The sequence below is a fragment of the Aotus nancymaae genome, unplaced genomic scaffold (genome assembly GCF_030222135.1).
Source record: "Aotus nancymaae isolate 86718 unplaced genomic scaffold, 86718_ANA_hifiasm-v0.15.2.pri h1tg000043l, whole genome shotgun sequence".
NCBI lineage: Eukaryota > Metazoa > Chordata > Mammalia > Primates > Aotidae > Aotus > Aotus nancymaae.
This window is the reverse complement of record NW_026988457.1, coordinates 634678-695625: the sequence shown is the minus strand read 5'-3', so window position 1 is coordinate 695625 and position 60948 is coordinate 634678. Positions and strand designations below refer to the sequence as shown.

At 40.0% G+C, this 60948-nt stretch overlaps 1 protein-coding gene and 1 long non-coding RNA gene across 2 annotated transcripts; one reads left to right on the top strand and one right to left on the bottom strand.

The window, feature by feature from the left end:
- Positions 1-371: 371 nt before the first annotated feature.
- POMP (proteasome maturation protein) lies at positions 372-20536 on the bottom strand. Its single transcript, XM_012471064.3, has 6 exons — positions 20446-20536; positions 17062-17159; positions 15317-15377; positions 11141-11242; positions 7031-7124; positions 372-1247 (listed from the first exon to the last, which is right to left on the bottom strand). Exons 1-6 carry the CDS (start codon positions 20446-20448, stop codon positions 1180-1182), a joined length of 426 nt encoding a protein of 141 aa, XP_012326487.1. The 5' UTR covers positions 20449-20536; the 3' UTR covers positions 372-1179.
- A 130-nt stretch (positions 20537-20666) lies between these two features.
- LOC105730056 (uncharacterized) lies at positions 20667-50229 on the top strand. The gene is made up of 3 exons (XR_001110376.2): positions 20667-40437; positions 44713-44857; positions 49429-50229. It is a non-coding gene; the product is annotated as an uncharacterized LOC105730056 (long non-coding RNA).
- Positions 50230-60948: the final 10719 nt, after the last annotated feature.

The window sequence follows — 60948 nt, the reverse complement described above, 5'->3', positions numbered from 1 at the left end:
AGTGAGACCTTGTCTCAAAAGAAAACTTTTTAATCTGTCAACTTTAGCAACTACTGACATTTTAAACCAAATGATTCTTGGTGCCAACTGTTTATGCAGATAGTTTTGGAATATTCATTAGTTTTTTAAAGACATAGAATGCTACTGTACAAATACAAATTGTGAGTTTCAAATTCATTTCCCTTTAGTGTCCTCAACTAGTTACATGACCATAAACTGATGCCGACTTTCCATGCATTGTAGGATCTTTAGCTGTATTCCTGGCTTCTACCCACTAGATGCCAGCAGCAGCCCACCCCCAAAGTTGACTCCAAAAATGTCTCTAGACATTGCCAAATGTTTCAAATCAGTAATTAATCTAATCAAAGATGTTCCTAAATAATCAAAATATACTTTTATTTGTAAAAGAGGACCCATTCACTAATGTTCTAAAAATACAAATTTTTATACACCAAGTTCATAAAGAATACTTTATGGCATCTTATAATATACAAATTAAGAACAAGAAAAAATGCGTTTTACTTTTCTTTAACAGTGTTGCCTGGTAATATATTAATTACATATTAAGTCTATGAAGTAAAAGTTTAACTTACATTTACTGGTTGCTTTTTCACTTAAAGACCAGACCAAAATCAAAACCTTGGAACTTCTACTTTTCAACGTGAAACAATCAAAGAATAGCTATAATCCTAAGATAGCACTGATATGGTAAATATTATTCTTATGAGTGTTAATGGATGATACTGATATATCTCATAGTGTACTCAATTTGAAGTGTTGCCACTGAAATCAATTAAAAATGTCTATGCTGAAAGATGCTACTATAAAGTTTACAGACTCAAATGCTTATAATGCTTATTCAAAAGTTTACAGAAAACCTAGAAAACAGGTTGAATTGAAACCTGTAGATCATTTTATAATTTTCATAAGCAACAATTTCTTTTGAAGACACAGAGTATTGTTTTAATACAAATTAAGAGCTTTAACATGATCTCCCTTTAGTGCTTTTAATTGTCACATGGCTGTAAACCAAAGACTCCCAAAATTTTAAATAATCACTGATACTACTTGAGCAGAACTTCGCAGATGTCAGTACTTTTAATGTTGTGTACATCAAATTACAATAAAAAGGTGACTCTAAACAAGATGCAGCCGTCAGCTTCCATGAACAGCACACTATTACAGTAATCCGAGTTTATACTCCACCATCAAGTGTGGCTCTCCCATGACTTCACTTTGTGATGGATCTGAAAGCAAACAAAATCAAACACTTTAAAGACTCTCAAAAAAGAGGTAAATTCAATGACTCCGCCTATATGAAAATCCAGAACAGTTAAAACTAACCTAAAGTTATAGAAAACAAACGAGTGATTGCCTGGGGCTGGGGCAGGTGACTGACTGCAAAGGGACCAAGGGAACTTTCTGAGGTGATGAAAGCATTCTACTCCTTTATTTAGGGGACCCGGCTGTATATTTCTTAAAACTCATAGAACTGTACACTTAAAAATATGTATACTCTATTGTATGTCAATAATATCTCAAAATAGTGGATTTAAAAAGAAAAAACAGATTGAAAAAGTTTTCTTTTTTCAAAGTTCTTAAGTTTTCTAGTGGCTTCCCACATGACTGGAGACAATCTTTTAATTCACAAAAATGTCTTATCTGTATCATATTCTGACCTGTTGTATACAACAAACATAAGTCAGAATTCTAAAGAAAGAAACTTTTAAAAATTGTCACTTTTGTGTTTACAGATGAGTCAGATAAAAGCCTTATTTTAACTGTGATTATACACCTAAAAGAACTTTTAAAGTTAATATCAACAGTAAGCTTCCTAAAGGCAGAGTCTGTTTCTTTGTCCTCTACTCATCAACATAGGACGAGAAACAGAATAAAAACCTAACGAACTAAACTGTAAAATCACTTTGTAGGAATGAATAACCCTGCACATAATGATGGCTACCAAGAGGAACAGTTCAGTAAAACCAATGTGGGTATTTCCTCACTGGACCTCCTAAAAGATTGAAGATTAATACACTGCTGTGTATATATAAAAGGCATTCAAAACCTAAACTTTAAAAAAAAAAAAGGCAATGCCAAATATTTTTTGACTACATATGTTAGTATTTGTAGAAAGACACGTAGAACAAAGTCTAGAAGGACAGACTAAACTCAAACAGCAGGTAACGAGGGAATGAGGAGAAAAATGGGATTGAGGGTCATTACAGACAATCTTGAGTTTCAATGGTAATATTTCAAATTTTTGCACAAAGAATATACTCATTTATGTCTATGGCCATACCACCCTGAACACGCCCGATCTCATCTGATCTCGGAAGCTAAACAGGGTCGGGCCTGGTTAGTACTTGGATGGGAGAATATACTCATTTATGTAACTAAAGTTTCTTCCACATCCTGCTTTTTAAAACTTTTTTCTTTTAATAAAATGCATTTATTAAATAAATCACATCTGGGCATGGTGGCATATGCCTGTAATCCCAGCTACTCAGGAGGCTGAAGGAGAATTGCTTTAACCTGGGAGGCAGAGGTTGCAGTGAGCCGCAATCATGCCACTGCACTCCAGCCTGGACGATGAGCAAAACTCCGTATCCAATCAATCAATCAATCAATCAATCAATCACTTGCACCAAAAGAGAGCATATCATATAAGCAAGGCACTGGTGGCAGACTGTGGGTCTTGCATCTGTTGTACCACAAGCTCGCCATGAGACTCTGAGGACTGAGCCTCTGTGAGCTTCCATTTACTCATCTTCCAGTTAGGGGATCAGAGTACATGAAAGTCCCCTTCCAGCATTAAGAAACAGTCTATTTGATTTTACTAGCGTCCGTATACGTCTTTCCTAATCTTGTAAAATGTACAGAATTAACTTGCCTAAGTACTTTGCTGATAAGCAGGCAGGCAAAAATGTCATCTCCAATACTGTCAGTATTTACACAGTATTTAGATTAACAAGCTACTCTTTCATTATAGACTTAACACTGTTTTGCATCAAAGGTGGTGAGAATGTGGTCAACAAGACCTTTAAACACTATGATCAAGCACCCTGTCAGGTACCGGGAACACAACAGTTAACAAGAAAAAATCTCTGGCTCTCATGACATGTATATTTAAGTTGGACAAATAATAAGAAAAAGATAAGTGTTATGCAAATAATTAATATAAGGTAGGGTGACAGAGTGGGGACTACTTTAGATTAGGTAGTTGATATGGTTTGGATGTTTGTCCCTTCCAAATCTCATGTTGAAATGTGATTCCCAGTGTTGAAGGTGGGTCCTGAGGGGAGGTTACTGGATTATGGGGTTGAATATCTTGTGAATGGTTTAGCACCACCCCTCTGGATAAGCGAGTTCTTGCTCTCAGTTCACACAAGTTCTGATTGGTTAAAACTGTGTGGCAGCTCCCCCCTCACTCTCTTGCTCCCTCTGACTGGTTCCCCCTTCATCTTCTGCCAGGATTGTAAGCTTCCTGAGGCCCTCACCAGAAGCAGATACCAGCACCATGCTTCCTGTACAGTCTGAGGAACCATAAGCCAAAATAAATTTTCTTTATAAATTACCCAGCTTCAGGTGTTTCTTTATAGCAATGCAAGAATAGACTAACAGTAGTCAACAGAAGACTCTCTGAAGTAACATTTAGGTTGGGATCTGAAAAATGAGGGTAAACTATTCAAAGCAGAAAAGAACAGCTAATTCAGGTCCCCAAGGTGAAGCCATAAGTTAACCATATATTATAAAGTCACAGTTCCCACAAGAATAAAACTACCCCAAATGCAGTGGTCTTGTGACAAAAATAATCTACTTGGCCAGGCACGGTGGCTCACGCCTGTAATCCCAGCAATACGGAAGGCAGAGGCGGGCAGATCACCTGAGATCAGGAGTTTGAGACCAGCCTGGCCAACACAATGAAACCCCGTCTCTACTAAAATACAAACTTAGCTGGGCATGGTGGTGGGCACCTGTAATCCCAGCTACTTGGGAGGCTGAAGCAGGAGAATCGCTAGAATCCGGGAGGCGGAGGTTGCAGTGAGCCAAGATTGTGCCACTGTACTCCAGTCTAGGTGACAGAGTAAGAGTCTGTCTCAAAAAAAAATATATATATATATATACATATATATATATGTATGTGTGTGTACATATATATACCGAAACAGGTGATTTTTCCGAATAGCTACCTTAGAGAGACACAAGAAATGAATTTTAAGAGATGACCACAAGATAGCAAGCGGCTTTTTATTTTTTATTTTTTGAGACACAGTCTCTGTTGCCCAGGCTGGAGTGCACTGGTATAATCACTGTTCACTGCAGCCTCAAATTCCTGGGCTTAAGTGATCTTCCTGCCTCAGCCTCCTGAGTAGCTGGGACTACAGCCACACATCACTATGCCCAATTAATTTTTAAAACAATGTTTGCAGAGAAAGGGTTTCATCTTGCCCAGGCTGGTCTTAAACTCCTAGGCTAAAGTGATCCTCCCACCTCTGCCTCCCAAAGTGCTGGGATTATAGACGTGAGCCACCACACCTGGCCAATTAATGACCTTTTTAAACATGTAATTCCATCACATTACATCTGCCTTCTGTTGCATTTTGAAGAAATTCCAAACTTCTTTTTGTGGTCTGTAGGCCCTGGTTCATCTATTCCTTGCTTAGCTTTTTGACCTCAACCTTATTCTACTCTCTGCTTTGGTTAAAACACACCAGCTATACGGGCCTTCTTAAAGTGCTCCTATGTGTATTGGGAGACAGCTCTCTCCATTCTGCAAGCTGGGAGCAGAGACACTAAACTGCCTTTGTTGTAGGCTATCTTTCCAAAGCTGTTTCAGCCTCAGAAGACAAAAAAGCACAAGACAGGCAGGCTTACTGCCAGTTATAAGGCTGAGGTGGCCTGAACTTGGAGTTCCCCTCCTCTATTGAACACTGAATGTACAATGCATCACCTTACCCTCTTCTTAGCTGCCTCACAGGAAGTGGTGCTAACAGAACCAAAAAAAAAATGCTAATACTCTGGCTATGCTATTGTTATGAGTAAGAAACTGTTCTTTAGGAGTCTCTTGTCTTCTGCCAGCATCCATGAATTCATAGCAGGCTAACAAGTGAGCTTGAAAGTAGAGTAAGATCTCAAACTGCTCAGAGTTCTTCAGCTGTTCTCAGGTTACAGACCCTGAACATACTGATCTCTTCTGTCTGAAATATTCTTCCCTCTGCTTATAGGTCAATGATTTCATGTTTCTTTCAGGAATCAACTTATGTCCTTTTCCCAGAGTTTCGTGCCCTCCCAACCCAAAAACATCCTTTTTATTCCTAGAATTACCAAATTGTATATTATATTTGTGTTTATGTGTTTAATGTCTGTCCCCTCTATTTGAAAGCAGAGATATTTGTTTTGTTCATGGCTGTATATTCAGAGCCTGGCCCAGTACCTGACACATAATATGTGACTGACTAGATCAATGCTCCTAAGTCCCCTCTCCCTTTCTTTACACAGAATTACAGAAGCAGATTTTTAAATGAATGCTTTTATAACTAAAAGTTAAAAACATAAAGACCTGAACTATCACCTTAGTAGTTTTAAACAAGGTCTAAGTTCAATGTAAAAGCTTAAGAATCCCAGCTTTTCCTGCATCCAGAAAGTTCCCTCAGGGAAGATTCTCAAAGGAGGCTCACTAGACTTCTGTTATGTCCACAGCATTTCCTTACCGGACATCAGCAGTCAAGCAAAACTAATAAAACTTAATCCTGTTGGGTATTTTTGTTTCTCCTGCACTGCTGGGGCATAATGAGCAGAGGCAGTATTGGACAGGATCGTATTTGTTTATCTTCCTCGGGACCAGAAAAAATAGAGGATGCTGCATGTATTGTTCTCACTTAAATTCATTTATCTCAAAAATAAATACAATTATTCAGGGAATTTTATTAAAAACGACAGATTCAGCTGGGCACAGTGGCTCACACCTGTAATCCTAGCACTTCAGGAAGCCGAGGTGGGCAGATCATGAGGTCAGAAGTTGGAGACCAGCCTAGCCAACATGGTGAAACCCCATCTCCTCTAAAAATACAAAAATTAGCTGTGTGTGGTGGTGGGCACCTGTAATCCCAGCTACTCGGGAGGCTGAGGCAGGAGAATTGCTTGAACCCGGGAGGTGAAGGTTGCAGTGAGCTGAGATCACACCACTGCACTCTAGCCTGGGTGACAGAGCAAGATTCCATCTCAAAAAAAAAAAAAAAAAAGACAGATTCCTCTTTCCTATTTATCACCTGGTGAAGTATTAAAATTACTTTTGGGGGGACTACTTCTTAAATAAAGATTTATCTTCCAGTTGTTTACAATGCTTGTCATAAAAAACCCAAAATCAAACTAAACAAACAAAAACACCAGTCACATCCCAAAACTGTGAATTCTGAAATAATTATCATTGTTTAAGTCACCCTAGGAATATTAGATTGACACATTACACTTGAAGCTCAGGACATGAAATGAATAACCACCATTACTAGACTAAAATGACTATATACTCTTAGAATTTCATAATCTTCACTTTTTTTTTTTTTTGAGATGGATTCTTGCTCTGTCACCCAGGCTAGAGTGCAGTGACATGATCTCAGCTCACTGCAACCTCCACCTCCTGGGTTCAAGGGATCCTCCTGCCTAAGCCTCCCAAATAGCTGGGATTACAGGTGCCCACTACCACACCCAGCTAATTTTTATATTTTTAGTAGAGACGGGGTTTTACCATGTTGGCCAGGCTGGTCTTGAATGCCTGACCTCAGGTGATCTGCCCACCTCAGCCTCCCAAAGTGCTGGGATTACATGTGAGCCACTGTACCCGGCCAATCCTCACTTTTAAAAACAGTTAAAGAACTACCATTAAATTTTATCTTAATGTAATGAATAAACACAAGTGAATCCAATTGGCTATAAGTCCCATGAGGACAAGAATTTTGCCTCTTCTCTTTGCAGCTATTTGCCTTTTAAATTACAAGGCCTCCATAAAAAGGTGCTGAATGACACTTACCATTGAGAATATCCTCAAATCCAATAGTCTCATCATTACCCCTCAAAATATCCAGTGAAAGATTTGAGCTTGGAAGAAATGGAAGACGCTGAACCTTTGGGGAAAAGTATGAAGGGATGAGATTAGAAAAAACTCAGGGGAAAATGACAGAATATATAATTTCATGTTCTTTATTCTTTGAAAATTCACAAAACCAAGTAAAAGATCAATTTAACCAGGGGGAAAAAAACACTAGTTCATATTTTAGACACAAACTAAGTTGTAAAGACACTGAAATTACAGTTTTTATTAACACTTAATAATCCCAAGAGGTGTGTATGTATTTTGAGGCTTTGCTTCTTCTCAGGAAAACTATAGCACATACCATGTGATGAAATGCAAAATCCCAGAGCTTAACATCACGTCTCCTTCCTGATAAATGTAGGATGATCAAATTCCTGAAGAGAGTCCAACTCAGTAGGTTGCCTAGGCTGGTCTCAAACTCCTGGGCTCTAGTGATCCTCCCACTAAAACTGTGATTACAGGTCCATGTCACCAAGCCCAGCTAATGCAAATAATTTTAGATACTAACAAAATAGGTGGTCTTTGACTAAATGAAAGTAGCATTTTAAAAAAATCACACCTTTAAAATCTAAGGGGGCAGGATTATGCTCAAGTCCCACCCCACAAAATGTATCCAGACTAAATATACTATTTTCAATTACTAATGTCTTATAGAGATATTTAAAATCTTCACAGTGTGGAAAAATTTCTCTAGATTGTCAAACCTAAAAAAAAAAAAAAAAAGGAAGTGGGAGGAAAGAGGAAGAAGAGGAAGAAACAAAAATAGGAACCTGTAAATTAAACCAGACAGCAAGGGGTCTGGTAGTTAGATCAGAGGTATAGTCCTAAGAATGCATCGAAAGCAGGGAGGAGCAGGCAGCTGTTATACATCTTGACAAACCAAAACCACAAAAGTATAGCGATAAGAAAAAAAAAAGAGAGAGAATTCTAGGGAAAGATATTTGGATTAAATAGTATTAAAAAATTAAATTCAAAATTTGAGCACTCTGTAATTGAAATCTGAGTAAGAGGAAAATAAATAGGGAAGGTAATAATTTTGTGCCAAACATGGGATTTATTTGATCTTCAGAATAACCCTATGCTACTCTTACTGTTTTCCCCATTTCACATTAAATAAAACATCTGAAGTTCAGAAAGTTCTCCAACTTAAGTTCTTAAGACTAGTAAATGGATGAGCCAAGATTCAGCCCTAGGTTACTCTGACTTAAAACCATGCTTTTTAAGAGCTTTATCTTTGGGAGGAAAAAAAGTAGCTTCCAGAATGATTAGGCAAATACAATTGATGGCATTAGAATTAAGTTTTTAATTTTTTTGGAGACAGAGTTTCATTCTCATTGCCCAGGCTGGAGTGCAATGGTGCGATCTTGGCTCATGGCAACCTCCGCCTCCCAGGTTCAAGCGATTTTCCTGCCTCTGCCTCCCGAGTAGCTGGGATTACAGGCATGTGACACCACACCCAGCTAATCTGTATTATTAGTAGAGACGGGGTTTCACCATGTTAGCCAGGCTGGTTTCGAACTCCTGATCTCAGATGATCCACCTACCTCGGCCTCCCAAAGTGCTGGGATAAGAGGCGTGAGCCACCCCGTCTGGCGGGAATTTATTGAAAAAGACACAGTTCAGTTAGGTCAGAGAAAGGAATCCACACCAATAGGAAAAACATGTGCAAATGCCAAACAGTGAAAGAATCTAATGAATTAGGAACCTGCAAGTAGTTTAAGAGGATATGGACTGGTGGGAAGCAAGGAGCCAATTCATGGACAGAGCCACACTAAGGAGTTGGGTTTTATTTTTATTTTGAGGGTAAAGTGAGGGGAGTGACAGAATCAAATCTGTGTTTTAGAGATTATTCTGACTAGAATGTTAACAAGGATTGGAGGGGCAGCAGGGATGAGTACTGCAGTAATCCAGATGAAGCCTGGCAGGGCAAGAACCAAAGTAGTAGCAATGGTGGGGAGATCAGGGAGCAGGAGAAGGGGTTAGGATGGGTGCTAGGTGACATAACCAAGGCTAAGTCTCCAATTTCTGCCTTAGGCAGAAACCTATTTATATGGGATAATGAATATGTGGGGAATAATTATGAGCTATTCTGTACTTGTACATGTAAAACTGGAGGTGCCTGTGGGACTTCCAACTGGAAAAGCCTATAGGTTTATAGCCCATGAGAATTTTAACTTGGGAGTTAATATATTTTAATTTTTGAGATGGGGTCTCTGTCACCCAGGCTGGAGTGCAATGGCATGACCTCAGCTCACTGCAACCTCCGACTCCAGGGCTCAAATGATACTCCCACCTCGGCCTCCTGAGTAGTTGGGACTATAGGTGTGTACCACCACTGCTGGTAAATTCTCTATTTTTGTAGTGATGTTGCCCAGGCTGGTCTTGAACTCCTGAGTTCGAGTGATCCACCTGCCTTGACCTCCCAAAGTGCTAAGACTACAGGTGTGAGCCACCATGCCCAGTTGGAATCATTAACATATAATTGGTAACTAAAGTCACAAGTAGGAAATAGGGTGAGGAAAGGACTAGAGATGGGGCACTCACAAAACTGGCATTTTAGGAGACAGACAAAACAAATAGAACCTACACAGAGACACCTGAGAATAAGGATTCAGAAAGGAGGACATCAGGCAAGTGTGGTGTTCTAAAAGCCAAGGAGGTGGGAGCATAGCTTGATGCCCAGAGTTTAAGACCAGCCTAGGCAACATAACAAGAGCCTGTTTCTACAAATAATAATAATAATAATTTCTTAAACTAGCCAGGCAAGGTAGCATGTGACTGTAGTCCCTGCTACTCAGGAGGGTGAGGCAAAAGGACTGCTTGAGCCCAGGAGTTTGAGGCTGCAGTGAGCTATGATACCACTGCACTCCAACCCAGATGACAGAATGAGACCCTGTTTCAAAAAAATAAATACAAAGTAAATTAAATAAAAGCCAAAAGAAGAATGAAGAAGCCATTAGTGTCAAACACTACAGGGAGATCAAGTAAAATGAAGGTAAAAATGTCCACTTTGTTCAGGAGCAGTTTCATTGGTGTCATGGGAGACAGAAATAGTGGGTTAAATAAATAGGAGGGAAAGGAGGATAGAAAGCAAGTGAAGACAACTTTTCAGGAAGCTCCCTTTGCAAAAGCACACTCAACGAGAGACAAGTTACTATAAAGGAATTTTAAATTGATACAATTTTTTTGTTTTAAAAGACAACAACTGCCGGGCGCGGTGGCTCACGCCTGTAATCCCAGCACTGTGGGAGGCTGAGGCGGGTGGATCACGAGGTCAAGAGATCGAGACCACCCTGGTCAACAAGGTGAAACCCCGTCTCTACTAAAAAATACAAAAATTAGCTGGGCATGGTGGCGCACACCTGTAATCCCAGCTACTTGGGAGGCTGAGGCAGGAGAATTGCTTGAACCCAGGAGGCGGAGGTTGCGGTGAGCCGAGATCACGCCATTGCACTCCAGCCTGGGTAACAAGAGTGAAACTCTGTCTCAAAAAAAAAAAAATAAAAGACAACAGAGGTTCAGATATGTGTAAATGCTACTGCTGAGACAGAGCAAGTAGAGAGAGAAGTTGAAATTATCAGCTTTAGAAGGGATCACTGATAAAGGGATTTTCCTGAAGCAGTGTAACAGGATAAAATCCAAAGCATAGGTAAGAGGGCAGTTCTTACATAATTGGAAGGACATTTTTCAAGTACTTATTCCTTAGCAACAGGTATATCTGACTATATACAGATTGTATACTTGACACTGCTACTTGGATATTCTTAGAGGGATCTCAAATTCAATGTAATTCATAAAAAAAAAAAAAAAAAAAACAGAAAAACATGAAAGCAGATGCAGGTAAGTTTTCAGACACTAAGCCTGTAATCTGAAGTATTCTATTTAATGGCTTCTTTTTTCCCTCTATGAAGTAGAAACCAAGGTCATATACTGAAAAGGGGGAGGGAAGTAGAATAGGTTGTAAGGGAGATAAGGTATAAATAGCTGTTATACAGAAGAGTCCTCACAAATGATATCAACAAATATGTAAGAGATCCATCAACTCACCTGCTGCACTGCCTTGAATTCCATCTGTAATTTTAGTGGAGCAAATAGACCCTGAATGTTTCTCAGAGTGGAAAAATTCATTTTATCTTGGTTGAGCTGGAACTACAAAAGACAATGTAATTTTAAACATTACACTGAATACTCTGCTTTCAAAACAGTTAGCAGTGGCATATATGTCACACAATAGTTAGATGAAGAATTTTAATATCCATACCTGAAATTAAAACTAAGTACTTTTCTAATTTTTTCTGATAAATTTTAGATTACATATGTCTATATTTAATTTGGCATGCAGGTGTACTTTTACCAGTGTAAAATTACTAAATTCCAAATTTACAAAAGTAATAAATTAAGGAAATGTGTCTTCTATTTCAAAAGTAGATTTATAAGGCATAATTATATTTTAATGCTTTTGGTTAAAAGTACCGCAAAACTAGCAAAGAAAAGGTGTAATCTGAGATCCAGAAAATGTCACATACACTGACATTAGTTACTTTCTAAGTATGAAGGTATATATTTCAAAGGATTCAGCAAAAGAAATAATCAGACCAATAAATCACCCTGTTAATTAAACTATAATATATAAACTCCACTTACTTTTGGTACTTGCCTCAGGGGAAAAACAAGCTCTCAAAAGTTTATTCAATTTGTATTAGGTACTAATCAGCAATTTTTTTTCCTGGAATCATACTTTTACTAAGCACTGATATTATATTCAAGGAACTTTGATCATAACTTAATGTATTTTAGGCAAAATGAATCAACTTAACTCATGGATTCTAAAACACTGTTTCCAAAAGTGGCTCCTAAGGATAGTGAATGTGATATGTAAACAGACTGTTACAAAGATTCATCTGAGCTAAGATGATTATAATGAGGTAAAGTCATTTCTTGCCATTATTTTTTATTATACGCTACTCTCTTGATAAATTGTCTTCTAATAGTAATAAAAAGGGTCATTTTGATCAAAAATCTTTTGGTTAGCACCAACCTGGGATATGACTATGAAGTTTTAAAGTAAGGTGTCTATCAAAATGGTTTTTAATTACTTTAGCTTGACACAGCAAATTTTGACAGATGGTCCTTAGGGAAAACCTGCAGTATTTTATTACGGGTATGGGATCTGAAGCGAAGGGTGTGCTTTAAATATTGACCTATCCTCATGATAATATAATTTTATTTTAAAAGAGGCTTGCTATGTGGCTGGAGTGCAGTGGCTATTCAAAGGCACAATCATAGAGCACTACAGCTTCAAATTACTGGACTCAAGCAATCCTCTGCCTCAGCCTCCTATGCAGCTGGGACTACAGGTGAACCCAACACACCCAGAAGTAAATGTAACTTCATGTACATTTTGATGAATATAGCCATCTTGTAATGTGATATTAAAACTGTAATCATCAATCAACATGTACGTTAGCAACCACGTGCAAAATTAGGCACTGTGGCAACACACAATACAACAAAACTCAACAGTCTACCTTGGAGAAGATTATAATCCAGTTTGGAAGACATTACGTATAGATCAGGGTTTCTCAACCCTTGGCACTACTGATTTCTTGGGCCAGATAATTCTTCACTGTGGTGGGCTGTCCTGTGAACTGTATGATGTTTAGCAGCATCCCTGGCCTCTACCCAGTAGATGCCAGTATTACATCTCTCCCACCCTCCACTGCACCACTTGTGACAACCTAAAATGTCCTCAGACTCTGCCAACTGTTCCCTCGCAGGGGGGCAGGGGGATGATCCTCCCCTAGTTGAGAACCACCGGTACAAATGATGTTGGTCATCTTCCATCACTATCACCACTGAAGCTCCCAATCATGCAGAGCTACTAGAGGTGACACAGCAAATTTTGACAGATGGTCCTTAGGGAAAACCTGCAGTATTTTATTATGGGTATATGATCTGAAGGGAAGGGTGTGCTTTAAATATTGACCTATCCTCATGATAATATAATTTTAAGAGAAGGGGCTTGCTATCTGGCTGGAGTGCTATCCAGCTATCTAGTCACATCCTTGCTATGTGCCAAGGATGGGCTATTACTAACTCCAGATGAGAAAACTAAGGCTTAAAGAAAATTAAACAATATGCCCCAAGTTTACTTAGGAATGTGGAGTGCCCACATAGTTCAACTACACAATCCATGCTAAAGGATTTATAGTAGACAATAAATGTCACAGAAAGAGACTGCCATTAGCTGGCTAAGTGATTAAAGAGGACACACAGTAGATTTAAGTCAAGTCTCAAAAGATCTCTGAAGTTTTTAGATTCTTCACAGTTCCGGCCAGTCTCACTGAGATTTGTCAGTTTCTCTTAATATATATTGCTTAGAACTAAAGCAGTATTCCAAATCTAATAGCCAGACTAATACACAGGAAAATAAAATAATCTCCCCTGATTTGAGCCCCATCTTACTAACAAAGCTCAAGACTGCATTAACCTTTCTTTTTAGTAACTAACATAATCTGCTGGCTTATATTGAGCATACAATCAATTAAAATAGTCAAGTTTTACAGAGCAAGTCACTTTACCCTGCCCAAAGGTGTAGAATTCATTTTTCAAATCCAAACGCAGAACTTCACATTCACCTCTATAAATATTTTTCTTAAAGTTTTGGTCTATTTTACCATCATGACAAAGTCCAAGTATTCACCAGAATGAACTATTCTTCTCAATGTTTTCTTCCAAAAGCCTAATAATATACATTCTTTCCTTGGTTACACACAAGTCCTTGGAAAACAGCCTTCCTATGTGTCCATCTGACTACCGAAGATGTGGATAGAGGCCAAAAGCCCTATCAAAATATTCCCTCCAAATTGACTATTCCTTAATCACTGTTCTCTGGGTACAGTTATCAACCTCATATACTTTACCCCACTCTACTTTCACTTGGTTCATAATCTACCATATAATCCTCAATCTCATCCCTGGTCAGATAATTTGATCCCTTGACTGACCCATTTAATAATTTAGTACAAGATTGAACTAAAATTAATTTGCTGAGTTCATTCAGATGCTGATGATCATTGCTTACTTTATTAAACGATGACAGCTCACTCAATAGTCCACTTAAGAAATGGTTTCAGGGATCAATGTTACCACAGCAATCTTATTTTTTAGTTAGATTCTTTATACAAAAGTGGAATATGTATCTATCTACAAGCAAATTTCATTTCTCCCATTAGTTCTCAACAACGATCAACTACACTTTTATAATCATACTCACATGCTTTTAAGTATACTCTGGGCTGTCAACTTCTGCACCTAAAACCTTAATTCACTTAAATCGACTAGGAACTTTTTTATTTTTCTCATCTTATTTGAACTTCAATTTCATAATCACATTATTTCTTCTACTCTTTCTTATAGGTGGATCTATCCTCTTATTAGAAAGCAAAAAAAAAAAAAAAACCCACAGATCAGTTTTCTGTTACCTAGTGACTGCATCATCTTCCTCAAGTAGTCAGAAACCTTTTTCTTCTTCCTCTAAATGTCTATTTAAGAATCCTTTAAGTTGTCTTTTGGACATGCATACATGCTATCCTCTCTTTAGGAGTAAACTTTTCCCACCTATTTACTTGGTAAATATCAGTCTAAAACTGTTCAAAGGTCCCTCCTCCTCTACAAAGCCTTTCAAAAATGCCCTAAGCACAGACGGCTATCCCATTCTTGGTCTTCTCTAGCACTTTATGAAGCCTTGTCCTACCCACTACTTGTCTTCTCATTAAATTTTAAGTTATTTAAAGATGGGGATTATGTCATATTCATCGAAGTATCTACTGTGTCTAGTGCCTAGGTTCTATAGTAACTTGGAGATGCAGGACTTGAGAAGGAGGTTAAAACTAGAGATATGAACTTGGAAGTCAACAGCAAAAATGGCAGGAAAAATAAAAAAGCAGCAGCACTATCAGAAAAGAACATTCTTGTAAGAAGAATGGAGAAGTGGATCACCCTTTGGAGATGTGCATTTAAAAGACAGGGCAGGATGCATAGAAAGGGAGCTTTAGAGGAGCAGTATAATTTGAAAGTCTACCCTACAAGGAGATTGAAAATAAGGCCTCATATTCTTCATGGTCAAATCCTCAGTACCAAAATTGTTTTAATAAAATGAAACCAATATTACTAAAATTTATCTATGAGAAGATTAAAAAAAGGACACAAAAGCATACTTACATTTTTTTCTGATAATTCGAGAGGATGACTAGGCAAAAGTTCATTTTTCACACAAGAAAAACTGAAAGGAAATAAAAAAAAAATTTAAAGGAGATTAAATATTACTCAATACCCACAGCTCAAATCATACCATAATGGGCATGAGAGAGTTTTTTGGGGTGACAGTTACTGTACCTTGATTGTGGTGATGGTTATAGGAATTGATATATGTGTTAAAAATTCATAGACCCATACACCAAAAGAAAAAAAAAAAAAGAGTACTATATGATAATTTAAGAATGTATCTATTACAGATGCTGGTGGTCAAGACTTCAATCACTAGGGAAAACTTGCCAAAATATTTTCTAGAAGAAATTGAATGAATGTATGTTTACTGCTATTACTCTGATGAGGTACTTCTTGCACTACATAAAATATCTAAGCCTATTCCCTTCAGGTCTAACACATTCAATAGTTAATATATCTTTAATAAACACGTTGAACAATAGGTTTAACATTTATTGAACACTTAGTATGTATAAAGTACATTAGGTAAGGCACAGCTAGAACCAGGCTACTGGTCTTTATCACTCTAGCTGTATAAAGATGATGATTTTATTATCCAAACTAGGATTTTAAAGCTAAAAAAAACCCTTAGAAACCCTGCAATAATTGTTTATTAAATAAATATTGTCTTTTTACAAAACATTATTCAAGAAGTGGGTTTTGAAAATGGTCCTGCCCCAGTCCAATCAGGAAGAAGGAGGAACATTTCATGTGAGGGGAAAAAAACATCTTCAGACCTTAGTTACTGCCTAGCCAATTAATTTGGTTATACAAATCAAATTATAGCTCCAATTCCACAGGCCAAATGCTGCATTTTTTTTACTACAAAATTGAAAGTCTATAATGAGGGATTATATTTATACTCAGACACCAGCATTAAAATTTCATTCTATTATAAGAATAAAAACTTTAAAATTAGATGTAAAATTCAAAAATTCAAAACAATAATTTATTTATAGGGGAAAGGTATTATCTTTATTTTACTAAGCAGAAAAGTATCCTGCAAAGAGAATGGTCTAGGACCAGAAACTGAGACCTAAACATATAGAAACATAAAAGAAATCGTCAACATGGCATAACTGCATGTTAAAGTTAGAACAGAAAAAAAAACTGCAGCCAATACTTATTGAGTGCTTCTAATGTCAGGTACTATTTAAAACACTTTTCAGGTACTAACTCATTTATTCCTCAAAGTAAGATAGAGACTATTATTGGCCCTATTTTATAGATAAAGACACTGAGACATTAATTACGTGATTTGTCCAAAGGCACACATCTAGTAAATAGCAGAGCCAGGGTCCAAACCCAGGCTGAGTGAGTCCAGAGTTTAATCTCTCAACTGCTATGTTCTAGTGCCTCCCAAAGAAAAGCAAATTACTTTAATAGTTAAGACAAGGAGGCAAACGGCTAAGTTATCAGTAGCAAATAAATAAATGAGAAGAATCCTACCAAATCATGCTAATGGACACCACTGCCTAGGAGGATGCCCTATGTTGGGAATGCACTACTCTGATGAGACACCTCTTCCACTACAGAAAACATTTAAGCCCCTTCCCCTCTGCACCCCATGCAACATATATTACTTGCCATCTGCCAAACTAAATATACATTTATAGCCTATCAAAATAAGTAAAGAATATTGTGAAAAATAATTCACAGAAACATTATAACAAAATCAAAGTCATAATTCCCCCATATACCCCTTCCGAAGAAGATCATGACTTTCAAAAGGTCCACTTGCTGAAAGTTCTGTAACTGGAATACTGTCCTTTAGCTCAGATCCAAGTCCTCTGGCATTCTACAACACAAATGAAAAACATTATTAAATAGAAAAAAAATTTAAACACACATGCCAAACAGCTATGTCAAAAATATTGTTTAAGTAGGAGACAGGAAAATAACAGCCTCTCAAAGAGGCCACAGACAAGACAATTACAGCAAGCCTTAAACATTATGATATGATAGAGACATATATGATACAATGAAAATACCAAATTTGAGAGTGGGAAGGATTCTTGAGCTGATATCTGAATGCTGTCAGCTTGAAAGGCATTCCAGGAAAAAATCACATGAAAAAGGCATGAAAAGATAAATGAACAAGCTTCAGGTAGTCTGAGATGACTGGCTAAATACATGTTTTCAGTGAGGCAGAAGTAAAGGCTAGAGAAATACAAAAGTGAAACGTCTTACACGCAAAGAAATTTGGGTTTTATTCCAAAACTGACAGCCTCTGAAAGGTTATGGCATGATTGAATTTGTTTTTACTGGAAAAACCTCTCCCTTAGGTTAGAATGTTTAACATAGAATAAAAAAGTTGAGGACAGCATCCTTTGGAATACCATTCCTTGAGGACAAGGAAGAACAACAAAGAAATGGGATTAAGAATAGACAGGACGGTTAAATAAAAGTGGTCAAAAAAGCTGGGAAAAAAAGAGAATTTCAGAAAGTGTTTGGTTTCTAAATGAAGATGGCACTACCTATAAAAACTATGCGTATTTAATCAGGATAGTATACGACAAAACAAAAAAGACAGTGCCTTTGGTATTGGTGTATTATTACCCCACACATTTATACTGTGAAATGCTCAATCACCAGATATTTATTAGCCATCTATTATGTGTCAGGTACTCTGCTAGATACTGAATATACATGTATACCTCCCAGGGCTTCATCTTATGAAAATATATTAAACAAGCAAATAAAACATTGTGTTTCAACAAGTAAAGAACGAGATGCTAACTTTATTTATTTATCTACTTTTTCAGGTAGGGTCTTGCTCTGTCATCCCGGCTAGAATGCAGTGGAGCAATCACGGCTAACTGTAGCCTAAACCTCCTGGGCTCAAGAAATTCTCCCACCTCAGCCTCTTGAATGGCTGGGACTACAGGCGTGCCACACCACACCTGGCTAATTTTGTAAAATTTTTTGTGGAGATAAGATCTCAATTACACTGGTCAGGCTAGTCTCAAACTCTTGTGCTCAAGTGATCCTCCTGCCTCAGCACCCCCAAAGTGCTGGAATTATAAGTGTGAGCCACCGCGCATGGCCCAAGATGCTAACTTTAAATCACTTGTTGCTGAAGTCCAGTACCCCTGTGATTCTGCAGAAAAATGTAAAACAGCTACAGGTAGTTTGCTATCAAATTTTATATTATTGTAGGCGAAAATATTCTGAGAAGTCAGCTTTTTCACTGATTTCTTAATTCGTTTGTATATTTGATTTGGGCAGATTATTTTATCCTTTCCAGGGTTTCTTCACTGTACTATTCTAGTCCAGCCTCTCAGGCATGGGTAACTTCCACAGCATTCTACTAGATCTTGCTGCCTTAGGCTCACCCATTTTCCAGTTCTGCATATCAAGGTTTTCCTCAAGCATGAAACTCCTCCAACAAAACTGCTATAAAATCTTTGTTGGTTCATCAATGTCTGAAGCATAAAGTTCAGAGTCCTTAGCCTGGACCTAAAGAACCTGCATAACAGGTTCCAACTCCCCTACATACAAGTCGTCGTGGTGGACGAGGGAAAGAATCTGGACTTTAGCGTGGACTGTCACTAACCTACTTTGTGACTGCCAGCAAAGCACCAACCTCCCTGGCCTTGTTTACTCATCTGCACCAAGAAGCTGAACTCCTATAGGGACTACAAAATGCTCCTTGACTTATGATGGGGTTACTTCACAATAAACCCATTTTTAATTCAAAATGTCAAAAGTCAAAAATACATTTAACACACCTAACCTACTAAACATCAGGTCTTAGTCTAGCCTACCTTAAACATGCTCAGAACACTTACACTAGCCTACAGTTGGGCAAAATCATCTAATACAAAGACTACTTTAAAAAGTATTGAATTTATTGTAATTTATTGAATACTGTACTGAAAGTGAGAAACAGAATGGCTGTGTGGGTACTAAAGTATGGCATCTACTGACTATGTATGGATTTCACATCATCATAAAGTCAGAAAACTGTTGAACCACCATAGGTTGGGGACCCTTGGTAGAGCTGTGTGATTGTTCTTTCCAAATGTATCTTCTATTACTTCCCTATATCAACATTCTCCTCCTTCAGGACGGCTTTATTGTAAAGTGACAGAAGGTTTCAATGCACAAGGAAAAAGTGAATTCTGACTTCTGGATTCTGTTATTGTTATTTTTTCCAATTTCTTTCTGTAAAATATCAGGATTAGAACTTAATGTTTCTAATAAAGGAAGTAGCCGAGAAAGGCAAATCTACAAAAACCTAACTATTAGTTACATTTGCGAGTGTCCATAAAACTTTTTTTTAACAATGATTAGCAGTATTTACCAACAGAAGCTTTCTAGATTTGGATGGATGGCCTACCAACGGTACCTGTATCAGAGTCTGTGGCAATGACGACTCAGGATTCTTCTCAAATATCACAGCTTTTAAGTTAAAAAGAAAGAGAAAGAGAAAGTGGTAGAGAGGAGAGGGCGGGAGGAAGAGAGGGAGTGAAGATGGAGGGAGGAGATGTACTAACAATACTGACAAACGGGGAATAGCAACGGTCTGACTTTTATCCGCCTCTAACACCTAGCACACTACAAGCTCTCAAAAACGTTTGTAGAGCAAAGCTGCGTTACACAAATGCGACCTGTAGTTGTGGGTTGGTTACCAGACAGTTACAAGGGCGGGGGACTGGGGGAGATGAGGAGTCTGAGCACTCTGGGCTCCCAGAGGTTACCCCTCAAGGAGAGGGTCGGCGGCGCCACCCCACAGAACGCTGCACTTTCGAGGTTGTAGTTTTCACGTCTGCACCAAGTAAGGGGAGGAGGTCTGGGCCTGCTGGGGTATAAAGGGTGGAAAGGAGCAAACCGAGCTAAACGGAGCAGCATGAAGCCGAACTGCTGTTCGTGGGATCAGTGCCGGAGCCGGGACCCAGCGACAGCCACGACCCACCCAAACCCCGTGACTCGACAGATTATGGCTCCCGAGGCCGACCTCATCCCCAGGTTGCCGCCGCCGCCGCCGCCACCCGGGGACGGGCTGGGAGGCGACAGCCTGTTTCTGCCGAGCCACGATCCCGAGCCCGCGTGGAACTCTGGCCGCCCGGGTACTCACTCACCATCTTCAGCAGCTCTGCTAAAAGCCTCTCTGCCCCGTTACCGTCAGTCGACCCCGCCGCTCACTTCCGTTTCCAGGGGCTGCCCCCCCACATCCGCCGGAAGTGCGTCCGTCCGGGCGAGGAAGGAAGGAGGGCGCGGGACGCCGGAGGGAGCTGCCCGGGGCCGAGGCTCCCACGCTTGTAATCCCGAGGGACCGCGGGCCAAGGGCGCAGTAAAGGTGTGGGCTGCGGGGAGAGCGGGGTCGGGACGAGACGTGCCTAAGGGGAGGGAAGACACGGACTCCGGTTTATTAATAAACATCTACCGTTTGTACGGCATTTTAAGATGTGCAACGTGCTTTTGTAGGTATATCGCCTTATTTAACACAAAACCTCTCTGAGGTAGCTATTGCATCTCACAGAAGGATAAACGAGGCCTAGGTGATTTGAGTGATTTGCTTGAGATCGGCTAATAAAGCAAAAGTGGGACACAAGGCTTTTGTCATTTTTTAAAAAACATAATATTGAAGGCCTGCTATGTTCACAACTCTGTGCTTAGGCTAGGAATACAAAAAAGGACCAGGCTGGCGTGGCCTCTGGGCTAGAGGAGCAGGGGTACTCGGGGGGGGCTGGACGGGAGGGAAGGAAGGATAGCGACTACAAATTGAGTAAATATGATCATGAGCGACGTATGTTGGGCTCTTTCGCAGTTCTAAGTGCTGACATGCTTTATCTCCTTTAATCTTTTCAATAACCTTACGAGTACAATTCACAGGTGAAGAAACCAAGACATGAAGGGGTTAAATATGCCTAAGGACCCAGTCTGAGTCTAGAATCTATGGTCATAACACTATACTGTATTGTTGTCCAAATATAATGTAGTAAAACGGCTTTATAGTCTGCTGCCACAGGATGGAGACATCTTAAGGAATCTTTGGACTGATAGCCAAAGGATAAGAGCAAACTAGTTTGGGGTAGTAGATTATTTAAAACAACATTACGGGCAGATCTGCTTGTGCAAAAATGGAATTGGAAAGAAGACCTAAATCAGCCTAAGTTCAGAAAGTGCAGAGTACGTGAGATGAGGTTGTAAGTAGATGGAGGCAATGGTTTTTGTTGTTGTTTTTGTTTGTTTTAAATAATGATGGGGCTTAGCTATGTTGCCCAGGGAATTCTGCTGCAGCCTCCAGAGTAGTTGGAACTACAGGCGTGTATCATGGGACCTAGCTACAAGTTTTTTATGCAGCCTTTGTAGGCAAGATTAAGGATGAGGCTTTGTCTATAAAAAGCCATCGAAGGATTTGAGAGAGGGAAATGATAAGGCCATATATCCACTGCCATGATCATACAACTTCGAAGTTCCAGATGGTAAGTTTTCTGCCCTGCTGTCCTTTAGTTGTCTTCTGGTCCTTCAAAATAGCCATGTTTAATCCTGAGATTTGAGTTGGAGTGTTTCATTTGCATCTTTTTTCTTTTAGTCAGTTCCAACTAATGAGAAATTGTAAAACTGTGAATCTTTTTTTTTTTATATCATTTTAACATTTGCTGATTGCTCACAGTTCAATGAATATGTATTGAGCATTTGCTTGGTACTAGATTCTGAAGCTAGGAGGATGAGAAAAGGGCATTTACCTCTACCTGAGATGCTTATATTTTCCTGGGGGAATAGACATGTAAACAGATACTTAAAATGCAGTGTGGGCCGGGTCCAGTGGCTCATGCCTGTAATCCCTGCACTTTGGGAGCCCAAAGCAGGCAGATCATCTGAGGTCACGAGTTCAAGACCAGCCTGGCCAACATGGCAAAACCCCATCTGTACTAAAGATACCAAAAAAAATTTAGCCAGACGTTGTGGTGCATGCCTGTAGTCCCACCTACTCAGGAGACTGAGGCGGGAGAATCACTTGAACCTGAGAAGTAGAGGTTGCAGTGAGCAGAGATCGTGCCACTGCACTTCAGCCTGGGTGACACAGCAAGACTCTGTCTCAAATAATAATAATAAAATAAAAAAATAAAATGCCGTGTGATAAATGCTTGATAGAGAAAGGAGCTGAACCAGAAAATAGCTGGGATCAAGAGAAAACAACATTCAAGGAAGAGGAATGTGGAAAGACAAGAGATTTGTGAAAAAGTCATGTTGTTATCTTGAGTAATGGAGAAGATTTCCCTGTGGTGAAGCTCTGGGTGAGCAGGTGGAGCAAAATGAGATGAGATTGGAGGGAAAGGTTGGGGCCAAAATGAAGGACCGTGTATGGTGTGCTGAGGTTTATAGGAGATAATGGAGGTCGTTTCACAAACATTTGGCATTAAAAAAAAAAATTCTGGTGGCAGCATGAAGGATAGACTGAGATTAGGAGAAAGTAGAAACCAGAATACCATTTAAGCCACTAATGGTATGCTAAAGTAATGCCACATATTGGAAAGGCTTTGAAAGGACGGAAAAAGTAGGGATGAACCTAAGAAATACTAGAATTCAAAAGACAGTCAGTAGACTGGGAGCCTGCTTTAAAGGCTGTGCCATCTTAGAATCAAAAGGGCAAGAAAGTATTGAGAGGTTAGAAAGTAGTTCAAAAGTAGCTAAAAAGGGATCATAAAGCCCTGAAAATAGGCTTTTGATGATCAGTGCAAAGTAAGTTGTTTTAGTGGACCAGCAAGGAGAAAATTCCTTTATTTTGACTCTTACACCCAAGTTTCTATCCTATTTTAAATGGTTTGTTACAGTATTAACTAATACGGGGTACTTTTGAGTATGCTAAATACTTAAGAAGTAAATTAGATTTGATACTGGAATGATTTAATTCTATTTGCTTAAGCCTTATGTTAAATAGCTTAGAGGATAGAATATTAATAATGATAGCTAACATTTGTTACGTGTGAGTCCCAGGGTTTAGTTCTTTGCATATATTGTTTCAATTAATCCTGTGAGGCAGATACTATCATTATGCACATTTCACAGAAAACACTAGGCATATATGAGAACAAGCACCCTATTTTATTTTACTTTTTGTAGTCTTCTTTGACTTTACTCTTAAGTCAGTCTGGTGACCTAGATAAGTCAATTGAGGACAAGTTCAGCTTCATTCACATCTGGCAAAAAACCCTCCTCCCTCCTTCTAGCTCTTTCCCCATTTGTTACCTCGGCTGTCTTCTGTTTGGGTGCTATTCCTGTACTTCATCTTGTCATCTTGAATTTGGGTCTTCTGACTTAAATTTTAGTGCTCTCTGACGATCTGAAATTATACTTACCCTTTGCTATTTTCTGTTATTTGCCTAAGCTTGGCCCTGGGCGCCCAAACCCTATTACCCAGCCTGCTTGGTTAGACCCCTCTTAAAAGCTGCCTTGTCTCCACAGCATAGTGCCTTGCACACTTTAGGCAGTACTCAGAAGGGTTTTAAGATCCAACGTGTAGTGAGTGTCTCTAGAAATTGGGAGAAGCTAGAAGAGGCATGAAGAGGCATAGAGAAGAGAGGTCTGAAAATGTCTCAGAGCTAGGGAAGATACAATGCTGAGATAGGGAATGACCAGTGACGTCAGATGTGATTATGGGAAGATCAGTGGGGTTTGGCAAAAAATCTTCTGGTGAGCAATTTAACTATAAACCAGATTGTTAGGAATGAGGAATTTATAGTAGGAAAATGGAGGCAGCTAAATTTTATAGGTCATTCCTTTCAGAAAGTTGTCCATTTCAAAAAATAGAAATAGGATTTTGGTTTGAATGAAAGTTGGGTTTTGTTTTTGTTTCACATGCATGATTGAACAGACCAAAGTTGGTTAGGCAGATGTTAGAAAGGGTTGGTGAAGGGGCAGAAGTGAAGACAGCAGGGAAGAGAAACAGCAAGCAGGAATGATTGAGATAATGACCTCTCAGATGCCCAGAACAGGTGTGAGGGGGAATCAAGGGCAGAGATGCAGCTGTTAAAAACTGGAGACAGGCCAGGCGCAGAGGCTCACACCTGTAATGCCAGCACTTTGGGAGGCTGAGGCAGGCAGATCACCTGAGGTCAGGAGTTCAAGACCAGGCTGGCCAACATGGTGAAACCCCATCTCTACTAAAACATACAAAAAAGTAGCAGGGCATGGTGGCACGTGCCTGTAATCCCAGCTACTTGGGGCGGGTGAGACAGGAGAATCGCTTGAACCTGGGAGGTGGAGGTTGCAGTCAGCCAAAATCACGCCACTGTATTCCAGCTTGGGTAACACAGCAAGACTCCATCTCAAAAAAAAAAAAAAAAGAAAAGAAAAAGAAAAAATATAAAAGAAATGAGACAAGGTGGAAAACATGGTGAAGAAAAAGTCCTGAACTGTGGAGGAAGAGTGTTGTGGAAAGGAACTGAATTCTGATCACCACTCTTAATAGTGATGGGGAGAGAGGGACTGGTAGTATCTTTATAAGAGCAGAAAGTTGACAAATCACCATGGACAATATATTAGCAGATGAGCGAGAAGAATTAAAAGAACTGCTTAGAAACATGAGGATATAAGGGAGGATGAGTAACTTCAATTTGTAACAGGCTAGATCAACACAGTTTCAGTTTTATGCAGTAATTCTGAGTGGCACTAGGCCAGGCAAAGAGGGATCACAAAACAGACATCGTGAAGAGTAAGCAGGGCAGGGATTCCAGGTGACTATATGGTACAAGGGGTCAGAAAAACAGAGGAAGGGCTGGGCGCGGTGGCTCAAGCCTGTAATCCCAGCACTTTGGGAGGCTGAGGCGGGTGGATCACGAGGTCAAGAGATCGAGACCATCCTGGTCAACATGGTGAAACCCCATCTCTACTAATACAAAAAATTAGCTGGGCATGGTGGCGCGTGCCTGTAATCCCAGCTACTCAGGAGGCTGAGGCAGGAGAATTGCCTGAACCCAGGAGGCGGAGGTTGCGGTGAGCTGTGATCGCGCCATTGCACTCCAGCCTGGGTAACAAGAGTGAAACTCCGCCTCAAAAAAAAACAAAAAACAAAAAAAAAAAAAGAAAGAAAAACAGAGGAAGGGAGAAGAAAAGAGAACAATGATGCCCCTTAACCACAGCACCTGCTTTCTAGTCTTCTAACATCTCTTTCTGTCGACAGCCCTTTTACTTGCTTCTTTCTCTGAACTTCAAGCTCCTTGAGGGTGGGGACTATGATTTGTCTACTGTTGAATGCCCACTCCCTGGCATAAGTATTTGTTGAATACATGTTTTTGAACACAGAAACTCCCTTCCGTGAAACAGGTGAGAAGCAGGTGAATGAATACTGCCAGGCAAGAGCTGAGGTTGGTTGGAAGAAATGTTAAAGCATGCTGAGTTGAAAAGTTCCCATGGGTTGGGTTGAATCCTCATGCCTGCAAAAGTTGAGAAAGGGTAGTGGAAAGCAGTTGGCATCCACTTCAGAGAAGATGTAGTTTGTGGTGATGTAGATGGTTGAGCAAAGTAGTGGGCAGCGGAAGCTTTGTTGACACTGTCCTTGCCCAGAGAGCCAGGGAGAGTGACAGGCAAAGTAGGCATCGCTGGACAAGCTTTTAAGGAAGGTGTTTTTTATAGGAAAGCTAGGTTTCAGTGCAGGCTAAGAAGTGGACAGATAACTGTAGCAAAGGAAAAAAATACTGAGAAGTTCCAAGGGGCATAGTGGGAGGGGTTAGTGAAGAGAAAGACAGAAGTGAGTGTAGTGTGTTCAGGGGCTGGGTGATAGCAGGAGCAGGGGAGTTCATGGAGTGGAGATGTCAGATGTCAGATGAAACTTAAGAAGCTTATACCTACTTCACCATAACCTTTAACCCTTGGTTGCACTATTTGCACATCTGTTTCTTCGCTCCCATAAACTCCTGAAGTCAGGGGCTATGTCTTAACATTACTGTATGGAAATAATAGAAAACAATAAATGTTTATTGAACAAAGAGTATGGGAATGAAAAGAGGAACAATTGGGCTTCATAGGCAAGAATGACTAACTTGGTTAGGAAATTGATGACTCAAGAGAATGTATTTGGAATTGTTTCCAGAAGCATCCGAGGCCTGGAGCCTGACCCTAAAGCTCAGCAATGTAAGCCCAGGCCCTGACTCCTTGCCTAGTTCCAGCTACACCTATCTCCTTTCCTCCAAGGCTAGATTCAACAACTGGCATTCCACCACAAGGTCCACAATTCCAGCATCCACTAATACCAAGAACCACAGATGTGTGTGTGATCACATGAAAAGTATTAATGCATGAATGTGCCCGGCCTTTACCTCCTCTTGCTAGCTCCCAGTTCTGTCCAGGCTTGCTTGGGTCTTTTATCCTCCCAGTCTCAGGACGGTTCTTCTCAGCTGAATGGGTTCTTTTGACCTTTGAAAGCAGAATCAGGATTTGAAGAAGAACCAGCACCAGGGACTGGTGGTGATGATGGAGTTTAGGATAGGAGAAGCCTGAGAACTCCATTGTCAGAAAGAGATGGGAGGGAATAATAATTGGTATAAAAAGTGTGGAAAACTTACTCTCTCCAAGATAGCTGATGATCAGAATGTTGTGTGGTTGTGTAAGTTCAGAAATTATGCTTCCCAGGCCGGGCACAGTGGCTCATGCCTATAATCCCAGCACTTTGGGACGCCGAGACAGACAGATCACCTGAGGTCAGGAGTTTGAGACCAGCTTGCCCAACATGGTGAAACCCCATCTCTACTAAAAATATAAAATTATCCAGGCATGGTGGTGCAAGCCTGTAATCTCAGCTTCTAGGGAGGCTGGGGCAGGAGAATCACTTGAACCTGGGTGGCAGAGGTTACAGTGAGCCAAGATCACGCCACTGCACTCCAGCCTGGGCAACAGAGCAACAGACTGCTTCAACAGAGCAGTCTTAAAAAAAATTGTGCTTCCCTACAAGGCTGGGGTGGAGGAGTAATTCATGTGCAGTGAGTGGTATTATACAAATCTTAACCAATAAGAAAGTTACTAGGTTTTTGAGGGCCTGAAAAGAATCTGTAAGTTATAAATAATATATCCAAATCTTCTTTAAATGATCTAAATTCTTACAGTGTTGGGAAAGGTTCAATGTGCATAGTTTATGATAAGTCATATTTACAAATCTTGTTTGCAAGCCCCTTGCTATGTGTTAGATGGAGAGATATCAGGTCCATCTGACAGACCCTCTTCCTTAACCTTAAGAGATGAGTGTTTCATATTTCTTCTGAAGTATTTTGCTGGCTATGATTTCAGATGCAGCTGCTCTTAAAAGAGTGTCTTCTGATTATGAAAAGCTGGGTTTTGAGAATAAGTACTAGAGTAGACTATTTAGAATCCAGGAGTTTTATTTTACTACTTAACATCTGCATTGCATCAGACATGGCACAAGTTACATTCCGTTTTTCAGGCTTTTGTAGCCCTATTTTAGGTCTGTCTGTGCTCAAAATTAGTTTGTATTTTCACCATAGTCTTTATACATTTACCTGCCCAGCATACAGCTCATAGATTATATGCAATGAATTTTAAATTCTACACCTATTTCTCTTATCATAGCCTCCTCCCATCATTTGCCAGCCCACATGTGGGAGCATGGAGTAATTTTAATATTAGCCAAATAAAAATGTAATTCAGAAAGCTTATCTGCCAAAAGTATTATGTGCAGAGCCTCACAAAGCCTAATATAATATACGTATACATGATGGTTTCAATTCTTTGATGTTTTGGATACTAGTGTCAGTATTCCCCTCCACTGGCATAAATAATTAAGAGTGGCAATATTCATATTTTGAAAATTCAATGATTTATTCCCTGAAGATAAATACTTGAGGAGAGGAATTTAGCTTATACTCAAAACACACTAGAAGGTTACCTCAAAAGCAGTTTACATTAATCTTAGTCAGACTTAGAAAGTTGATGCCGAATCAGAGAGCTGAAAAAGATGGCCTACCACATTCTGATTGTATGGTTGGTATATTTGACTTTTTTGTTTTTCCTTCCAGAAGCAATGCATGTTCACAGTAGAAAGACAACACCAAAAGGCAACAAGAAGAAAATAGAGAACACTTGAACGCATCACCCAGAGATAACCAATGTGAATGTGTTAGTGGATATCCTCTTAGACATTCTTTTATGTGACAGAATATATCATTTATCTTTAGGAAAAAATAGATTGATTGCATTTTCTAAGTGAGCTGGGAAAATTTCTTTTGGCTTTCTTATGACCGTGTTATTATTTCATAAAAACCGTCATTGTGGAGCCTTAGAAAACATCCTTCCTTTAGTTCTTCAGGAATGAGAAATTACACGTAGGCAATTTGTTCAACATTTTTCATTATGTCAGCATGATCAGATGCCAGATCTCTGTTTGAAATAATTTGTGAAGGTATGTTTTTTTGATACTTTGCCAGGGAAATCATAACTCTTACAATTCTCCAATAACCCCAACCTTACAATTGGAGTTATGGATAGATACTATGTTCCATGTTTTGTTGTTTTCTCACTGTTTCAGTATCTGGGATGAATGCCAAAAGCTATTCAGCCTCACTCCATTTATTAAAGGAGAGTGTCCAACTAAGTTTATACAATAGAGTTTAGAAAAAAAAAAGGCCTTGTTTGTTTATCATTCTAGTTTGGTGTTTTTACATGAGTAAGATAGAAAGGTATGGTTTCTAAAATTCCTTGATGAACTTGCCTAGTTGAGAAGTAGAGTATCATGGATAACAGAATTAATTACCTGACACCTGAGCTACAAGCAGAGGTCCTTGCCTATTCCAAACCATTCTCCACACACTGCCAAAGTTGTTTGTCTTCTAAAATTCAAATCAATTGCTCTCCTCCTTAAAGCCCTTCAATAGTTCCTCTTTGCCTGCCCTACAGAATTAATTTGTGACTTTTCAGAATGCAAAACAGGCTTTCTGTGATCTGCCAACCCCACTCTGAAATTCTTTACTCCAGACATATTAAAGTACTTGGAATTCCCTGTTAATGTTGATTTCATGCCCCTATACATTTCTTCCTGCTCCCCCCTCTTTTTGGAATGCACTATCAAACCACATCAGGTCAAGCATCACTTCCTCTGCAAAACCTTTCCTGACCTTCTCCACTGCCCTGCTTTCCCCACCTGGGGAAAATAGACTCTGTGCCTCATTGCTTATGCATACATATGAGTAATTGTATCTCACCAACACACTGTTGTACCTCTTGTTTTCACATGTGCTTCTCCTCATTAGACTATAAACTCCATTCACCATCTTTCTGGAGCTATCATCTTTCATTAAGAACATATTAATAGGCTTTCAGCTAGCAGCCCGCCTGCCTCCACTCTTACCTGTTTTTGAAGTGATTCTCCCCATCTCCAGAGTAAGTGGGCTCATCAAACTATGCTTCTCTGTTTGAAAAGTGTGCTGGTGGGAACTGGGTGAAATTAGCTCCAGGACACAACTAACACTTGGGCTAATTTATTTGCTACAGTAGGTATCCATGTGCTGAGAGATTCCCAAGAAGGACAGGGAGTGGGGAAGGAGTAGGAATAAGTAGAGAAAGTAGGGGCTGAGAAACTAGATAAAGAATCAGAATCAGGTGTAGACAGTCATACAAGTCACAAATCCAAAAAGATCTAGTTAGCCAGAGTTCAACCAGGGGTGCCAGAACTTGCATGGGTAGGGTGTGCCAGGCAGTGTCATTAGGAGCTTCCATGTGGTCAAGAGTTAGAGTGGTCATGAAGTAAAAAAACGCTGTCCAATGACCAAAAATAGTTGCAAAATTCTGAGTTTGGAGCCAAGAGGAACATGCACTGTAGGAGATAGAGTGAGCAACCTTAGTCAGAATCCATTGCATGAAAAGCTGAACTTTCAAAACAGTGCAGTTATATTTGGTGCTTTGCAATCCCAAGTAAGTTCCTCCTTGACCACTATATTTATTAAAGGGTTGTTTTCAAACATCTTCTCCAAATTGTAAATGTATTCTAAGTGGTTTAAATTCACACTTCTGTCAACAGAAATTTAACTTTTGTGGATCTGCTGGGTGAGAAGTGATAACTCAGGGTACTTTAGTTTGCATCTTTCTGATTACTATTAAGATCATGCACTTTTTCATGTTTACTGTTTAGATTTGCTTTTCTGGAAATGCCTATTCACACATTCTTTATTCATTTTTCTATGGAATTTTTTTTCTTCTTCCTGTGAATTTTTGGTCACTCATTTTATACTATAGATATTAACCTTTTTTTATACATGCCAGATATTTCTTGAAGTGTACTGTATAATAACATTATTCTTTTCTTTATGGTATCTTTGACATACACATGTTTAAAACATTATCTTTTCCTTTGCAACTCCCTGATTTACTATTTCGGTTGAGAATGTTTTCCTACCGGTAGCGTATAAATTCATTCTCTTAAATTTTATTCTAAAATATTTATTGATTTTTTACGTTTTCATTTTTAATCCATATCAAATTTAACTTTGGATATGGATTAAATAGGGGTCTAATTTTGTTTTCCTCTAGATGGCTATATTAAAATCCCATGTATATACTAAGATACATTTGGGTACCCCCCATTCTAAACATCTATTTATTTTTCTAAGTAACACTAGCTAACATTTATCAGTGCATATACTACAGGTGTCAAATACTGTCCTAGGTGCTTTACATACTTTACCTCATTTAATCCTGGCAGCATCACTGTGGGTAAATTCTGTTCCACATGAACTTTAAAATGCCTTTATCAAATTAAAAAGAAACTATTGGAATTATGATTAGAATTATATGAAATTTATACGTTAAGTTTTGGAGAATTTACATGCTTTATATCTTTCAGTAACATTTTGTAATTTTCTTCATATGTCTTAAACCTATCTTGTCCAATTTAGCCTTAAGCAGTCTGTACTTTTATTGCTCTTACAGGAAGACTACAGTCATACATTGCTTACCGATGGGGATATGTTCCGAGAAATGCAGCATTAGGTGATTTTGTCATTGTGAAAAATGTCATTGTGTTCTTACATAAACCTAGGTGAGAGAACCTACTAACTAACACCTAGGTTGTATGGTCTAGCCTATTGCTCCTAGGTTACAAACCTGCATAGCATGTTACTGTATGGAATCCTGTAGGCCACTGTAATACAGCAGTGTTTGCTTATCTAAATATATCTAAACATGGAAAAGGAAGAGTAAAAATAAAGTGTTGCATTATAATCTATGGGGCCATCATCGTATGTGCAGTCCATCATTAACTGAAACATCATCATGCAGCATGTGACTGTGTTTTTCCATTCTCACTCCTTTACGGTTATTGTTGTAACTATTCTTACAGATGCAGTAAGGATGGTATGTATATTAGTCAGCTTTGTCTAAATTACACTGCAATAGCAAACAACCTGAAAATCTCAGTGGCTTATAACAACAAAATATTTCCTGCTCCTACCGCATGCCCAGCCTAAGCTGGCTGCAGCTTTGCTTCACATCACCCTCACTGTGGGGCCCAGGCTAGTGAAGCTATTGCTATTAGGCACATTCCAGTCTTGTAGTAGAGAGAAAAGGAGTCAAAGTATAGCATCTACTGGTTCTTAAAGCTCCTGCCAGGAAATGTGACACATCACTTCCCCTCAGGCTTTATGAAGCAAAGCAAGAAGTGCCCATATCTGACACTGAAGCATCCGGGATGCACGCATTCCCCACAAGGAAGGGCCCTTCTAATGCCAAGCCTGACACCTAATAAATACCAGTGAGGTAGGATTAGTACTCTTTCAACTTGAAGGGCAGCAAATATCTTGATCATTAATACAGTGTATCACAATATTTTGTTGTTAAGTTTGCAAGATTGAGAAATCCTAGAAAATGATACCTATGCAATAGACATTTATCTCCATTCAACGATATGTAGTTCCTTTCTACTTTTAAGTATGCAAGAAGATAATGTTTTTTCTTGTCTCTTAAAATTAGATATATAGCCAGCCGGGTGTGGTGGCTCACACTTGTAATCCCAGCACTTTGGGAGGCTGAGGCAGGTGTATCATCTGAGGTTAGGAGTTCGAGACCAGACTGGCCAATATGACAAAACCTTGTCTCTACTAAAAAATACAAAAAAAAAAAAAAAGTAGCTGGGCATAGTGGCAGGTGCCTGTAATCCCAGCTACTAGGGAGGCTGAGGCATTAGAATTGCTTGAACCTAGGAGGCGGAGGTTGCAGTGAGCCAAGATCACACCACTGCACTCCAGTCTAGGGGATAGAGCAAGACTGTCTCAAAAAAAAAAAAAAAATTAGATATAGCCATGTGACTAATCCTGGCCAATGAAAATGTGAGTAGAAGTGATGTGTGTGTTTCATTTCTGCACAGAAGCATTCAGCAGTTGGAGCATGATTCTCCATATCTTCCCTGACATCGTGATAATAGACGTATATGCTGATGTAGAAGTACCAAAAGGGTAAAGTAGCTGGAATGTCATCATATAGAAGACAGTGGCTCTGGATGTCATCCAGATAGAGTCTGTGGTTTTAAATCACTGAGACTTAAGGGTTTTTTTGGTTTTACTTTTTTATTACTGTAACATAGCCTAGCTTTAATCAGGATAGGCTAGGTTATACTATAGTAATAAGACATTTAAAGTATTTTAACATAAAACATGTATGTGTGTATATATATTTATTTATCCATAATGCTCTGTAGGACAAGGTCCTTCACTTAAGTATGGGTCTACTGGTTTGGAGTACCATGATATCTTTCTTGCACAACTACATCAATAATGCTTCATATGCAGTTTTCAGTTTGGATTTCTCTAATATGGTTCAATAACTTAATAAGACTTGTAGAGAAGTGCAAAAAAAAATCTTATCATTTTCTCCTCATGCTTTATAATTGTTATGCCCAAACAAACAGCATTTTTTGTAACCTGTCTTTATTGAATCTTTCTAAAGCAGACAACTTAGCTTCCATGGAAACAAAGATTCATTCCTATCACATTATTATTTATTGGCTTCAGTAATATTTGTTCAAGTTGCTTAGTTATAATAACAGTAAAACTGTCATAAAGATGTTTAGGAGCAAGCACAACTAGAAATTGGTAAGCAAACAACTCATCTGGTAAAAGTGGAGTACATGGTTATGTAAGAGAGTAGCTAACAAGGTGAGTGCATTTTTTTCTGCCATAAGCAATAGTCTGTAGGTTTCACAGATGACATTGAGAGCTTGTATAAACCCCAAGCATTATTTAGAAGCAAATGAAGAGAACTTCTACCATATAGAGAACAATGTACACACGTATGTATATTCACATATTTATGTGTCTTTGTGAATTATATTTATCTTGTGTCCAGCCATGTTACTCAATTAAACAGATACGTTCTTTTTAAAAGCATATCTTAGAGCTTCTAAATATGTCAGCATATTATCAGCAAAAAGATAATTTAATCTCTTCTTTCCTAAATTTATATTATTTTCTTTCCTTATCTTACTGTACCTGCTACAACCTTCAAAATAATATTGAATAAATAATGGTGATTGTGAATATCCCAGTCTTTTTCCTGATTTCAGTGGAAGTATATTTAGTGTTTGACTCTTTGGGATAATATCTGTTACTAGTTTTTTGGTAAGGTCTTTAATATTTTAGGTGGTAATTTTCTGTGGGAGTGACTGGCTAGATGCTCACCCATACATTTTCCTTTCCTCCTCAGAACACAGATCAACTACATTTTCCATTTCAGCTTATGGTTATGTAGACCCAACCTAACTGAATTTTGATCAGAAAGACGTGGGTGGAAAAGAGAGATCACACTTCCAGTCCTAACCCTGGGCCTCCCACATTATTCTCCACCCTTCCTTCCTTTCTCTATCAGTCCTATGCAGTGGACCTGGGACATCTCCTAGGACATCTTTCTAGAAGATGGAAGAGCTACTGATGGAAAGAGCCTGAATATTTGAATGACTGTGGGTAGGAAAGCTCCATTGTGGTTCCAAACTGGATTATGACATGAGGAAAAATAACTTATTGTGTCAAGCCAATGAGTTTTGGGGCTCTTTTTAAGACGAGTTAGCTTCTGCTAACTAAAACATCTTCTAGTTGGATGTTATAGAGAGTTTTAAATTGGGATGACTGCTCAATTTTTTCAAATGCCTTTTAATCATCTGTTTATATAATCACTATTTTTCCCCCACCAATTTGCTGGCATGATGAATTATGTTGACAGGTTTCTTAATATTGAAACCATCCCTGTATTCTCCTAGAATAATCCTACTTGGTTATAATGTAATTTTTTTATTCTGAAATATTGTTTCTTAAAATTGTATCCAGAAGTTTTGCAGTTATAGTCTTAAGTGAGGTCATTCTATGTTTTCCTTTGTTGTACTATTTTTTTTAAAATCAGATATTCAGATTAATATTTTCCTGACTTTCTACAATTAAATGTGGAGTTTCCTGTCTTTTTCTATTGTCTGAAATGATTTGATTTTAAAAACATTTAGCCAGGTGCAGTGGCTTGGTCTGTAATCCCAGCTATTTGGGAACCTGTGGCAGAAGGTAGCTTGAGTCCAAAAGTTCAAGACGAGACTGGGCAACATAGCAAGACCCTATCTCTAAAACATAATATTAAAAAATAAATAAATAAATAGCGTTGAAACATCTGGCCCTGATGTATGAAAAGAGATTTGTATTTATTTACTATTTATAATTCTCAATTTCTTTGTAACTTAATGTATCTCATTCAGTTCTGCCTGTCTTTAAGCTTTATAAAAACAAAAAGGTGTATTTGTCTGTGACTTATTTTACTCAAAATGTTTTTCAGTTCGTTTATTTTTCCTGTTGTATAATATTCCCTTGTCTTTAAAAATCTATTCCACTGATTCCTTGGATTGTTTCCAGTGTTTGCTAATATAAACAGTGATAATACAAATATTTTTGTACATATCTTGTAGTGCAAAAGTTTCTCTAGTAGAAATGGAATGCTTCATTGTAGAATATATACACAACTGCTAGATAAAATGAACATGTTAGCCAATCTGATTGAAGCAGTTTACACTTCAGCTAACACAGTTTCCATTACTCCACATCCTCCTTGCCAATACATGATCTTATTCAACTTTCATATTTTTATCAATCTGTCAGGTATAAAATTGCATCTCATTGCAGTTTTTTCATAATTACCGTTGAAATTTAGTGTATTTTCATATTATTGGCCATTTTTGTTTATGTATAGGTCAGTGGTAGGTTTTTGATAAATATTTGAAAGTTAAATATAATCAAATTTATCAGTATTTTTCTTCAGCAACTTTCAGAGGTTTACCTTTCACATTTATGTCTATAATATAACTAATTGTGTGCACACACCTATGTAAATGTACACACATATTGGGTAGGGAAGGGATTCAGTTCTTTTCCATTTTTCTCTATATGGATTATTCACGCTCTGTTTATATCGGGAACTCATTTTCTCCACTCATCTGCAATGCCAGCTTTGCCAAATATCTCTTTGGGGCTCTCTTTTCTGTTCCATTGGTTAATTTGTCCATCTCTCTGCACATTGTGTATTGTTTTAATACTTACAGCTTATGATACCTGTTGATATCTGGGACAAGACAGATCTCATTTGGGACAAGGCTCTACATTGTTCTTTAGAAGTATCTTGGCTCTTGTAGAAATAGGTCAAAGGGAATAAAAAGAAGCATTTTATCATAAAGGTTGTTTGAATTTTTCTTGAATTTATTGAATTTGGGGAAAATTGACATCTTTAAGATGGAACTTTTCTGTTTGTATGACGTTTCGCCATTTACTTAAGTGTTTTTACATGTATTTCAGTAAATTTTTATAGTGTTCTACATTGAGTTTGAAAAATACTTTTGTCGGATTTATTTCTAGATATTTAAATTTTGTGTTATTGTATCCCCTTAAAATTAGATTTTGTATCTGTTTTGTATTGATAGAAATGCAATTGACTTTTGCCTGTTGATTTTATATCTAGCAATCTTGCAAAATTTTTTTATTTCTTATAATTTGTGGCAAACTCTTTGAGTTGCCCATGTATAAATTATTGAATTTATAAACGATGACAATTTTATTTTTTCCTTTCTAAGTCTCCTTTCTTTGTGTGTTGTTGTTGTTGTCATTGTTTTTGATATTCTGCAATGGCTAGAACTCCAACACAAAGTTGTTAGGAATGATGCTAGTTTATCTCCTTGTCTTATTTCTTGTTTTTAAAGGGAATGCTTTTAACTTTTTTTTTTTTTTTACTGTGGAACATTACATTTGCCAGAGATTTTTTTGCAGATACCCTTTATTAGGTAGGCTAAGAATGTTCTTTTCTAACCTTTTTGGATAAGAGTGGTTTTTTTAAAAATTGTAAGTGGCTTGTTAAAATTTCTTGAATGTTTTTTCTGCCTCTTTTGAAATGACCCTATAATTTTTCTATTTTAATTGGTTTATGTGGTAAATTACATTAATAAATTGTCTAATGGTGAAGTAACCTTACATTACTGGAATAAACCCTGTTGATTATTATTTGGATATGGTTGCTAATATTTTGTTTAACATTTTTACCCATAATCAAGAGTGAAGTTAGACTGTAATTTTTTTCTGTGGCTTTTGTGTGAAGTTATATTAGTCTCATAAAATGAGTTAGGAGATGTTCCTTCTTTTATACTCTCTGAAAGAGTTTAGGGTTGGGATTACCTGCTGTTTGGATCGTGGTAAACTTGCCTATAAAACTACTTGGACCCGGACCTGGCGTTTCGTTTTTTGTTGTTGTTTTGTTTGTTTGTTTTTGAGACGGAGTCTCGCTCTTGTCTGGGCTGGAGTGCAATGGTGTGATCCTGGCTCACTGCAACCTCCGCCTCTCAGGTTCAAAGGATTCTCCTGCCTCAGCCTCTTGAGTAGCTGGGATTACAGGTGCCTGCCACCATGCCTGGCTAATTTTTGTATTTTTGGTAGATATGGGGTTTCACCATGTTGGCCAGACTGATCTCAAACTCCTGGCCTCAGGTGAGCTGCCCGCCTCGGCCTCCCAAAGTGCTGGGAGGTGGCATGAGACACCTCGCCTGGCCCCTGTTTTCTTTGTGGTAAAAATTTCAACTACTGACCATATTCATTAATGATTATAGGCTTGATGATAAACTATTTAACAACTAATTCGAATGGTTACACCAGTTAATCACAAGAGATCCTGGTCCTAAGCAAACAGCATGCATGTATAGTTGCATACAGGCTTAATATCAGCCCTCATTTTCAATTTCAGGTTTTAATTTTCTTTTTAAGTTAGTTTTGTAAATTATATGTTTCCAGGAATTTGTCCATTTTCCTTAAATTTTAAAATTTATTAATTGTTCATATTTATATTTGTGTAATTGCTGTTGCATTTACAATGTTTCATTTTCCATTCTTGAAATTGTTTGTAGCTGCTTGTTTACTTCATCAGTTTTGCCAAAGATCTGTCAGTTTTAATTTTTTTTCAAGGAACCAACTTTTTATTTTGTTGATCCTTTCTACTAAATGTTGTGTTTTGTTTAATTAATTTCTGCTCTTAAAATTTTTATGTCCTTTATTGTATTCTATTTAGGTTTTTGTTCTTTCTGTAATTTTACCTTTTATTTAAATCCAAGTGTTTTAAGTATTCACTTCTCCATCTACCACTTTGGCTATATCTCACAACTTGTCCTATAGAATCACTATTGTTGGTTCTAAGTATTTTTTTATTTCCCTTATGCTTTATTTTTTTTGAGCCAGGAACTATTTAGAATTGTAAGTTTTGTTTGTTTGTTTGTTTGTTTTTGCTTTTTGTTTGTTTGTTTTTAGATGGAGTTTCACTCTATCACCCAAGCTGGAGAGCAGTGGCACAATCTCTGCTTACTACAACCTCTGCCTCCCAGGCTCAAAGGATTCTGGTGCCTCAGCCTCCTGAGTACTGGGATTACAGGTGTGCACCTCTACACCTGGCTAACTTTTTTGTTTTTAGTAGAGATAGGAGTTTCACCACAGGATCCTCTCAGACTCCTGAACTCAACTGATTCCCCTCGCTACCACTTCAGCCTTCCAAAGTGTTGGGATTACAAGTGTGAGTCACTGCGCCTGGCCTAGATTTATACTTTTAAAAGTCCAAGTTTTTAATTATGTTTTTGTTCTTAATTGCATAGGTCAGATAATGCAGTTTAGATGATAGTGATTCTTTGATATTGTTAATACGTGCTCTGTGAGCTAATACATGGTCATTTTTATTGTTGCTCCTGGGAACAGAAGGCATAGCTCCCATTATGTGGTACAGGACTCTATATATGTTCATTAGACCTGGCTTGTTTATTTTAATGGTCATATCACCCATATTTTTTTCTGATACTTTTGTCTTGTCAATTTCTGACAAAGGTGATAAAATCTACCTCATAATAGTTGTATTTATCAATTTTGTTTTCTTGTTCTGTCATTTTTTGCTTAATATTTTTGAAGCGTTGATATTAGAAATATGCAAATTTAGAATTGTTTACATCTTATTAATGAATTGGACCTTCATCAATATGTTAATGCACCTCTGTCTCTAGTGATACTTTTTGCTTTATTTTTTCTTCATCTGATAATAATGTAACCACACAAACTTTCTTTTTGTTAATATTTATTAAATGTTTTTCCATCTTTTTACTTTCAACTCTTCCATGAATTTACTTGTTTTACACGTGTCTCTTGTAAAAAGCAAAAAGATTTTGCTTTTTACCTAGCCTGACGAAAAGTTTAGTCTACAGTTAATTCCAACACTTTTGGAGGCTGAAGTGGGAGGATTGCTTGAGTCAGGAGTTTGAGACGAGCCTGGGCAACATAGTGAGATCTCATCTCTACAAAAAAATCAAAGAATTAGCTGAGCATAGTGATGCATGCCTGTAGTCCCAGCTGCTTGGGAGGCTGAGGCAAGAGAATTGCTTGAGCCCAGGAGGCTGAGGTTGCAGTGAGCTATCATTCCACCACTGCATTACAGCCTGGACAACAGAGCAAGGCCCTGTCTCAAAACACAAAAATCCAAAGAGACTTGAAAGGTTTGTTAATCATGTTGACCACTGCTGGGTTTTCCCCTCCGGTGTAGGGAATACCGTTCAAGTTTTGCAAAGGAAGAGGAGTCCTCATGGCCAGGGCAACCACTGCAGGTTTAACAGTGTTTCTACAGTAAAGATACAGTGATTTGGGCCGAGTGTGGTGGCTCATGCCTATAATGCCAGCACTTTGGGAGGCTGAAGCAGGTGGATCACCTGAGGTTGGGAGTTTGAGACCAGCCTGACCAACATGGAGAAACCCGTCTCTACTAAAAGATACAAAAGTAGTCGGGCGTGGTGGTGCATGCCTGTAATCCCAGCTACTTGGGAGGCTGAGGCAGGAGAATTGCCTGAACCCGGGAGGTAAAGGTTTTGATGAACCGAGATTGCGCCATCGCACTCCAGCCTGGGCAACAAGAATGAAACTCCATCTCAAAAAGAAAAAAAGATACGGTGATTTGGAAACCTGAAGTCTGGCTTGGGGTTTGAGGGCTGATTCTGCCATTGGCCAGGTTCCCGGCAATGCCCATTACTGAAGCTGGAGTGAGAGGATGACACTCTTGCCCCTGGTCCAGCCCCCTCACAAGACCTGATTGCTGTAGCCTAACATTCTTCATAGGTCAAAATATTACACACATTTGAAAACAATTCATGTAGTCGTGTCTTCAAACAGGTGAAAGAGAGCCTAGCAGAGCATGACCTCAGAAGACGTTTCTGTCGTGAGGAGGACTGCAGCTTGTCCTGCTGTTGAGGAGAGAGGCTGCCTGTGGGGAATTTGGATTTCCTTCTTCTTCCACTATGTCCCTGGTCATTAAAATGGGGGATCTCCACAGAGTTAAAGGTTATTTTACACAGGAAGCACATTCAGTATTAGTACAACAAATGTTTTCCTTTCTCTAGCCATGGAAGAACTCCACTCACAGGGAGTCGTGATAAATCAGAGCTTCAGGCCTTTCCGCTGGGATACCAATAAGTTCTGCACTTAAGAATTGCTGACCTAAAAAGGATACTCAACAACGAGCATGTCTTTTTTTTTCTTTTAAAGAAAGCAACACCAGAAGCAGTCTGATTTCCTTGTACACTTAGATGCATACAAAAAAGAAAAGTGAGTCACTCCGAGTTTCTAACTTTAGTTCATAGAAACAAAGCACTAAATCACATAACTTGTCAGGAAAGACCTAGATATAGTCTTATCTAGATAACATTCATATTAAAAGAAGCTAGAATTCTATTTTTGTGGTAGAGTTATGGGATTGGAGCTGTGACTGTCTACTCACTAATAATTTGGCAGGTCAGGATGTAACTATAAAGAACATCCCAACAGAGATATGGTAAATCCATCTCTGTAGCACAATCTGCCCTCATTCTGAGTCAGCCACACCTCAGATCAAAGCTTATCCTTTACGTCCAGAACTGACAAGGAACTATGAAATCAATGCTGGGAAAACACTCGTAAACTCAGTCTAAATATTAATGTTAACCGTGCTGTGGAGGAAATGAAGGATTTTCTAAAATTATCTTTTCAGTTTATTGGAAATCCCATAAAAATCTATATATAAAACATATTGAATAGATGGTAAATTAGAGTTTTCATACATTCTCTTTCTCATCGAAACCCAAATTTTTCTCCAAACCAAATTCTTTCTTTTAGAAGCCTGACATAACAGAATTAGCCTATATAAATAACTAGTCCTATTTTCTGACTCCTCCCTTTGAAAGTAGTGGTCTCCTACTGTGATTTTTTTTTTTTTTTTTTTGAGACGGAGTCTTGCTCTGTCACCAGGCTGGAGTGCAGTGGTGCAATCTCGGCTCACTGCAAACTCCGCCTCCTGGGTTCAAGCCATTCTCCTGCCTCAGCCTCCCAAGTAGCTGGGACAACAGGCATGCACCACCACACCAGCTAATTTTTGCATTTTTAGTAGAGACAGGGTTTCGCCATATTGGCCAGGCTGGCTTCAAACCCCTGACCTCAAGTGATCCGCCCACCTCAGCCTCCCAAAGTGCTGGGATTACAGGCATGAACCATGCATCCAGCACTCTGATACTTTTAAATCTTTTATTATCTCAAATACACACGAACTACCTTTCCCACTGTCCTGATGAGCATGTAATTATGGAATGCTACTCAGCAATCACAAGCAATTGTTGATAGCAAAACTATGAAATAATTTTTAAGACAACCATAACAACTGAGCTACCTCATTTCACCATTCTGCCATACTGCCTCCCATTAAAGTAAATTAAGCAGAACAAAATAATTGGCTGATTCAATACAATCCAAAGCCGTGATCTGGGGAGAGTATCTGGTATTTAGAGTCTTTGCATTACCTGACCATGAGAGGTTTTTGGTTTTTTCTGGTAAGATTTCCTGAAGTCATGGAATATCATTTATCACACCCTGTAATTTCCTTGAGCCTCATTTCATTAGAGTCTTAAAGAATGATAGGTTCTGCATGAATATTTTGTCATTTCCATATGAATTAGGGTCACTCTCTCTGTCTCATGGCATGCTTCTATCTTTTGCCCCTTACAACATGAGCTGTAGACTAATGATAGACATGCATGCTGGTGAGAATGACCATGTAAATCCATGAGATGGTAACAGAAATGAAGGGAGTTGAAAAGAGAAGTGTTAGATTTCCTTCAACTGCTGCATAAAGTCTTTTAGCTTCATTGTAACTGATTTAAGGACTTGGACACAAATCCTTGTTTATTATAACAACAGTTATTATTTGATGGATTCTGTCTGAATCCCAGGCCCTGTGCGGAGCTCCTTACTCGTGTTCGATCCTCACAACAACCTTTCAAGTGAAGGACTACTAATATTTGCCATTTTGCAAATGAGCAAAAGAAGGCTTACAAAGCTTCATTAATTTGCTCAGTTCACATAAGTGAGAGTCAGTTTATCTGATTCTAGAGCTCAAGCTCTTAAAAACTTTACTGCCTAGGTAGAAAACTCAGAAACAATGAGGTAAAAAACAAACAAACAAAAAACAGAAATCATGATCTAGCCATGTGCAAAATAAATATTTGTTGAAGCTTTTATAAAAAAACAGCAAACATATTTTGAAGCTATTTTGAGGTAACACAAGACAAGAATTGTTGTTTCTCTTTGCAGAACTGTAGAGGGCCCATATGACAGCAGTAGATGGAACTGACCAGATATTACATCATCCAAAGTTGCTTTGCCTGATTACAAACAGCCCCATAAGGGGACCACCATTATACAAACCCATCCCTTATAGGGCACTGCAGATTGGACTGAGGGTACATTTTCATCTTGTCCTATTCTGACATAGCAGTCCATAATTGACTTACTTAATATCACTGACTTAAAATAAAATCTGGAACTATTTAGAGGACTTTTATTCTGAAAAAGCCTATTTCTTCTCTTCTTTATTAAAGGTAGCATAAAGCCAGCTCAAGCCTGGGTGTAATGGTTCATGCCTGTAATCCCAGCACTTTGGGAGGCAAGGAAGGGGGATTGCTTGAGGCCAGGAGTTTGAGACCAGCCTGATCAACATAGCCCTGTCTCTACAAAAAATTAAAACAAACAAATCCCGATCAACATGAGAGGGGGTGGAACTTGGTAGCACTTGGCATTCAGTACAATTCATTCCTGCTCAATGCTGCACTAATTACTTAACACTCATACACAAAATAAGGCAAAGCCCAAGGTAATATCTGTTTCCCCTCTAATTTTAAGTAAGATTAAAAGACATGCTCAGAAGTGCCATTGGCTTGAATCCTAAGCTATCTTTAATCAAATGCCAGCATTCCATTTTTCTAAATGCACAGTCAGTTTTTTAGTATCAATAAGCAAGTTTCCCAGTTCTATGAATGAGGTGGAGGAAGCCTTTATCTGGGTGGTGGTGGGGGCAATAAAAACCCCTAGGCTCCTTCAGTAGCAATCTGAATCCCCTAAAGTGAAAGTACTTGCTATTTGTCCTTAACAAATAAAACAAACAACAATCTTTTGATCTTTAGGAAGCCCTTTCTTGTTAAGGTAACATTCTGTCTGACTTTTATGTTTCAGTATTCATTGTATATTTAATTATTTTAAAAAGTTTTGTTTTAAACTATTAAACTTTTTCAGCATTTAAGATAAACATGGGCATGCTTTGTTAAAGACCAAAAATAAGTTTCACACGAAACTGCAAAATGTAGCAAAGATAATACCATATGAGGTCAGTATGTTCCAAAACACGATTCTCAGGGGACCCCCTCTGAACACACTGCTTCATTAGAATTCTTTTTCTGAAAAGCTTCAGGAAGCCCCTGACTCTAACCCACCCTTTCCTGAAACTGGTGAAAGTATGTGAAAAAAAGAAAAAAAAAGAATTAACAGTAAAGTGAAAAAAGCAGCAGAATCTCAACACATCAAGAAGGCATGTTTTGTCTGTTTTCAGACTCCTACTGCTTTCCTTTTTTTTTTTTTTTGAGACGGAGTTTCGCTCTTGTTGCCCAGGCTGGAGTGCAATGGCTCGATCTTGGCTCACCGCAACCTCCGCCTCCTGGGTTCAGGCAATTCTCCTGCCTCAGCCTCCTGAGTAGCTGGGATTACAGGCACGCGCCACCATGCCCAGCTAATTTTTTGTATTAGTAGAGACGGGGTTTCACTATGTTGACCAGGATGGTCTCGATCTCTTGACCTCGTGATCCACCCGCCTCGGCCTCCCAAAGTGCTGGGATTACAGGCTTGAGCCACCGCGCCTGGCGTGCTTTCAAAAATATATTGATGCTAACCTTGTCAGAGCTTACTTTATTTATTTATTTATTTAGAGACAGGGTCTCACTCTGTCGTCCAAGCTGTAGAGCAGTGGTACAATCATGGCTCACTGCAACCTCGAATACCTAGGCTCAAGTGATCCTCCCACCTCAGCCTCCAAAGTAGCTGGGAGTACAGGCATGTGCCACCACACCCAGCTCATTTTTTTTTTTGTAAAGATAGGGTTTTGCCATGTTGCCCAGGCTGGTCTTGAACCCCTGGGCTCAAGCGATTCTCCTGCCTCAGCCTCCCAAAGTGTTGGGATTACAGGCATAAGCCACTGCACCTGGTCTAATTTTGTGATAGCTTTCAAACAGGAGCACACTGGGATAACAACTAGAAAAAAATACATTTACATGTCTCCATAGAAATGCTATCAAACTACTGTTTTTAATTCGATTTAAGAAAAATGAGTAGATCCTGTTTTTACGTTGAAAACATTATTTCATTTCAGACTATTGGACCTTGGTTGTGATCTCTTATAAATAAGGGTTTTCCTTTTGGAAACATCAAAATAAAGATAGAAACGGGTTTCCCCTGGTGACTCATTTTTCAGGTGTATTCCTCAGATGCTCATTTGTTCCTCCATTTTATTCTTTCTTTCTATTCTAGTACATTTCCTCTTTCTGTGGTTGGGAGAGCCACCTGCCCTGGTGGGTTTGAGATGCTCATGCAGTTCTCGGAGCAGACAGTGGGTGGTGATAAGAAGCCATGCCTCCAAGCCAGCCATTCTTTCCGGAAGCTACGGGTCAAAAGTGTGAGTGGTCTGATGTAATGGGATAGGGGGAGAATGCTACCTAGCAGAGAAAGACAGACTGGAAACCAGAATACGTGGACCATACACCTCCTTCAGCTGCCCACATTTATGACAAGGACTCAGCTTCTTTACTTTGTAACAGAAAACAGTTCTACCGCAATTCAGCAATACTACCCCAATTGGAGGAATCAAATCCTTAGACCCATCGCCAAAAGATTTGACCTACTCAATGACTATGATTTTACAACCTCTATCATGACTGTGTCATCTGCTAAAACTAAGCAAAGATGTACACATGTGAATTCTGTAAAACACAAAAGGTGGTTTTAAAAAGTGTAGAATTACAAGAATCCTTTTACAGATTTAATTCTAGCCTTAGATTCCTGCAAGGAAATATTTTCCAAAGGGAATAAAGAAATAGAAACGTTTTCTAGATTTTCTTTAAGAAAACAGTTAGAAAATGCATTACCCAAAGATGTAAATGGAGCTATAACGATGGCACTTAACCCAGAGTGCAATGTGATAAGCCATCAGAAAGGAATGCAATCTGGGTTCACTGGAATGAAGTAAGGTTTATTAGTTATCCTTTCCCAGAACCAAAAATTAACAATTGGTTGGCCTAAATTAAATTGCTGCTATTTGGACAGGATCGTGGGAAAAAGAAGAAACTTAGAAAGCTACAGATTTCAGCACATCGTGGTTCTGACATTGGGCCATTGCACAGTCTGTGAAAAGTAGTGCTAAAAACAAATTAATTCAAGGCTAAATCTTCAAAGAAAAACAAAAACAAACCAAGTGGAATTATGTAATCTTGGAATTAGAGGTCATGGGCTCTCTCTCTCCAAAAGCAAAACTCCTCCAGAAGAACCTATCTAAAAGATGACTCTGGAACACTTTGAGTAAAGAGGTTGTAATAGCTTTTTAGAATACCTTGTTCTATTCTTGAACTCCCGATTTCAGCATTTTTTAAAAACTATGGTAGAGACCCTGAGATATATAGAATTAGTCCTGAAGGTCCAAGAGTTCCACAAAAGATCTAAAAATAGTTGTCTTTTCATGTGGACAATAATCTAAAAAGAACTAATACATAAGCATTTTATGGCGACCACTTTCTTTAAAATTCGTAGACTTTCTTTTCTGAGCAGTTTTAGTTTTACAGATAAATTGAACAAAAAGCACAGGGAATTCTCATATACCCCCTGGCCCTCCATCCCTAATTCCCTCTCCCTTTGTTTTCTTTTTTAGAGATGAGGGCTTACTAAATTGCCTAGGCTAGAGTGCAGTGGCAGTTCACACTCCAGCCTTAAATTCCTGGGCTTAAGCAATCCTCCTGCCTCAGCTTCCTGAGTAGCCAGGACCTCAGGTGCACTCTACTATGCCCGGCTTCCAATTTCCTCTATTTTTAACATCTTACATTAGTGTTGTACATTTGTCACAATTGGTGAGCCAAAATTGATACATCGTTATCAACCAAAGTCCAGTCTTCCCATTAGGGTTCCCTCTGATTGTATTTTCTATGAGTTTTGACAAATGCAGCAACCACTTTTTATCTGAGGGCTACCAGAAGGTATTTTCCAGTGCTCATTTTTGTTTATGTGTTAGGATAGTAGAGCCACTTTAATTGGGATGAATTAAAAAGAACAGAGTTGGTCCTAATAGATAACCATGATGTCAATTTTAGTGAAGGAGAGTGACATCATAGCATACCTCATATATGAAGATTTCTCTCTGGTTCAGAAAAAGACGTGTGTTTGGTTTGGGTTATCACAGTGCACACAGCGGTCTACACCTGCCCAAGACAAAAGCCATCAATACCACATTAATGCTCCGAATGATTATTTTGCTTCAGCAAAACATCATCTCTCCCATTAAAAGAATGTTGTTTGTTTAAATATTGTTGACATCGTAGCTTTGCTTGCCTTTAATGTACACATTTGTAAATTCAGTTTAGAAATTTAATTAGTAAATGTGTATAACTGTAAGCATAAGAACTTTATACCTAGTTGTATGTCCATAATTAAGAAATGTTATAGAAAAACAATTTGTAAACCTTGGAAGTTTGCGAGAATTTTTTTCCATTAGGGAATCTGTACATGACTCGGGTTTAAGAAACACTGTTCTAAGTGTGAGACAGTTTTTCCCTTATTGGGGTACAAAACTGCCTCCCTGTAATTTGCACACACTTATCCTGGGTCTGCCCTCTCAAATCTAATCCTTCTTCTATATAAAGCCCTCTAAAGAGTATTTAAATGTAACGATGGCTCAGTTTGGAGCTTTCTCTTTTACATTTTAAAGGGCCGAAACAGATTAATATAGGTTGCATATATGCATCATTTCTGGAGACTGTTTATAACCCTTCTCTCCCCCTCTTTTCCACTAATTGTTACACGCCAGGGTATTGAGAGCCGAGGCAAAGGTTTGCTTCTCTAACTCACCCACCCTCCCCAAAATGGAAACAAGGTCAGTCTGGCCTGACTTGCACTTAGTGAATTCACGCTGACTCTTCGGTTTTCTTGGATTTCCTTTCTGAACGTCCACAGTCATGTCCAGAAGGGGTTGAGCTGAATGAAGAGTTTATAGTTTCTGTAATAGCCCTCTCCCGTTTGAAACCTGGGACAATGTTTTCCTATAAACAGTGTTCTGGTTACTCTGTCATCCTCTATGATTTTCCAAAGAGAACTGAGGGTGCTTCCTTGAGTAAATCCTCAGGGATTTTGTTCCAAGTACCATAGCTGGGGTTACCAGGGCCTCAGATGAAGGCTGAGTGGTGCTGGCTGGAGAGGACTGTGACTGTGTCCCTAATAACAAAAAGTGCTCGTGCCTGTAATCCCAGCTACTCAGAGGGCTGAGGCAGGAGGACCCCCTGAGGCCAGGAGGTGAAGGCCAAGTGTGAGGAACCTGACAACCCTGTCTCAAATAAATAAATAAATAAATAAATAAATAAATAAATAAATAAATAAAAATAACAGAGTTAAGGAGTCATTGCCTGGAATCTCTGATGCTCCAGTTGAGGATGCTGCCTTGAGAGTCGAGGCCAAAATACGCAACAGCTAAAGGCCCATGGAATTGAGAGAGGGGCGAGCTGATCGCAAAAACAGAAAATAAAAATGCTCTGTCAAGAGAACCCATAGTTCTTTTTTTTTTTTTTTTAAAAGACGGAGTTTCACTCTTGTTACCCAGGCTGGAGTGCAATGGCGTGATCTCGGTTCACCGCAACCTCCGCCTCCTGGGTTCAGTCAATTCTCCTGCCTCAGCCTCCTGAGTAGCTGGGATTACAGGTACGCACCACCATGCCCAGCTAATTTTTTGTATTTTTAGTAGAGACGGGGTTTCACCATGTTGACCAGGCTGGTCTCGATCTCTTGACCTCGTGATCCACCCGCCTCGGCCTCCCAAAGTGCTGGGATTACAGGCGTGAGCCACCACGCCCGGCCCTGAGAACCCATATTTCTAACCTGAAAGTTTACAGTGTGTGAAAGGCCCAAATATGAAGATCAAAGGTAAAGACTAAAGAAACGAAAGTCAGTGGCTTGAAGAGTTGAGAGCAGGTTGGGGTGAGGTTTGAGGAATTGTTTCTTCAAGTAAGAAGCTGGGAACTGAGCATGTGGAAGGAGAGCCTGTCCTGGTGCACCATTTAACATGGGGCACCCAGTGTGGGGGTGCGGGGTGTATGGGGAGCATATGCGTGTGTGCTTGTGCAACACGGAGTGGAACTGGAGGAAAAGCAATTTGCACGCAGGCTAACCCTATACAATCTACCCTTAAAAGAGGAGGAGAAACAGGAGATTAAACATTCTTGGCTGGGTGCAGTGGCTCATGCCTGTAATCCCAGCACTTGCGAGGCTGAGGTGGGTAGATCACCTGAGATCAGGAGTTCAAGACCAGCTTGGCCAACATAGTGAAACCCCATCTCTACTAAAAATAACAAAAAATTGCCGAGCATAGTGGTAGGCACCTGTAATCCCAGCTACTCGAGAGGCTGAGGCAAAAGAATTGCTTGAACTCGGGCAGTGGAGATTGCAGTGAGCTGAGATCACGCCATTGCACTCCAGCATGGGCAACAAAAGTGAAACTCCGTCTCAAAAAAGAAAAAAAGCATTCTTACCTGCTATCTATTCAGTAGTGATTTTGACTAATGTTTAGAATGAAGGATGAACTATTAATTTTGATCATCCAAAGCCAGGAGGTCATTCCTGCTCCTCATGAGTAAGACTGTGTGGAAAAGCCAACATCTCCCAAGGCCAGCCTTTGCTAATTCAGAGATAATGCTTAGATACGCTTCTGGTTACATAAAGACAAGCCTGGATAGTCTAACTGTAACACAGGAGCATGGATCTTGGAGCCAGGCAAGCGTGGATAAGAGTCCTTGTTTTCACATCTACTAGCCTTGTGACATTGAGAAAGCTGCCTAACCTCTGTTCTGTGGTGTCCTTCTCAGTAAAACAGGATGATAATGATACACTTATCATTGGGTTGTTGTGAGAATATACAAGTTAATACATAAAGTACTTAAAGAATGGTCCATGGAAAGTGCTATGTTGTGTAAGAATTATTATTTTTTAACTTGGCAGTGCCTAACTACAAAGGAGGCTGGGAACAAGAGTTTGTGGCACAGAAGAATGGAATGACGGCAAGTGACTCAGGCCCAGCATCCCCTGGAGTTTCTCAGACCTGACTCCCTGGGAACAGGGACTCTCCACCTGGCATCTGCATCAAATTTGTGTCAGCAAGAAAGAAGGAGAAGGGTGGAAATGGTTGTAGGAGAACCTGCAGACTGGTCTGCTACATGCTTTGGTTTGTAGGTGGGGCACAGAGACACCAAAGCCTCCTCCAGATGACACAGCTGCTTAGTGGCTAACATAGCAAAATGCCTGGCTCTTGCTTCATTATTACTTCTTGGCACAAAATGATTGGATAGTTATCTATGTGCTTCTCAGCTATCATGGCCCTGATGCAAAGTTTTGATATACAAAATTTATAGACCTTAAAAATTCTGAAGACTAAAGTATGGCTATTGCATGATCACAGATCAGCAATTAAAGTGTCACCCTAAATAACAGAGCACATGTTGCACAGCCTGCTTGCTCAGAATTCTCAGGGTGTATGATTCTCACTCATCTGTGGTGTTCTGCTTCACTCGTAGAACTAGAAAACTTCCAGTATCTTTAAAAACGCATGACATTTCCAGTCCCTACTATACAGCTCCTGCTTTTAAAGTTTGGACAGAAAAGAGTTAGCTATTTCTTGCCAACTCATTCCATTGTGAAAGGACCTAAATATCCAATATTAGAATTAATTAAATGATGATTCTATTATGAAATATTGTGCAGAAATTAATCTGCTAAGTATAAAGACTGTGTAGCAACAAGGAAGTGTTTGTGTTGTAATTAACATTCAGTGAATAAAGCAGGATGGCAGACACTCTGGGACCACCCATGTCACTTAGGGCTCTCAGGGTGTTCCAGTTAACCAGCCCCCAGCTGTGGACACCCACATAGCTCAGGCAGTAGCTCCCCCTTTCCTCCCCATGAACAGTCCTCAAATAATAACTGTGGCCAGTTAACGCATAGATACTCCTATGCTCCATCACTCCTAGAGTAGGATATTTGGAGGTGCAGGTTTAGCACCATGTACTCGAATTTCCTTGGGGAGTAAGCTTCTATCACTTAAGTGCCTCTTTTTTTTGAGATGGAGTCTCACTTTGCCGCCCAGGCTGGAATGCAGTGGCACTGTGTTGGCTCACTGCAACCTCCATCTCCTGGGTTCAAGCAATTCTCCTACCTCAGCCTCCCGAGTAGCTGGGATCACAGGCACCCACCACCAAGTTCGGCTAATTTTTATATTTTTCATAGAAACGGGGTTTCCCCATGCTGGTCAGGCTGGTCTTGAACTCCTGACCTCAGGTGATCCACCTGCCTCGACCTCCCAAAGTGCTGGGATTCCAGGCATGAGCCACCGTGCCCGGCCTTAAGTGCCTCTTTACTGGTTGGCTTTCTTTCTGTGTTTTGCTTCCCCACTATCCTAACTGTGCTACCTGAACTTCCCAAATCAACAATCCTCTCGTGAATCCTTTTCTTAGGATCTGCATCTGGGAAAACCTCAGCTTCAAAGGCAGGATAGGGAACGTCAGTACATCTCCATTTGCTGCTGTGTAGACGATGTTTCTCACACAGGCTAAGGTGGGAAGAAATGAACAATTGTGGGTGTTGAATGAGGGTGGTGAGAGTATGTACGATTCTCCTGTTTCGTAAATGTCTTAAAGTTGTTAGGTGGTTTTAAAATATTTGTCGTTTGCTATTTTTATTTCTTTATTTAAAAAATTGTAGGCTAGTCAGGTGAAGCAGTAGGAGTAGAAAAGCCACATAGAAATCTGAACTGGTAAACACCACTGCACTTGGACCAGCCTGTTTGATATTTTAAAGAAAACAATAAAAGCATCTACACTCCAAATTCACACACACAGGAGACTGGAAAGAGAAATGAGAAAAGCTGTGGAAGAAATGGGCTATCCCAGAATGGTCTGTTATAGGGAAGCAAGCGGGGAGAAGAAGAGGGACAGTGAGGTTTCAGGAGCCAGGCAGGAGTCGGGGACATTACCTTGCAGAAACCAGACTTCAATCTGGTCTACATCTAAAATCCACATAAATCCAAAGTTTACATTGTTCAGTGCCCTGAAGTACAGAAATACCTACTTTTTAAAGCACAAACTGTATAAATGCAAAGATATGATGCATTCCTTCCAATTTTTTCCTAAACTCCAAATACCTAAGCATTTCCTTTGGAAAATTCCTTTGCACATAAGTGAAATCATTTCTGTTTTAAAATTATGATCTATGGTTTTGTACAATCAGAGCTTCTTTTATTTTACTGATCTATTTTCCACGTAAAGCCTACTTATAATCTGAAGAGGAGAGTTTAGTTCTCCTGCCTCTTGGAACATTATAAGAGGGTGTAGAAACTAACATATCACTTTATTCTTCCATCATTTTCCTCTTTAGAACTTTTGACGAAACAGAAAATACACGCACACACAGTTAGTTCTATTGCAAAGAGAATTTAAGCACAAAAACAAAACCTGAACATAGTCTAGGTGTAAAGCCAAACTAGACATGTGGTTTTTGGAGATAAAGTATTGTACTCAGTAATGCTACTTTTTAAAATGGGGAGGAGTGGAGAGTAACTGCATCCAAGCGGATAAGTAGTTTTCTTTGAGAGGCTCATTGACTTACAAGTTTTTCTTCTCCAGTAGGCCAAGAGTGGGTGGAGCAACTTTTCAGTAAAATTAACCAGTAAAACAAAGAAGGAAAATGTGCTCTTTACTTTCTGCGATCTTTTCATCACAGCAGGACTTATAGGAGGTTGTATGGTAGTGAAAGAGTCATGTTTTTAGAGCTAGAGAAATTGAGGCTGAAACCCTGGTTCGGCCACTCATGGGCTGGGAGATCTTAGGTGAGAAGATCCTCTTTGCTTCTTCCTCAGTAAAATCGGCATTCTACGCAAGATGAACCATCTTTCACGATATCAAAGGATGCAAAGCAACTAAAACACCCGTCAATAGACGGTATGGAATGATTTCACGGCAGAGGAAATCAATGAACTTCAGCTACATGTGGCACATAGATGGGTGTAAGGAATATAATGCCGAGTCAACAGATAAATAAGTCCAAGATAATAAAACAATAAAGTATTAGGAATACAATAGAAAAAAAATAAGGAAATACAAAATTCTGTATAGTGGTTGCACCTGGGAAGGGAAGGGAGTGTAGTGGGAGGAGCACATGTGTGGATGCAGGTTACTGTTCATGTTCTAGTTTTTGGGTTGGGCAGTCAGTTCATTTTATTATTTAAAATATGAATACATGAATAAAAGATGCATGAGAGAGGGCCATGCTTGGAACAATGATAGTGTGCCCTGAATCCAGGATTATGATGAACCCAAATCTGTTGCATCTGAAGTTGTGGGGTAGGGGGTGAAATCGGCAAGATTTTACCTACTTCATAGAGCTGTTACAAGAATTATGAGATAACACAGGGCATTTAATATAGATGTTATCTCAATTGCTCTCAGTTGAATAGAAGTCATCTCAATTGCTATTTCACAAAATGATAGTCTTAGATTATTTCAGATCTTTACAATGTCTCATACTTAGCATGTATTAATTTAAAACAACTAACATTAGTGATAAAACTCTACAAGTAGTCAGCTCAGTTCTACGCTTATTACAGATGACTAAAGCAAATCTTTGAATTCAACTATTTAGTTCATTTGTTTTTTCTTTTAATAGAGACAGGGTCTTATTCTGTAGCCCAGATTGGAGTGCAGTGGCACCATCATGGCTCACTGCAGCCTTGAACTTCTGGGCTCAAACTATCTTCTCACCTCAGCCTCGTGAGTAGCTGGGACTACAGGCGCATGCTACCATACCTGGCTCGTATTTTTATATTTTGTAGAGACGGGGTCTCATTTTGTTGCCCAGGTTGGTTTCTAACTCCTGGCTTCAAGGGATCCTCCCGCCTCAGCCTCCCAAAGTGCAATCATTCATTTTTGAGGGCCTGCGATCTGTCAGGTGTTGTGTTGAATCCTGGAGACTGTAGTAAGGACAGCAGGTCTGGTCTTTGCTGTTGTGGAGTATATGGTTAGAGGAGTGAACCAGTAACCACCTACTTTTCAGATGGTTATGAAGGAGCGGGTCATGGTGCTGAATGTGACTTGGCATGCCTAACACGCAGAGAAGCAGCATAGCATGGTGGGAGTAGAATGAGGGGTTGGCACAGATGGGCACCAGTCAATAAAGAGCTACAGCCCTGAGCAAGTAACCAATCTCAGGGCCATGAACAAGAGTAAACAAATTAGCATGCATCAAGCATTGAAGAGTTCCTGGCATATAACAGGCATGATGGTCATGTTATAAAGAAAGCAAGCATGCATATATGTAAGAGGCAAGTCTCCACTTACATTTTTATACACTGCCCACAGAGACTCTTAATCTGTAAAAGGGGGCTTTTCATACCTCCTCCTATGGTGTGCAGAAGCACTGGATGAGAAAGCGTGTGAAATGCAGGGCATAACACGACATTCACAAGGACAATTATTATTGCTGTTACCTTCAAAACGATCTTAGGGAATGATTAGCTATTCTTTCGTATTCAATGCAAGGAAATGGTGCTGGATGCCCTCATCTGTGTGGATGTCACATGGCCTGGATGGTTGTGGGAAGAAAGCTATGACCCTTCACCTTTACTCATCCCCAGCCCATGCACACATAACACCACAAGCATGTACCCCTTCCTAGCTCCAGGCCTGACCTGTGGCAGGACACAGTTTTGACTGTTTAGGATGGATGTAAGCACAAAGACATGATCGCTCCACAGCCAGAGGCCCCAGGTCTCCACAACCCTCCCTTCTCTATCACCCCCAATCCCACCCCTAAAAGGCCAGCAAGGAACAGTTTGACTAGGTGCATGCACAACCTGGAAAAGTATCATCTCATAATGTAAGGGCAGCAATACTCTGAGTATTACGGCAGATGCAATTAGCATAATGGTCCCCAAATAATTATATGCACTGGAATTGATAGAGACAGTTGGCTGTAATCACTGAGATGCTTTTCATTCACTAAGTGCTCCTTAAACATCATGGGTACCTATGCAGACACTGTATAAAGAGGTATTTGCTTTCACTTATCACTTGGAATAGCGTACTCATAATAAGCTTATGAGATTACACATCATAAGCATTTAATGCATTTCTCTGCTTCTGTGCTACACAGAGTTCATTCTATGGGAGAAATGAAGCATTAACATATGGAAGGTGAATTCTTAACCACTGAAGAATGATGATCTGTGACTCCTAAATTCAACAGGAAAGTATTTTATTCTTGGCTCAGGAGCTGAGAAAGAGTTTGGCTAGGGCTGTACTCTCAGGCAAGAACAAGCTGGCATCACTTTTTCTCTGTTACTGTGAAAAGGTGTTAGATAAGGGTGCAAATGGGTGTAAATTTTTTGCAAGCACCCTTTGCATAAAAGGCAAAGCAAATGTTTTTTGAGTTAGGAAGGACTGAGGTTTTGTTGTTGTTGTTTTGAGAGGGAGTCTCGCTCTGTCGCTCTGTGCTCTGTTGTGCAGGCTGGAGTATAGTAGGGCAATCTCAGCTCACTGCAACCTCTGCCTCCGGGTTCAAGTGGTTCTCCTGCCTCAACCTCCCAAGTAGCTGGGATTACAGGTGCACGCCACCACACCCAACTAATTTTTGTATTTTTAGTAGAGATGGGGTTTTGCCGTGTTGGTCAGCCTGGCCTAGAACTCCTGACCTCAGGTGATCCACCTGCCTTGTCCTCCCAAAGCGCTGGTGTTACAGGCATGAACCACTGTGCCTGACCAATGATTGAAGTTTTTAACCCTCTAGCTCTAGAAATGCCCACCAAGGACACTGCTACTTCATGGCCATCAGCACAGGGGCCTCAGGGTGTCCCATCTTCACCTCCAAGCCAACTGGACCTAAGCCTGGCAAGGACACAAAACTTCCACATCTCTGCCCTACTCGGTCCTACTTTGATTTTGATGTAAAAATAAATAATGCGTTCTCTTCCTTCTCTCATTTGGAATTATTGAATCCCTTCATTGAAACATATGCTGTCATATTAGACCAGAGTAATCTTTCCTCTTTCTCCTTCCAGTGGCCTCAGAAGAGTACAGAGCCTCGCAGCTGTGAAGGTGACGGCAGGCACTGGCTGTGGGGCATGGGACTGGGCTCCGTGGCCACTTCCCTGTTCCTCCTTGGGGCCTGGGTCCTTGCCACTAAAGATGACACGCTCCACCCAGGTCACTTCTAAAGCCCCTGCCAAAGAGCTAAATTTACAAGTCATACAAGCCTGCAGGGCTGTTTGCTGGGTGCATCATTTGTAGGAATTCCACAGACTTGGTATCTAAGTCAGTCCATCTTGCAGACCCCATTTTCTCTTCAAGGTGGAAAGTGAACACTGCCAATACAGGCAACTCAGTCCCTCCCAGTTTTAACTCTGTTGGTTTGGAGCAGCCCCCAAATCAATTCAGGACCCTCCCTCCCTCCTTCTTCCAGGTGGGATCAGGACTGACAGTGTGGGAACAGGGAAGGCTATTTCTGTTCTGGGGGTGTTGTCGTCTTCAAGGAGTTGGGTTTCACCTCCCAGGCCTGGCATGCTGCCCTCAATCCCTGTTGATGGCCAGGCTTCCCCCTGGTTGTAGTGCCCACTTGTGGCTGCCTCTCAACCCCTTCTGTGCATCCTGGGTGGGGGCAGGTAGTGCTGGGACCCTGCAGAAGGCTCCCTTGGAATTACCCTGCAGTGCAGGCGCAACCTCAGCGCCCAGAGGCCTGCTATGAGCCTCACTCCTACTCAGGTGCTGAACCTGAAGGTACATGTCAGATGTTGAAATGGGCAAAGTTCCCTTGTCCTCCTCACAAGGTGCGCAATGGGGAGTGGCTCGTTTCTTCAGTGCCCCGCTGCTCAAACCTCTATCAGAGCATACGGATGGGCAGGCTGTAGGCGTTGCGACCCCACAGCAGTGTCTAGGGGTGAACGTTTACAGCTGAAGCCCCAGTGAGCGTGGATTACAGGGCGCTCTTTCAGATTAGCCGTCTGTAGTTGGCTTGTGTTAGCTCAACTAGACCCGTGCGTTACCGCAACTACAGAGGGATGAGGGCTTTCTGTGTCCCGGGGTTCTTGTCTTGGTGCTGAAGAACGAATGCAAGATTTTACTGAGTGAAAGTAGCTCTCCACAGATGCGGGAGCTAAAGGGAGATGGTTTTTCCCTGGAGTGGGACCACTCAGCAGCCTGGGGCTCTCCTAACTGCCCCAGCCAAACGCCCGTGGTTCTGCCAGTCAGTGGCCTGCCGGTGCCTGTCCATGCGTTCCTCTGGATGTCCAGCCAACCGTGTGTTCCTCCACTGACGAGCTCCTCTTTACCGCCGGAGATTTCTTTATCGAGTTGCTAGGGTCTCGAGGGTTTTTATAGGTACAGGATGGGGGTGTGGCAGGCCAGGGTGCTCTTGGGAAATGCAACATTTGGGCAGGAAATGCCTGTCCTCACCTAGGTCCGTGGGGGTGGAGCCCTAGCCAAGGGCCACGCCCTCCTTTACTCAGCATTTCCGTTTCCCTCTTCCTATTATTTAAAGGGACCACCCTCTTCCCTTCCCAGCACTTCCCTTCCCTATCAATGTGATGTCCTCCAAACTCATCTGGGATGGGTATCAAGGCCCTTTTTTTCAAAGACACTGCACCTTTCTGAGGGCTCACAGCATCCAGAGACTATCCCCATACCCTTCAATTCTCCTTTTCCCCATCACTGGCCCCATTCAACTCAGCTTGGCCAGAAAGCAGCTCTTATGTTATTCTGAATCCCCCTGGCCAGGTGAGGTGGCTCACACTTGTAATCCCAGCATTTTGGGAGGCTGAGGCTGGAGGAACGCTTGAGGCCAGGAGTTCAAGACCAGCCTGGGCAATATAGTGAGACCTTCTATTTTTAAAAAATTATGAAAAAGAAAGAAAAAATAATCCTCTCCCTCCTGATTTGCTTACAGAATAATTTATTTATGAAATAATATAAGCAACAAGGATGAGGGGCTCATTTGAGAATAGGTAGGCCTATTTCATTCTCCAAAAAATTTATGTAAAAAGGAAGATGAATATGTATGCAGTTTGCAGAAGTATTTACAAAGAAACATTAATTATAATGAAATCCAAGTGCTCAGAAATACGAATGAGACAATGGGTGGAATTAATCTGGGTTGCAAATTGCAATCCAGAGGGAGGGAGGAGAGGAAAGAAGAGATTCACACCAGCCGCGTAAGAGAAAGGAGTCCCAAGTCTAAAGGGGGTCTAGGTGAATGTTTAGGTGTTGCTGGAAGTTCAAAGCAAATAATTTGGATTTGGGACTGTAGAGCGGGATAAGAGGCACTGAACAAGTTTTTTTTTTTTTTTTTTTTAGACAGAGTCACGATCTGTCACTCAAGCTGGAGTGCACTGGCACTGTCATGGCTTCCTGCAGACTCTACCTGCTGGACTTAAGCAATCCTCCCACCTCAGCCTCCTGAGTAGCTGGGACCATAGGCACATGCCACCACGCTTGGCTTATTTATTTATTTATAGAGATGGGGGTGTCTCTGTATGTTGCCCAGGCTGGTCTTGAACTCCTGAGCTCAAGTGATGCTCCCACCTCGCTCTTCCAAATTTTTAGGATTATAGGTGTTAGCCACTGCACCTGCACCTGGCCTAGTGAACACTCTTGATCAGAACCAAGCTGCCCAAAGAGGGTGTAGGTGAAGAGGGAGGCAGTGGTTTAGCAGCCAGAGGAAAAGGCACCCAGCAGAGCAGAGTAACATGGTCAAGCAGGAGAAATGACTGCAGCTCATTCCACACCAGCCGGTAGTAAAGATTGGGGGTGGATATAAAGAACAACATTGCAGCTGCAAAGCTATAGAGACCTGGTCATGAGATGTGGATGGGATTCTGGGGAAGGGAAGGATATGCTCAGCTGTCAGGTTGGCTGCAGAGAAGGAAGCTGCTGTCCTTGGCAAGTGACAGGGTGTGATGAAAACTAGAGAGGCGGCATGGATTACCGAGGCTGCAGGCTTGCGGAAGCAGTGGGGACTGGCAAAGCTTACCAGGACAGAAAAGTTGGGCAACAGGCAAGGCTAGGTGAGGGAAGGGTGGGGAGTTTGAGGTCTCAGGCCTATTTATATTTGGTTGGCAACGTCCTGGAGCCCTTGGTACGTGATTTACAGAAGAGGGAAGGTCGGATGTGTCCTGGGCTAGGAGGGTGGTGGGAGGCAGTTTTAGGCCATGCAAGGTGCATGGAGGAGCCCAGAGCTGTTCTCTGTCCAACAAGAAAGACGAGCTCTCCCCTTAGCAGTCTGTAAGTCAGAAAGGATCTTGTCAGTTCCCTGTCCCTCCATTTCTGAGCTTGGAAGGTTAAGAACACAGAGCTGGGACACCACTGTCTCAGCTCACATTTGTTTTATGTATAACGTGACATTTGCCTTTAAATTATCTTTAAAGCACTGACAAAGTAGCATGGTTCACTCATCCGAAAAGAGTTTGGGATTTGGAGACTCACGAACTTGGATTAAAATCATAGATCTGGAAAGAAAATGTGGTCTATCCATACAATGGAGTGTAATTCAGCCTTAAAAAAACAGGAATTCTGACATGTGCTACAATATGGATGGATCTTGAGGATGTTATGCTAAGTTAAATAAGCCAGTAACAGAAGGGCAAATGCTGCATGATTCCGCTTAGATGAGGTACCCAGGGCCATCCAATTCATAGAAACATAAAGTAGAATGGTGGTTACCAGGAGCTGGGAAAAAAAGGAAGGAGGAGTTGTGGTTTAATTGAACAGTTTCAGTTTTGCAAGATGAAAAAGTTCTGGCAGTTGTTGCACAATATGCATGTAATTAACACTGCTGTATTGTACATTTGAAAACAGTTAAGATGGTACATTTTATGTTAGATGTTTCTACCTCAATTTAAAAAGAAAAAATCCAAGATCTGCTCCTAGTGACTGTGTGGCTTTGCCTTTGCACAAGTACCTAATTTCTTAGAGTCTCAGTTTCTTCGTCTGTAAGATGGGCATAGAACACGCCGTTGTAAAGATATTCTGAGGATGAAATGAAAGCATGTATGTGAAGCTTCTAACCATCAGCACATAAAAGGCATCTGCATTTTAGCTCAGTTAAATGTGCTACATTTAATTCCACTATCACCAAAAGCTAAATGGTTCCTTTTTAAGAACCCAGACCCTTTTAAGATATAGCAGTGTGTCTCAGTGCAGCCCACACAATACTGAGGATAAATGGTTAACAGTAACGCCCTGAGCTGCTACACCCAAAGGATTTGTAATAGGGCTACACAAGAAGTGGCCCAGCGTTTCTTTGTTGTTGTTGTTGCTGTTGTTGTTATTTTGAGATAGGGTCTCACCATGTTGCAGCTGGCCTCACCCTCCTTGGCTCAAACCCCAGGCTCTCAGGTGTCAGGGACTATAGGTGCCTGCCACCGCGCCTGGTTCTGCGTTCCTGTTTTCGATGGGAGAGGGGTCCCAAATAAAAAGGTCACTCTTCTTGTCAAAAGAAGCTGAACATATTCCCTCCTGAGCACACAAATTAGGAAGAAATAAAATACAACTAACCAGAACTTTGGGTTCTCAGATGTGCTAGGCCTCAAAATTATGGAGAAGCTTTTTGCAAAAAGTAGACGTCACGAACAACAGGCATTTTGGTTAGCCCCAAGGGAAGGAGAAACAAACCTTCTTAGGAATACGATTGCTAAATATCTGATGCTCAAAGTGAAATTTGAACAAGTTCCTGTGTAGAGACAGAGGCATTACTAGAGAAGCAGAACCAGATCATTGTGGAATACGCTTAGGAGAATCACTAGAACCTGGAGACCCAAGATGAAGAAGAATTTAGCCAAGACTGGAACAGAGGACACTTCCTTAGCCATTCCAGCCTGAGTTTTTCCTATTCTTTAGTGAGAAAAATTTGGGGGTTTATGCCAAAATGCCTTTTTATATCATGTGTGGTTTGTTGCGTAAAATTAGAAGTTAACCAGAAATGAACTGGATTGGTTTTATTTCATAGTATAGGTTCAAACTCTCTCGATACCTCCTTTTGTTATCTTCATAAAGTCCTGAGTTAAGGACAGCCTCCAGCTATTATTATAGCAAGATACCTGTGCTGGGTGGACCTCTTCTGATGATTGCAGTTCAAATCCCTGTCCCTGGAGTTTCCAGGTAAGCAGCAACCCTCACACAATGTTGTCTGGGTGTGTGGCATGTGTAACAATGGTGCACCACACCCAGAAAGACAATATGCCAAAATATTAAAATATCCTACCCAGCCACTGTGTCACGTAGAACACGCATGGCCCAACACAAGCCAGGCCCTCTTAAAATGTCAGGGTCGTTGACAGGGTCAGTCACAGGCTGACTTAATACTTGCACATTGCTCTCAACTTTCTTAGGCTGTTTACTTAAGGTGTCTCGGGCTTCCTCCTTGCCTTGGGTAACAACATGGTGGTGGGGCTTTGGCACCAGGCAGAACTGAGTTGGATTTCCATCT

Bases quoted from the DNA above. Each gene is read 5' to 3' on its own strand.
- POMP (XM_012471064.3), bottom strand. The intron at 11,243-15,316 runs GTAAGTATGCTT...TGTCTTTTGTAG, and splicing joins TCGAATTATCAGAAAAAAAT to TTCCAGCTCAACCAAGATAA. The intron at 7,125-11,140 runs GTGAGTTGATGG...TTTTCCCCAAAG, and splicing joins AATTCAAGGCAGTGCAGCAG to GTTCAGCGTCTTCCATTTCT.